At 32.2% G+C, this 69,394-nt stretch overlaps 6 protein-coding genes across 7 annotated transcripts in view; 1 reads left to right on the forward strand and 5 right to left on the reverse strand.

Moving 5' to 3' along the window:
• LOC146908384 (vacuolar-sorting receptor 1-like) overlaps window positions 1–471 on the reverse strand; it is a 5,896-nt gene extending 5,425 nt beyond the window's left edge. Inside the window, exon 1 of the mRNA XM_085723195.1 lies at window positions 1–471. This exon is cut by the window's left edge and continues 35 nt beyond it. Within this exon, the coding sequence (XP_085579321.1) occupies window positions 1–263 (263 nt within the window). The 5' untranslated portion in view covers window positions 264–471.
• An 18,129-nt stretch (window positions 472–18,600) lies between these two features.
• LOC146908385 (5'-3' exoribonuclease 3-like) lies at window positions 18,601–25,341 on the reverse strand. Of its 2 annotated transcripts, XR_015019565.1 has the most exons (8): window positions 25,133–25,341; window positions 24,563–24,625; window positions 24,274–24,342; window positions 23,608–23,740; window positions 23,030–23,433; window positions 20,670–22,455; window positions 20,484–20,551; window positions 18,601–20,308 (listed from the first exon to the last, which is right to left on the reverse strand). XR_015019565.1 is itself a non-coding variant. In XM_085727307.1 (7 exons), the coding sequence occupies exons 3-5, from the start codon at window positions 23,659–23,661 to the stop codon at window positions 21,968–21,970; spliced, it is 279 nt and encodes a 92-aa protein (XP_085583433.1). In that variant the 5' UTR covers window positions 23,662–23,740; window positions 24,274–24,342; window positions 24,427–24,456; the 3' UTR covers window positions 18,601–19,485; window positions 21,567–21,594; window positions 21,949–21,967. The 2 variants fall into 2 exon arrangements, 1 of the variants encoding a protein (XP_085583433.1); XM_085727307.1 differs by lacking the exons at window positions 20,484–20,551; window positions 23,030–23,433; window positions 24,563–24,625; window positions 25,133–25,341 and adding an exon at window positions 24,427–24,456 and having other exon boundaries at window positions 18,601–19,485; window positions 21,567–21,594; window positions 21,949–21,997; window positions 22,261–22,455.
• A 6,811-nt stretch (window positions 25,342–32,152) lies between these two features.
• Window positions 32,153–33,498, forward strand: LOC146908386 (transmembrane protein, putative (Protein of unknown function, DUF599)). Its single transcript, XM_085723197.1, has 2 exons — window positions 32,153–32,400; window positions 32,916–33,498. The coding sequence occupies exons 1-2, from the start codon at window positions 32,236–32,238 to the stop codon at window positions 33,426–33,428; spliced, it is 678 nt and encodes a 225-aa protein (XP_085579323.1). The 5' UTR covers window positions 32,153–32,235; the 3' UTR covers window positions 33,429–33,498.
• Window positions 33,499–44,152: 10,654 nt separating this feature from the next.
• On the reverse strand, window positions 44,153–46,667 carry LOC146908387 (WRKY DNA-binding transcription factor 70-like). Its single transcript, XM_085723198.1, has 3 exons — window positions 46,267–46,667; window positions 45,487–45,591; window positions 44,153–45,095 (listed from the first exon to the last, which is right to left on the reverse strand). Exons 1-3 carry the CDS (start codon window positions 46,587–46,589, stop codon window positions 44,669–44,671), a joined length of 855 nt encoding a protein of 284 aa, XP_085579324.1. The 5' UTR covers window positions 46,590–46,667; the 3' UTR covers window positions 44,153–44,668.
• Window positions 46,668–51,506: 4,839 nt separating this feature from the next.
• Window positions 51,507–54,453, reverse strand: LOC146908388 (putative WRKY transcription factor 70). Its single transcript, XM_085723199.1, has 3 exons — window positions 54,015–54,453; window positions 53,145–53,249; window positions 51,507–52,370 (listed from the first exon to the last, which is right to left on the reverse strand). Exons 1-3 carry the CDS (start codon window positions 54,329–54,331, stop codon window positions 51,965–51,967), a joined length of 828 nt encoding a protein of 275 aa, XP_085579325.1. The 5' UTR covers window positions 54,332–54,453; the 3' UTR covers window positions 51,507–51,964.
• Window positions 54,454–60,500: 6,047 nt separating this feature from the next.
• Window positions 60,501–68,780, reverse strand: LOC146908389 (phospholipid-transporting ATPase 1-like). Its single transcript, XM_085723201.1, has 9 exons — window positions 68,600–68,780; window positions 66,599–68,405; window positions 65,642–65,990; window positions 64,680–65,469; window positions 64,379–64,502; window positions 64,018–64,237; window positions 63,187–63,645; window positions 62,791–63,104; window positions 60,501–60,922 (listed from the first exon to the last, which is right to left on the reverse strand). Exons 2-8 carry the CDS (start codon window positions 68,307–68,309, stop codon window positions 62,906–62,908), a joined length of 3,852 nt encoding a protein of 1,283 aa, XP_085579327.1. The 5' UTR covers window positions 68,310–68,405; window positions 68,600–68,780; the 3' UTR covers window positions 60,501–60,922; window positions 62,791–62,905.
• Between the last annotated feature and the right edge of the window lie 614 nt (window positions 68,781–69,394).

Genomic DNA, 69,394 nt, shown 5'->3' on the forward strand with positions numbered 1-69,394 from the left:
CCAGGCATGGAATGAAAAGAAGCACTAAAATCAGTAAAATTCTTGCATCCCTTCTGATTCACATTCGGATAAACCACAGAACCAACCAATGTTCCACCATATTGAGGAACTCCAAAATTTCCAATTGCACATTCATAACTACCCTTCAACGATTTTGGTGAAGTGATTCTCAAACTATTCTTCTCCACCAAAAACCTTCCCAAACAACACTCCAAAAACAAAACCAAAACACACAGCAACAAAAGATTCAACTTAATGATCATTGTGTTGTCGTGTTACAGAACAAAACTGAAATTTGAACTGTAATTAATGCAGCTTAGTTTGGATGAAGAAAAGGAAGGTGACCCAGATGAGGAAATTGAAGATTGAGGCTAAAAATAGAAGCTTTTTGGGTTGATGAAGGTTTAAGGTTATGGGTCAAAAGAGAAGAGTGATGCGTGAGAAAGGAAAAAGCATCGAAATCTTAAAGGTGTCGAAATAATGAAGCGAAACGTGTTTGTTAAGTTCAACTGTACTTGAAATTGTCGCCCAAGAATAAAACAAACTATAGAACAATATATATAAAAAAAAAATACAAAAATAAATCTTTTAACATCTCAATTTATTTTCCAATTTTAAATTAAAACTTTAATCTACATCATAATCATAGGAAATTTAAAAACTAACTATCTATTTTAGTTTTTCTTTTTTAGAAAAACTAGCTATTTTAGTTGAATTTATTTTGTTACACTTACAATTGTGTTTCAAATTTTAAAAAATATTTAAATTAAATATTTTTTAAATAAGATTTAAATTAAATATTAAAATAACATATTTAAAGGTAAAAGGTAAAAAAAATTACTAGTCAAAATAACATTATTTTATTTATGATAAGGGAGAAAATGATTTTGGAGATGCACTAGTAACTAGAAGATGAATAAAATATTTTAAAATTATCAAGTCGTGTCAAAAAAATAAATTTTTTTTAGTGAAAATAAATAAATAAAGTTATATATACTATTTTCTATCCCAACTTAACTTAAAGTTGTTGATTAGTAATCTTAATCGTAGTTTTTAAAATTAGATTGGTCCGTCAGATACGTTTAATTGGAAATCAGACCTATCATCGATCCAATAAATAAATTTAGATAGATTGTGTCAATAAATGGGTTGCTTTTTGGTTGGACCGACCATAATCCTCCCGATTCAATCTGATTTGATGTATGTATTTTTTGTTTTATTTTATTTTGATAAAGATTAATAAATAATTCTGTGGACAATCTCGAGTTCGTGACACATGAAGTTAAACGGATATACTATATTACTATTGAGTGTTGCCCCAAGTTTTTCTTTTTTTCTTTGATAGACAATAACCTCCCATGAAGTTTAGGTAAATTTCACTCCAATAAGGATATGATTATTTGAATTATGATAGAGAGAACCTGCTAAGAATAGAGAGATAAAAAAAATTGATTAGTTTCATTGATGATTGTAATAGAAAAGGTACAAGATCTTATATAATTTATATTATTCTAAATTATTCCTAACAAACCGGTGAGTCACCGACCTTTTAGAACTAATAAGCCGTTATCTAATAGGAACATAATCATTCCATTCTTAATGATGATCCTTTTGGGATGGATCATTGCTCCCTTGGACCCTGATAGTTGTTGCTTTATTATTGCTAGTGACTATGCTCATAACACACACACACCTCCCATTTAGTTTTCTCATAGACAATAACCTACACTCAGTTTAACGGTGTCAATCCTCTATTTTGTTTCATTTAGGGGGAAACTGAATTACACACATTATTGCTCTTTCATCTCCTCTTTCACATGTTCTGGTTCTTGCTGATACTTGCTTTCATTCAGTCTTTGTTACCCCGTCTCGTAAAGGTCATTCACTCACACTTTTCAATGTGTTAGCCATCCTTCCTCAAGTTCGAAATATCAAGTGAGCAATCAAGCCTCGCTCACAACAAAACATTGCTCATCATTGGATATTTTGATTGTACAATACATTTGGTCAACACATCTGAAACAAAAAAAAAAAAAAGATGAGTTGCTTCTTCCAACTTCTGAGGTTTGTTTCATTCAATCAACACTAACATCTACATAGACAAATTGACTAATTTGGGCCACTATGGCGACTTAAGTTTTGTGGAGCTTTATAAACTCATCATTCTTGGTTTATTTTTCTTATTTAGAGGATGATATTAGAGAAATGTCTTTCCCTCACTTTGTTCCTTAACATTTTTGGAATTTCATCATTTTATAAAAAATAAAATAAAAGTATTGAATAAGTTATTCGTCCCACCAAAGTTACCAATTTTTATTTTTTCGTCATCATAAAAAAGTGGTATGTTTGTGTCCTGTATATAGCTTTATGTGGGCTTGTGCCCCTACTATGTTTATGTTTATAGCTTCATGCATATTACATATATACATTAATACATATATTATTTATATATGAAAAATGTTAATCAGTGTCCTGTGTATTAGTTAAAGGTTAACGAATTATAAAAGAAAATATTGTTTTAGGAAATTGTGTATTTTACTTTTTGAAACTTGAAAATTTGTTCCTTTTAATGTTAACTTTGTCTTTCTTTCCTTTTTTAATTGTTTAACTAGTATCTCGGGGGCCCTGGTTATCATGACCCTTTATTTATCTATTTATTATATTTACTTAAAAAAAGTTTTATCAACCTTCCATACAAATATTATGGAACCTATTAAACAAAAACGTGTTATGCACTTTGTCAAAAAAAAAAAAATGTGTTATGCACATCTTCTTTTATGCTGGTTTCATTTTCCATAATAATTAATATATGATAATAATTTAATTATATATTATGGGAATACTTAAGAGGTTTTGAATCAAAATGGGTTATCAATCTTTCTATTTAATTACAAAAACAAACTTTGTTTTTCATTGGTCATTTTGATTTTTAAATGTGTCTTTAGTTAATTAATTTAATCTTTAAATATATTTTTCACTAATCAATTTGGTCTATACAATGAATAACAAAAGAAACTTTCGAAGATGTGTTCACAGTTTTGATAAATTTCAAATATTTTAGTATAAACACATCACACATTTAGAGACCGAAATGACTACTCCAAATCAGTATCGACCTCTAAATTAGTATTGTACATTGGCGTCTAAATTATTTAAGATGATCCTGCTACAAAATTAGAATAGGGTTTCCAAATTATTTAATACTAGCGTCCAGACGGGCACTGTCTGTCCGCTTTTTCTATTGCACAAACGTGTGTAATTCATAAACAATATGTTTTTGTTTCACGTTTATTTACTTTTTCTTGATGTATCTTGGACGCAATTATTAGAAAGATCACACATGTGCTTGATATAAAAAAATCGAAGTAGATAAAAAAAGGTAACATTAAACATACTTTTGGCATTTTGGCGGATTGTATCATAATATTTGATTAGTCACCTCTTCATCCCATCACTTCTAGGCCTTTATCCCTCACCATGTGTCTGTTTTCCTATCATCGGCACCGTCTTTTGAAAATTTCAACTATTTAATGCCCTCTTTTCTAAAGTTTTCTCTAATTAAAGAAAAATAAAATTCTTGAGTTAATGAAATAAAAAACCTTATATACATCTAAGCAAGAAGAAAACAATCAGAGAATAATCAATATCACAAAAGTTTTAAGACCTTCATGATGATTTCAATGGATTTGTCACTATCATTATTTCACAAAATAAAGGGAAAGAAGAAAAATTAGTTAAAGATATAACTAAGATTAACATTTTTTTTTCTTTTAAAGTAGCGGAATATAACCTTTATGTTTGCATAAGAAAGTAAATATTGTGATACCATTCAAGCTTCGTAAGTAGCATTGAAAACATTAAACCCCTATATTGGTCTCTGTCTCAACTTTATCCCTTCTATTATCTCATTTGAGTGCCACGGGAGTCTGCATTTAGACCGTTGATAGAGGATGGCCTCCATACGGTCTTATGTTTCCTTACCATTATCGTTACTCTTTTCTTCTTTTTCCTTCATTCAATTCGTTGATCACATACCATATTAGTGTGTGACTTTGTCTCCGTCGTTGCGACCATGCATGGACACTTTTGCAACCCTCCATTTGGTGCCAATTGAAAGTAAATGAGTTAGATATACAAAAAATATAAAATGGAAATAGAATAAATAGGAAATAGAATATTGAATTAGTGCTTCAATCATTAAGAATTAAAAAATGCTTGTAATTCGTTCTTCTTAAAGAAGTGGGCAGAGGGCTTGATGTAAAAAAAGCCAACAATGCATAACTTTGGGCAGAGGGCTTGATGTAATTGTGTGGGATTTTATTCCCCTTGATAATAGAATAATTTAAGTGTTTGGCGGTACCATGATGATGAATTCTCCAAGGATCAAATTTATGAAAAAGTCTATCTTCACATGTTTGTTGTTCTGCGCACCATACATATGATCAAACTTAATAGATGAGACGGTAGCAGTTTATTTTGTAATCGTCTAAGCACTTATTTTTTGTTGGAAAGAAACAGTCTAAGCACTTGCATGCCATGAAGGGTGTAAAGTGGAATTATATTTTCATTTTAGGGGTAAACTTGGAAGAAAAAAAAGGCTACACCAAAAGCAAAGTATTGCCTTTATTAATAGGTATAGATTATTATTATTATTATTATTATTATTATTATTATTATTATTATTATTATTATTATTATTATTATTATTATTATTATTATTATTATTATTATTATTATTTTTGAACAAAATCAAAATGGAATTATATTACTAAACCAACGATGATCACCCCGCACAAGGTGTGCAAAAGGGGGAGCAACGAAAAATTAATTACAAAGTCATGATGCCAACTACAAAGCACCACGGAAAACAAACTAATTACATAAGAACACTCATACAAGGAATAGTGTTTCCACCAATCGTGGTAGGAATAAACAAAAGCCACTTGTTTAGACCTCGACCTTAAGTAAGAATTACGCTTTACTATTTCTATGAGGTTTATAGGATCGGAAACGGTATTTTGGAAAACCCGGTTATTCCTTTCCTTCCAAATCACCCAAACAGTGGCAAACCAAATAATCCTAAAATATAACTGAGTAAAAAGAAGCAATCCCACCATCTTAGTGAACTGAATACAGTGTTGTCGAAGTTCACCAGCGTGCACAAAAGAAATACCTAACCAATTGCAGACAAGATCCCACAGGTTGCCGGCCAAAGTACAATGAAGAAAAAGATGCTCCACCGACTCACTGGAACCACACCCAAACACACAAGAAGTGTTAGCAGAAGATAAGACGCCCCGATGCTCCAAGTTGTCTTTAGTTGGAATGTGATTACGAAGTAGGCGCCATACCAACAAAGATACCTTCGAGGGAATATGCTTATGCCAAACATCATCAACATTAGACCTGTCCACCATAGCGCCAGTGCTTGTCAGAAAGGTATAAGCTCTGTAACATCCCGCTCGTCAAGTCCGAGAATTTAGCAGTCGATGTATCAGAGGGAGAATGTCCAGGAATGTTATAGTTAGACGGAAGATACAATTATGCAGTGTCAGATAAGTACGGGTTAAACTATCAGTGTCAGATTGAAAACGAATAAGAAGAAGGGCATTTTAGTATTTTCACGCAATAAGTATATAAAGGTGTTTGGAGTCAAAATCTTCATAAACTCTTGTTGTTTCTCTCTCTAGGTTTTGAGAGTTAGAATTCTCTCCTCCCTCTCTCTATGTGTCGCCCGTCCTTCCCCCTCTAATCCATAAATCCTTCCAAGCACATGCAAATTGATGATCAAGTATGGATTATGGAGACTTCATGAGCAAGAAACAATTAAAGGAGTTAAAGTGAAGCTTTGAGGATAGCTTGGAACTAAGATCAAGAGTTAGGGTTTGAAATTGAAGAAGATATGGATGGAAGCTTTGAGCCATACATGTTGATGAATATTCAAGGTGAGTTCTTAGATAGTTAAACCTTCCTTTGGTTTGAGCAATCCTAGTGAGGAAACCATGAATTTATGCTAAGTTAGGATGATAAGGTTTAATACCCAAATGCCAATCTTTTTGTTTATTTGTTAAAATTTCCATGCAAGATGAATTCCAATGTTTATGCAATTTGCTGGATGTGTATGATGCATTGCAGGATCAGATTGGATGATGTTTAGGTCAAAAATGCAAAATCTGCACCACAAACCCGAAGAAACTCGCTATTAGCGACATATTTCGCTAATAGCGAAATTTCCCAGAACTTACAAGATGAATTTCGCTAATGGTGAAACCCTTCTGCCCTTGCCAACTTCCTTTTGGCTTGTTGGCTCATCTTGGGGCCTGTAGTGCAGACCGAGGCTTTTCTTGCGATGTTTTCCAACTTTATAACCCCTAAACAACATCTAAGCAATGCACGTAACATCAAACGATTCTTGAATCGAAAATCATGGACAATATTAACATATACCTCAAGAATGGCATAGGAGAGTTGAGTATGTTTTTTGGGTAGCGATAAACTAAGAATGGGAAAAGTATGGAGCCTCGACATAGATCGTCGAGAAACTAGAAAGTTAGCAAGAACCCTAAGCAAGTTAGGTAGTGAATTGATAGTTATAGTCTATTCACTATGAGTAAGAATGACTAAGTAAGCAAGTACTAAGACAAAAATCATATATGGTCAAGACCATAAAGTAAGATGTAGGTGTCGTGTCTTTCCGTTATCCACGCCAAGGGGGATACGAGAGGTTCTCACCAGGGGAACGGGATACGCTCCGCAAGGTAGGCCTGCACGTCACTAAGGGAGTCCGATGTACCTTAGCTAGGTTTTCATCGGTCAAGTAAGGATTAACTTCCGGGGTTACTCCACTCGGGATTAATCAGTAAAATGAACTCAGATAATATTGTTTGTTCAACGCTAACTGCTAACTTAATGAATGAACATGAAAGGATATGCTTACGTTTATGATAAGATGCAAGTTATGTATAAGTTTATGAATCAAGATAAGACCAAGAAGTTATACTGAAGACGGTCTTAGGATTCCCTGATCGTCCGGTCTAGGATCATGTCATGAATGACTTATGTTTAGGTCTGGATGCGTTTGTCGTATCTCGACATAGCGGTTTTAGGTTCCCTTGACCGTCATGACATGTAGAGTAAGACAAGACCTATGAGCTAAGTTACGAAGAACCTATGACAGATTTAGTATGCACAACCGTCTAGGTAAGCATGATCCACACACGTATAATCAACCGACAAGTTGTAACCCTAGGTTTCCCCGAGGTTACCCTATAGCCTAGGATTAGGTAGAACTCACTGAGACATTATGTCTCATCACAATCCTTATTTGTTTCAGATCAGCAAGTTGGTTCAGCAAGAGTTAGCAAGTCGTAGCCGGATGGATAATCAACAAGTGTTTGTTCGTACCTGCTGCAGGATGTTTGGATTTCAAGGATGTATTTTCTATGTTTTGGATTAGTAGTAGTGTATTGTTGATTGTACGAACGCATATTGTTGTATAAAATATTCATTCAAAGAACTTATGTTGTAAATTTTAATGTATCCAGTATCGAGTTAATGCACATGCTAAACTTTCTAGATACGTTTAGTATGTGTGTTACAAACTCCCTTCACCGAGTAGCCATGAATGGGATCTAGCAGCCACCGCCATTTATCATGAACAGTATCATGCAAAATAATGTTATGTAATAACAAAGAACACTCCCTCACAGAATCCTCCTCCCACGCAAACAACCGACGTCTCCACACCCACGCCCTACCTTCAACCCCCCCAACCACGACTCTCCATATCCCTCACCGTACTCTCCTTTTCCAACGCCAAATCAAAAAGGCGAGGAAACTTCATCCGTAACGGAATATCCACAATCCACTTATCATACCAAAATAAAGTATTCCGCCCATCCCCTACCACCCTACTCACATTACTTTCGAACCAATTCCCCACCCCACACCTAACCCTTCACGGATATGACACACCATTTTCCACCATGCCGACGATATTCTACCCCCTCCCTAATACGACCACCCTCTTCACCATACCGAGCTTTCAACACGCGATACCACAACCCCTCCCTCTTCGTCAACATTCTCCAACACCATTTACCCAACAAAGAAACATTAAAAACTCCCAACCTCCTAACCCCCAAACCCATAAAAAGAAGGAGCTCAGGTATTATTTTTATTAGTAGTAGTAGTAGCAGCAACAACAACATTCAAATAGACACTTTGTGCTCATTTGTCTTTTTTTTTTTGCGCTAATACGCGTAAATTATGACCAATATTTTTTTACGAAATTTTGATTAAAATTATTTTGATTTTGATAAAATTATAGGTGTAGAAAATATATATTTTGCACTGTTATATTGGAATAAACTATGTTTATATTTTTCAATGATATGAACAGTATAACAAATATAATATAAATTCTTATCAATTTGAATGACACCAACAAAATAATATTCTTATAAGAGTATGATATGAAGTGAAAAAGTCAGCCCAAAACAATGTATTATCTTTATATATAGTAGGAAATATTATTTTATAATTTTTTTTATATTATGGTGCTAATATTTTTCAATTTTTAAAGTTGGATATAAATTTAAGGTTTTATTTTAATCCCTCCAATTTTCAAGGTAACGCGGCTTTGGTAATCATGTGAAAATAAAATATATCAAGTAGTTTTTAAATTAGTGATCAAACTTAGATATTCATGATCGGGAATTTAATTTTGAACATAATCAAAAATTGAGAATTTTAATTTAGAAGTTTAAGTGTTATAAATTTTAGTTAAAGAAAAGATAAAAAAACATAATTAATATATTATGAAGTTTAAATTAAAAGAACAATTTTTAATATATTTTTTGTCAGAAATGTTTGAATACCAGATAAATCATACATAGTTGATTCTCCATCATTATCATTTCTTAAATACGATTTTTAGAGTCATTCATGCTCATCAACAAAAACACCATTAACTATATGCATGAAACCATCAACCAATATATCTTGTAAAACAATTTGTTCACCCTTACTTCTCATGTATTTAATATGTCTCTTGAAGTTATATACATGTGAGAATTAATATTATATATGTTAGAAATACAAAAAGATTGTACATTTTAACCCTATTATATTTATGTCCCTAAAAAAATCTTGTTGTATTTATGAATTGCTAGCGAAAAGACGGGCACGTTTCCGCTCTTTTTATTTCAATAACGTTTGAAAATTATGAAAGGTATTTTTTTTATGAAATTTTGATTTTGATAAAACTAAAAATATAAATGTGTGTTGCTTTCAAATTATAACAAACCAAACTAACCATTGATCTATTTCAATGACACTAACAATATAACAAAAAAATATAATCTAAATTATTTCTTTTTAATGACACCAACAACAATCTTATTATAGAAAAAAATTGTTTAAGCGTATAATTGAGATAATGAAAAAAGTAAGTATGAATATACTCATCAAGTTTGTTACATTTTTTAAATGATAAAGAAAAAAACCAGACATAATATATTCATATCGTGTTTGGTATATTTTTTTAATGTTTAAATTTATTCTTATCTATTTGTTACATGTGTTATTTGTAATCAAAGTTGAGGGAATTTTTGGAAAAAGAAAAGTCAGCCCTAAAGACCTGAATCACGTGCCCGTTTTTCCGCTCTTTTTTTTATGAAATTTTGATTTTGATTAAAACTAAAAAATATAAATGTTTGTTGCTTTTTTTTTAATGACACCAACAACAATCTTTATTATAGAAAAACTTGTTTAACCGTATAATTGAGATAATGAAAAAGTAAATATAAATATACCTTTTTTTTGAGGTAAAATATAAATATACTTATCTAGTTTGTTATAATTTTTAAATGATAAACGAAAAAAAAACATACATGCATACACACACATATATATATATATATATATATATATATATATTCATATCGTATTTGTTAAAAAAAATTTAATATTTAAATTTATTCTTATCTATTTGTTACATGTGTTACTTGAATTGAAAATTAAAAACATTTTTTGAAAGAGAAAAGGTCAGCCCAAAAGAGCTGAAAGGAGTTGTTTCCTTTATATATAGTATAGATACAACATTTATTACTTTTTTTCATTAACATACCATTATTTACTGCATTTCAATCATCTATAATTATTCCAGTAACTATTATTAATAAGAGTGTTTTAGTAAATGATACATATTTTGTCATTAAAATCAACATTATTAATAATTTCTAAAGTGATAATAACAATCACTTCACCAGAGGATTGCATAAGTGTTGATTTCGAGATTGATAGTTATGATAAGATTTCTATAGTTACAAGAAGCATATGTTTTGAGTTCAGCCACCCCTATTGTTACTTTGTGCTCCGGTGTCTGCATCACAACTCAAAAGGCTTTTTGGATGCCATTGTCGTCTGGATAAATAAGAGAGAATCATTTCAGTTTATGTTGTGTAACATAGGTATAAGTAGAGATTACTTAAGGCATGATAAGGAGCACATGAGAGATGGGTAGAACAAAATACCTCTTTTTATCAAAATACCTCTTTTTTTCAAGGATGAGAGATGGGTTTGATATTTTAGATCTAAAACAGAGATGGGTTTGATAAACTAGGAATCAAAATACCTATTTTTTTTTCAAGGATGAGAGATGGGTTTGATATTTTAGATCTAAAACAGAGATGGGTTTTCTCTGTTGAAACTCTGTTTTGTTTGGTTTGATTGGAAGAAGATGAAGAACAAAATCAAAAGACTAATTTTTTTGTTTGGTTGTTTGTTGAACATGATGTTTATATGTTTATGGAGTAGGAAGACGATAAATTGTATTCATGCCTTCAAACTAGATCTAAAACTCCTTCCTTCAAACTGAAAGTAGATCGATTCGATTCGATGGTACAATAAAATCTAACCTAATAATCATTATGTTTCTCAACTCTCTCTCTCCGCCCTATTTCCCACCGTCCGATTCATCCTTAGTCAATTGCCTTCCTCTGCCCAATCTCTGTATGCCACCTGGCTGTTTTTAGTACTTTCTAATTTTTATTTTTTATTTTTTTAAGGGTTTTTATTGTAATTAACATATTAAGATTTTAGCTTAATCTACCTTGATCACATTTGAGTTCATTCTAGTGTCAATTTATCAAACACGAATACATTATGTTAATTAGTATAATTGATTAATTTCTCTTAAGTTTGGTTTGAGATTTGTCGTGTTTTATACTTTACGTGTGAGATATATCAATAAGATTCGACTTTAAATCTCTCAATTCATAGTGAATCTTTGTTCCTACGTAGTTTTATTATTTTTGTCATTGACATTGAATCTCTCACAAATCCAATTAGTCATATTTGTTTACGAAAATCGTTTTCGCTAAAAACTCGATAAACTTTTAAATCGATATGCATGTAAGGAGCCTAAGGGGCGTGTAATAAAGCATCAATTTTTTGGTCAAGTAGCATAGCGGCTAGAGAAATTCAGTGAATAAGTGGGGTGTCCGGGGTTCGAACCCCGACCTCTACATATAACATGCATTAAAATCACCTGTTTACTGTTTAAGTCAAATTTATACAGTATTGAATTCAAATCATAATGAATTAGTGTTAGAAACGGTGATTTCCTACTTGACATTGCATTTGGACTAGCAAATAATTGCTAGTTGGAAATTTAGAATGTTAAAAAAAAAAATCATTTGTCAGAAGTTTATAAAACAAAAATGAATTATGCAAAATACTCAACAGAAAACTCACCTAGCATTAGGTTTCTATTCAACCTGCAGAAATGCAGGTTGAACTATATGCATGAAACCATCAACCAATATATCTTGTAAAACAATTTGTTCACCCTTACTTCTCATGTATTTAATATTTCTCTTGAAGTTATATACATGTGAGAATTAATATTATATATGTTAGAAATACAAAAAGATTGTACATTTTAACCCTATTATATTGATGTCCCTAAAAAAATCTTGTTGTATTTATGAATTGCTAGCGAAAAGACGGGCACGTTTCCGCTCGTTTTATTTCAATAATGTTTGAAAATTATGAAAGGTATTTTTTTTTATGAAATTTTGATTTTGATAAAACTAAAAATATAAATGTGTGTTGCTTTCAAGTTATAACAAATCAAGCTAACCATTATTATCTATTTCAATGACACTAACAATATAACAAAAAAATATAATCTAAATTCTTTCTTTTTAATGACACCAACAACAATCTTATTATAGAAAAAATTGTTTAAGCGTACAATTGAGATAATGAAAAAAGTAAGTATGAATATACTCATCAAGTTTGTTACATTTTTTAAATGATAAAGAAAAAAAACCAGACATAATATATTCATGTTTGTTATATTTTTTTAATGTTTAAATTTATTCTTATCTATTTGTTACATGTGTTATTTGTAATCAAAGTTGAGGGAATTTTTGGAAAGAGAAAAGTCAGCCCTAAAGACCTGAATCACGTGCCCGTTTTTCCGCTCTTTTTATTACATTAACATTTGAAAACTATGAACGGTGTTTTTTTTATGAAATTTTGATTTTGATTAAAATTAAAAAATATAAATGTTTGTTGCTTTTTCTTAATGACACCAACAACAATCTTTATTATAGAAAAAATTGTTTAACCGTATAATTGAGATAATGAAAAAGTAAATAAAAATATACTTTTTTTTGAGGTAAAATATAAATATACTTATCTAGTTTGTTATAATTTTTAAATGATAAACGAAAAAAAAACATATATATATATATATATATATATATATTCATATCGTATTTGTTAAAAAAAATAATATTTAAATTTATTCTTATCTATTTGTTAGATGTGTTACTTGAATTGAAAATTAAGAACATTTTTTGAAAGAGAAAAGGTCAGCCCAAAAGAGCTGAAAGGAGTTGTTTCCTTTATATATAGTATAGATACAACATTTATTACTTTTTTTCATTAACATACCATTATTTATTGCATTTCAATCATCTATAATTATTCCAGTAACTATTATTAATAAGAGTGTTTTAGTAAATGATACATATCAATAGTATATATATAAAGAAAGGTTTTTTTATGCCACGTGTCACTTCCACGTTTATTCTCAATATTTTTATTATTTTTTTATAATTTATTTGACATAAATATGTCAACAAACTTTTGATCTTATCCACTAAATATTTTATTTAATTTTATATTTAATTTCTAATATTTTATGTAGCCAAAATATCTCAACAAACTATATATAATACTTTCAATATTATCCATTAAATCTTCCTTTTTTCTTCTTCTTTTTTTAGGAAAAGAAGTTTCAATTAGTTATTATATAATCTTTTAGCACCATATTATTCAATTAGTTTTTTCATTGAGGAGAAAAAGGCTTCGGTTTGTTTTTTTTTTAACTATAAATAATTGAGATTTTGTTAATCACCAAAATCACATATTTTGAGCAGAAACCGAAACTCAAACCTTCTTTGTTTCATATACTATTATCTCACACTGGGTCTATTTGATGCAATAGAAATATCTTCCTATGAGTTTTTGACAGTTGTTCATGTGCACGTTTACTTTCATATTAACTTTTATATTTTTGTTTACTAAACTCATTTCTCTATCTAGCATAGACACCTCAAGTTCTCAACAAATAATCCACATCTACTTTGATTTTATCGTCCTAATATTTTATTTGTTTTTTTATTTTCTAATTTTATTTTAACATCATTTATTTCGTTAAATTCTTATATTTCTATGGAACAACCACCTGTAATTTCTCTATAAATATCTAACCGCTTATATTTTTTCCATGGAAACTAATCAATTATATTATTCTCACACTTTTTTATGTGTTTTATTCATGATGTGATATATGTTATTATATGTTATTACTTTGATATATATATATATATATATATATATATATATATATATATATATATATATATATATATATATATATATATATATTTCAACCACTTTCTTCCCTTTCAATCGATTTTTCTCTCTCATACACATGGGCCACGAAACAAACTCATGACCACATGTTTAAAGGGACCCAAAACTCTTACCACTTGGACTAATTCATTATTGATTTTGTTACACGTTTAATTCTTGCATTGGACATTCATCTCATCATTTATATTTATTTTTATGATATTATTATAATTTTAAATTTAAATAAATTCAATCTAATATACTGACACGTGTATTCGTGTACATAAACTTATAAAACTTATTTAATATCTAACCCGGGCAACGCCAGGTCTCTAAACTAGTTTTGTCATTAAAATCAACATTATTAATAATTTCTAAAGTGATAATAACAATCACTTCACCATAGGATTGCATAAGTGTTGATTTCGAGATTCATAGTTATGATAAGGTTTCTATAGTTATAAGAAGCATATGTTTTGAGTTCAGCCACCCCTATTGTTACTTTGTGCTCCGGTGTCTGCATCACAACTCAAAAGGCTTTTTGGATGCCATTGTCGTCTGGATAAATAAGAGAGAATCATTTCAGTTTATGTTGTGTAACATAGGTATAAGTAGAGATTACTTAAGGCATGATAAGGAGCACATAAGATATGGGTAGAACAAAATACCTCTTTTTATCAAAATACCTCTTTTTTTCAAGGATGAGAGATGGGTTTGATATTTTAGATCTAAAACAGAGATGGGTTTGATAAACTAGGAATCAAAATACCTATTTTTTTTAAGGATGAGAGATGGGTTTGATATTTTAGATCTAAAACAGAGATGGGTTTTCTCTGTTGAAACTCTGTTTTGTTTGGTTTGATTGGAAGAATACGAAGAACAAAATCAAAAGACTAATTTTTTTGTTTGGTTGTTTGTTGAACATGATGTTTATATGTTTATGGAGTAGGAAGACGATAAATTGTATTCATGCCTTCAAACTAGATCTAAAACTCCTTCCTTCAAACTGAAAGTAGATCGATTCGATTCGATGGTACAATAAAATCTAACCTAATAATCATTATGTTTCTCAACTCTCTCTCTCCGCCCTATTTCCCACCGTCAGATTCATCCTTAGTCAATTGCCTTCCTCTGCCCAATCTCTGTATGCCACCTGGCTGTTTTTAGTACTTTCTAATTTTTATTTTTTATTTTTTTAAGGGTTTTTATTGTAATTAACATATTAAGATTTTAGCTTAATCTACCTTGGTCACATTTGAGTTCATTCTAGTGTCAATTTATCAAACACAGATACATTATGTTTATTAGTATAATTGATTAATTTCTCTTAAGTTTGGTTTGAGATTTGTCGTGTTTTATACTTTACGTGTGAGATATATCAATAAGATTCGACTTTAAATCTCTCAATTCATAGTGAATCTTTGTTCGTACGTAGTTTTATTATTTTTGTCATTGACATTGAATCTCTCACAAATCCAATTAGTCATTTTTGTTTACGAAAATCGTTTTCGCTAAAAACTCGATAAACTTTTAAATCGATATGCATGTAAGGAGCCTAAGGGGCGTGTAATAAAGCATCAATTTTTTGGTAAAGTAGCATAGCGGCGAGAAATTCAGTGAATAAGTGGGGTGTCCGGGGTTCGAACCCCGACCTGTACATATAACATGCATTATCCCTTGTCAAATGAGTTAAGCTCATGGGAACAATTCATTAGAAGAGATAATTCATTCAAATAACCGGTTAAACGTACACAATTTATATTATTTTCAACTCTCTTCTTTCCTTTTCAATCAATTTCCTTTTTTATTTTCGCCCAATTATTCTTCTCTTCTTTAATCATTTGCCTCATTTTTTTATAAACCAGGACTAAAGTTGGTATCTAGGCATAAAATTTGTACTTGCCAAAAAAGTACGGTAAGGAAAACTAGGGTTTTCTTCTGTTCTAGGGTTTTCAATGATTATTCTCCTTTTGAAGGCTCTCAAGGGCTGTATATATATATCCCTCTATGGGCCTGATTTTGAGTTGCTTAGTTAACAAGAAATAAGGGTATTTTAGGGATTTGGGGTGTTTCTTGTAGCGATTTCTATAAGTAATTGAAGGCGGCGTCTTGACTAAGATGGACCTTGGGTTTTCTGAGCTTTTAAGGGACATTCTGTCTTTAATGAGGTTGTGGGGTCCTTTTGATGAGCCATTAATCCTTCCAGGAATAATATGACGGTCCCCCCAAGCACAAGTCTTGGAACAAGGCGAAGTGATGAATTTGTAAGGTTGATCGTACGGGGATGCTTTAGAACGTTTTAGATGTTTCTTGAAACCTTTTGAGGTGGCACTCTTAAGAGGACACGCCTAAGGCCGTTTTTGGTCCTTCTGGAGAGCATCTGGGTCCTTAGGTCTTTTAGGAAGATATTGACGGTCCATTAGCGTTGTTGCATCATTTTGGTAAATGAACTTATCCATTTTGTGACGAGTATTGCCATGCGTCGTTTTTTGTACGTATCTGTATTTCTTTAGATAATTTCTTGTGTTTGTCTTGGAGATTTTTCTTGAATCAGAGCCTTTTAGGCGTTTCTATTTTTTCATGACGCCGAGTCAGAGCCTTGAAAAAGGTTGACCTAGTTTGGGCGTTCTATTTCTTCATGACGCCGAGTCAGAGCATTGAAAAAGGTTGACCCAGTTTGGGCGGCCTATTGTCTTCAAGCCGCCGAGTCAAAGCCTTTAAAAAGGTTGACCCAGTTTAGTATTACGTAATATTATATAATATGAATTGTATCAAACCCTTCAAAACACAAGTTTTAACACATGCTTATAACATTTCGGATTACGTAATCAAAAAAATAAATAAACCAATCAAATACAAGATATTTACGTGGTTCAAATTGTATTGACAACTTCTGTGGTCTACGACAAACATAAGCTTCTATAAAGTAGAGTGTTTGGTTCATTTGCAAATCACACCACAAAATCATGGACACTTATCCAATAGATGTAAACACCATGCTAGTTGCAGTTTACTACACAGAGAAAAACCTAATCGATTCAGAGTTCACATTGATGTCACACTGTCTGAAGGAACAACTAGACCAAATAAATGGCCGAATAAACCACTAAGACGTTGGGAGGATGACCAATTTTCAGGGATGGTACAAATGGGCAACAAAGATTAATAGATGGTACAAATGGTTAACAACAATTAAAAAAGTCATAAGCAATAATTTATAAGAGAAAAGATTGAGAGCAGATGTCGCCATATTAGAAGTCATTACCGAGGTGGGAGATTCTTCCCTTATCTGCTGTCGAGCCCCCTCTCCCTCCCAATGGCGCTGCATTAGCTGCTTTGTTGGCCCGCATATGCGTTGCATGATCGGTGCTCTCTCCCCTTTTCTTTTTCTAGTTGATGTCTCTCACTCCATTACTCCAACTTGTCATGCCACATACTCATCCACCATAACGTAATGTAGCCGTATTGAAGTTAACATCCCCTACTCTATTTTCCATTCTTTTACAATTCTCATGTTCCCATTTGTTGTATGGACTTGCCAGAAAAGATTATGAAAGACATAACGATTAAAATCTTAGTTAGAAATGTATTTAATTAAAAACAAAGTAAAAAAAATGGTGAAGATATGCACAATAGTACCACGCACATACTTAATATTGTCGCTTCTCACTTCCCATAATTGCACCTTTTTCTCACTTCAAGTAATTCACGTAATTCACGTTTCTTTGTTGTCCATAACCCCTCATTCCCTGACTTACCATTTTCCTTTTTCTCCGTCTCCTTCTATCCCCATTTTTCTCTTTCTCTCTGATTTTATATATTTTTAATGGCTATAATGTAACCTCATCGGCAAGGAAAATGTTGATGATAAGTAAAATGAAAATTGGGAACGGTAAATACATTCATGGAAGGAAAAAAAAGAGTGAAATCCATTTTAACAACTAAATATAAATAAGAAACAAAAAAAAGTGGTATCTACAAATTATTAGTTTTTTTAATAATGTTAGTATTTTACTTTTTTTAATAAAGTATTACTTATTTCAAAATTAAAATAAAAAATACATGTATATTACTATGGTTGTCGTTGACACACTTTTACCACGTGTTTATCTCAAATTTTGATACCCCTTCATCTATAGTTACTTCCTATGTTTTCCTCACAAATCAAGCAATTATTCCCATTCCTCAATTTATTTATTATTTGAATTTGTCAAAACCACAGTCTCTCTAATTATTTAACTTCAAATATGTTTTTAGGGAAATTCAATTTTTGTGTGTGATGATTTTCACTCACAAACTAGTTACAAACTCGTGCTTCGCACGGGTTGAATTACGTATTTTTTTAAAAATTGCTCTAAAGGAGAGATGTTCAAAGTATGAAACATTGTCATTCTTCGTAAATTTGAGAACGAAGGTCACATAATAAGAATTTTCGTTCTTCATTGTCTAATGCTAGTCTAGTGAGGAAGAAAAAAGAAAAAAAAACTTAACCAAGAAACACTTATTCTACATTCGCATGTTCGTCACTTGACCGAAATGCATACTCGATCAACACAAGGTGAGATGCGAATAAAATAAAATCAGTGTTTCAATTATTCACACCATCTAACAAAGAAAATGTTAGATCCTTATTTGCCTGAATAAAGGGCGCATTCTCTTTTAAGATGATTTCAGGACTCAAAATTCAATGCCTTATCTACCCTCACTTATTAAAAAAAATACAAATTTGCAAAATTTATTGTAAGAGAGTAAATACTTAAATAATTGAGCATATGTACATTTACTTTAAATAACAATTCAAAGTAAACAGGCTCTTCATTCTTGGTATGAATAACATAAAAGATTTGGTCGTGATCAAGTTCAGCGCTAAACCAAGGTGACCAAACCACCCTGATCAACCAACCTATGAAAAGCAGAACATCCATCAGAATATGTACATGGAATTGGTACAAAGCAAATTGGATTCAAAATGAGCAGAAATCAAACATACCCTGTGCAAATAAGTTTCTGAGTTCTTCGGAAAATCAAAGTTAATAACAACATTAACTGCTTGGATGTCTATTCCTCTAGTAAAAAGATATGTAAATGTTTCACATAAAGGAAGAGAAATGAAAACGATGAATTATTAGGACAATATATCTATATTGTAGGTTAAATATCGTTCCAAGCAACTTACGAAAAATAAATACACTGCCTGTTTATAAGAGGTTTTTTTAAGTGGTATCACTAAATAGGCTTATATGATCTGCAATCTCTTGATAATGTCTAAAAATGAAGGACCTTATGGAGTGCATCAGAGTGAACCATTTCTGGCTAAAATCAGACCAAATAGCATCAGCCTTGGGCCCTGCCTCCTTCAATGTTTTCACTTTCTCTATGAATACCAACAGAATTTCCTCACATGATAGACTTCAATTGTTAGTCATTCTAAATGACCTTAGATAAATATGAAATGGAAGGGTTCCCTATTACTTACATCTTTTCACGTGAAGATTTGTAACTATTCCTATTGGAAGGTCTGGAGAGTCATAACCCATCTACATCAATGCATACCTCAATTCAAAGTAAGGTAATAGTGAAAATTCAGGTAAGGATTATTCAAATTAGTGTTGAGTTATTGTGCTTACTTATAGATCTCATGGTTGCACATAACCTTCATAAAATTTGCAACCAGGCTCAAGTTTACAGTGTGTCATATTTATATTTAAAAATTACAATGCTCTTTAAATTATTATTTTTTTAAATTTGACCCTGAGAATAATAAAATTTGATATCTATAGGAAAATATAACATTGCATATCCTCAAAATGAGGGACTTGACATGCAGATACAATGTATAAATTATAAGAATTAAAGTTGCATACGTAATTCAATTATATTCCACTATAGTGTCACTGCACCTTTTAAATTATGTCAACAAAAATCTAAATGATAAGATATGGTTAAACTTTTATACCATGGCATGCTCCTATCAATAAAAATAAAACAAAAACATGTTATTCACCTTCAATTAACTAATATGAAACTAAACTTACATTGAAGGTGTACTGCTGAAGATTATATAGTGGCAGTGACGGAGGTGTGTTGTGAAGTATTGGAATTAAAGGCAGATGGATTGGGGATTGAACCAAGGAATGTGTTTAGCAAATTGGTAAGAGATGAGAGAAGTGATTCTTGCCTGACGGTAAATCATTATGCAGCATGTCGAGAACTTCAAGCATTGAGTGGAGGAAATTTGATTGGATTTGGGGAGCATACAGACCCACATATAATATCTGTCCTAAGGTAAATTTGCTTCAGAGATGGGACTTGGGTTTCAATCCCACCTGATCATACTTCTTTCTTCACAAGTGTTGGTGACTCCTTACAGGTAACACTGCACAGAAATGTCACTACTATATGGCACACATAAAAATCAAATATTTCATGCATATTGATCCTAATAATTAAACACCATTTAAAATAGTAATTTTAATTTCTAATACACTTTATTAGAAGAAAACAAACTTTGAACACTTTCATATATTGAGTCATTAAATGATCAGACTCACTTATGTCTATAACTTCCTTCGCACACTTGAATTTTTTTTCGAGCAATGATGTTTAAAATACGATTCACCTGCAAAACGCATGTTCAGCTGTTAGCTCTTCAGTTGAAGGCCATTTATGACTACCTTTTACACTCAAAAACATACCAGAGTTCATTTAAATGAAATGCAGGAAGGAGAGATACTTACACCAGGAGTCAGAAGACCTTCTTGCATCACTAACATCTGAGTTTCAGATGGCTCCTCCAAAGCCTATACAATAGACATTAAATTAACGATAATCTAGATCATGTTACAGAAACGAACGGATGAGCAAGAATAATGTCAATAGTACCTTCATGTTTCACAACCTATTTTTGTCACAAAAAGTAACTTAGCCTACGATTATCAATGCTAACTAATGAAATATTGAACTCTATAAGTTAGAATTTTTTATTTTACATTATAATCATACATATTAATATTATATGTAATAGTTAAGCCATTAGGTGCATAAATATGCTTCTATCATATCCTTGCAAGTGATCCAAAGGTATGTGAGTGTAGCAGGAGAGTGAAGAAAGCGAACACAAAAAATCCTTGAAACACAGATTATCAGCACCAATAAAGCTTGTTCTCCCTGTCAAGATGAAATAACTGAAGTCAGATGTATAAAATGCATCCATGTAGAAATTTAAATACATTTGTACTTCTATTTTTTGAAATCAGTCCCTGAGCTTTTAGTACCTATCTATATTCAATAATGTGATTAACACACATACTCATCAGAATTGGATACACATCTTTTTAAGAACAAAAAACATAAAAACACATATTTATAAGCAAAAACGTTGTCCCGAGTTTTACAGAGTGAAAAAATAAAACAACTGCAGTAAGTGAATAAGAGTTGTTTGACAAATATCAACTTTTTTAGGCAAGTAAATCCAATTCAAAAAGCATACTCCATACTCAGTCAAAAAACAATGCACACATATGATGGAACAGTTCAGGTTAGTTACATTTTGAGCTCAGCACCGACTTCAGATTTAACCTAAACAATTACCAAATTAAAGGAGTAACTTATAATAACTCGGTAAAGATCTCAACCTGGTAAAAATCCCAAAAGACTGCCCGTCTTCGAGTCCGAGTCCCATACGCACACAGAAATCATTATGAAATAAAATCACACATAATTAATCACAACAATCTACAAACTCAATAGTATGTAATCTTAAATAAGAAAAATGAAATAAAAACCTAGAGTCATTTTCTGAAATTGCCATATATGTTTGATCCAATTTCTATATAAACTATAAATTAGTGATGATGAAGTTGTTAAATTCAATATAAACTATCATTTATTAAAGCAACTTAATGGCACACAACCAAATATTAGATAAAGGATAAAAAAAATTAGCCAAACCAAGCAAATTATTAAAGCAACTTAATGGATGTGCATAATATAAAGAAAAACTGGGGTTATCTTTACCATTAAAGCATGACCACCATCACCAATGTCTGAAAACGAATCTTCCTCCCTTGGACCAATAAAATAGGGTTTTCATTTGTAAACAAAAAACATTGAATCAAACAGAATCAAAGGTAGAAAACATTAAACAAAATTAAAAAGTTCATAATCCCCTTCACCGGGAACATTTGCATCAGAAAGAATAATCTTCAGATATACACAAAAATCACAGTATTATACACTCCACTGAGACACATATACTGCAGCCATACAATTTTTTTGAAGAAACATACAGCAGCCATACAATTTAGATAACAAATACAATGAACTTACCTTTATGTTATTCCAACCAAGATCATTGTTCAACCTAAGATGCACATAGTACTGTAGTGCAACTGACAGAACAACAGCCATGAATTCAGTTCCAGGTGTGATGACATTTGAATCAAAAGTTGCTGATTCCTCTTTAGGAGGAAGTTTTCTGCCCTCCCTCTCAAATTCCTCTCGTAACCTTGATTCTTCAATAGCCTATCACACAAGAGAACACCAGTCAAAAAAGGTGAATCAAATTTACGCTTAAGCAAAATATTTCATTATTTTCCCGGTGAAATTAAAGTTGAACATGTATCACTTAGTAATACTACAATACTATAGCACTACTACAACTACTATTTGGCAACACTTGGTACTGAATCGCTTATTGCTGAGTAATAGCAGTTAGTTAAAATTTCCCTTCGCTAAAAATTCGCTAAACTATAGTGCCTATATTTTCTGAGCAATAGCAGTTCGTTAAAATTTCGCTACACTATAGGGCCTATATTTTCCTAGCAATAGCAGTTTGTTAAAATTTCGCTACAATATAGGGCCTATATTTAACAACAATTACGTCAAGACTATGAAACCGACATAAAAATGCAGCAGGATAATACCCAATAACAGAGTTTTCTATATTTCAATAAACTCATAAGTAATCAGACCAATGTGCAACATTGGTCTATGTACAGTTAATGGAAATCGCTGCACATTAATTAAAAACCACGAAAGATTAAATTCTCCAATTAATCACAAAATCAAAAGAATGAAAAAATTCATCACAACATACCGCATCAGATGCATCTTTAGCAGCCCTAAACCGAGAACATTTCTATCCATGTATTCTATCCATTTATTTTTGTATATGAACTGAAGGGAATGTGAGCGGTCAAAGAAAGTTCATATCTTGCCGTATAGTTTTTCATGTTCATAGCAATAAATGTTTGATTGCTTGCTCTGAAGTGATTCCTCCTATGTGTTTTTACTGTTTTTTTATATCTCCGGCGAACGGTGGAAAAAATAAAGCGTCAGAAGTGGATTAAAATCTATATGATTTAAGCAATTATCACAGCTAGCTTTGGCCTTGTCATTAGAAACAACGCCAATTTTTTCAACGGCCTCAACATCCGCATGATTATCATAGCAAGGTTTCTCCTCATCATCAGAAGAGATGTCTATGACATCTTGTTCAACCTTTTCATTATAAAGCAGGAAATGGATAACGTATAAATTTATAGTGAAAAGAAAACAAACATGTTTAGCTGCAGAGCAAACAGAAAGTAAGCTGGATAAAACAATCTGAGTGCTGGGTAGTATTCGTCTATCTAATCTAAGAACAAAATATTCTCAAAAGATCAAGAAACTCACCCAATCCATGTGTGGTTCATATGCGTATATGTATCCGATCAATTTTGACTTCATGGACTTCGATTGCCCGAATAAAGACCAACAAATTTAATATCATACAGAGGAGTTGCATTGCTTGGTATATTGCAGTCACCTATTGAATCAACAACAAAACTGTCAAAATCTAACATATTTAATGATAATTATTCTCTTCTTCTTCTGATAATAATAATGTTGCATTCAATATCTTCCTAGCCTAATAAAATTCATGGTCTTATACTCCTTTCAATTAAGAAAAACACAAATACAAACACACACAAAAACAAATTCAGCCGTGTAAGTAGAAAAAAGTGTTTTCAATTGTAGATCATGGAATATAGCAGTTTGTTCAAATTCCACTAAGCTACAGTGTTTCATAGCTACTATTCAACAAAACTTTGTTCTAAATAGCGTATCACGAACCAATAGCAATTTATTAAAATTTCATAGCACTGTAGCTGCTTTTTTTACATTGGTAGAAAATATATTGGGGGCATACGCGCAATGCATATGACCAAATACACAATTAATGATTCATTTCTTCATCCAAGTGTCTACTACATTTTTTAGTTTTAGGTTTGATTAAAGTAGTTATCCATGTTTAGTAGTAAATTACATAATAATGCATAAACTAATAATGAATGAAACCTGAGAAGCAGCCTGCAGGTTCAGGACCATACGCTAACAATGGAGGAATCATGAGTTTGCGTTTCCCACCTACGTAAAAGTAGTAGATAAATTTAGCAAGTGTCGTATGCCATGAATCAATTAAACTTAAACACTTTAAATTTAATTTAATACCTATCCGCATTGGAGGTACTCCTTCACCCCAAAAAAATGATCAAATTAAGCTAGAGTTTTAGAAAAAAATAGAAAATGAAAATAGAAAATCATACATCGTAGAAATTCAAGCCATGACTAAAAACCAGGATTATACCTTCAGTTTGATTGCCTCTCCAATATCATTTATTTGAACTCTTTCAAACTTGATGCATAAAACCTATCAACAAACAAAATCAGAGATTAAAAATTGAATAAAATATGTCAGCATATATTTAGTTAGTCAAAATTGCATGCCTTGCATATTGGGACCGATAGTAATTAGAACAAAACAATCCAAACAAAATGGTCACAAATTTTTACCCAAATTAGGACAAACCAAATTCAACTCAAACAAAACAGAAACAAAATCTTCAGGGCCAAGTAAAACTAACAATATGATTCATTTTTCTATTGAGACATTTTCTCAAACACTTTGTCAGTGTTCAATTTCACAACAAAAAAAAAATCAAACCAAAAACCCTTTCTGTTTGGAAAACAACGTCGGAGAAATCACAAAAACAACTTTCTGGAAACATGCAACCCAAATTACAATCAAAACCAAATAAATTTCTGGAAAAACAAAACCTTTGACATGCAATCACATATCCAAGAAATCAACAAAACAGAAAACACCAAAAATTCATTCAATCATGATTTTTAAATCACCAAAGGATAAAGATAGTACCTTGATTGAAGAAGAAAACGATGCTTTGATTAGGCATGGCAATGGGGCAGGGTGGGGACGGGTTTTACCTTCCCCATCCCCATACCCTATTCTTATATACTTACCCGTTACCCTACCCATACCCAACGGGGGATGAGAAATCGAACCTCATCCCCGTCCCCAACGGGTTCGGGGATCCCATCTCCATCCCCGTACCCTCAGTGAATTATTTTTTAATAAATTTTTTTTTCCAACCCCAGTGGCAATTTTGTAAAGCATTATGTTCCCTTTAACATTTTCTTAACATAATGATTTGGTTGCTCCTTTAAAAATCAAAGGCAATTTTTATAACATGGGAATTATTAAACCAAATACCATAACATGATCTTGGATTGTGTTTCTATTTATATAAAAATGGGTAAAAAAATAATTTTTTACATTTGGGACGGGTATGGGTATGGGTTCGGGGTGGGTACATATAACCTCGTTACCCGTCCCATACCCGTGTTTTAAAATCGAGGAAAACCCAAACCCATACCTAAACCCAGTCAAAGCGGGGAAAACCCGTCAAATCGGGGTGGGTTTGGGCGGGTACCCATGGGGACGGGTATTGTTGCCATGTCTAGCTTTGATGAAGAAGAAAAGTAAAGGGACGAAACCGTGTTGCTCTGAAGCCATGGAACACGGATTTTTTTTCCAGAGAGAAATGAAGAAGGAAAGAATCCTGTTACTAACCATATAGGAGGAAAGGCAATTGTATGTATGAATAGCTATATATAGGGTAAAGAGTGGTGAGGTGTCAATAACAAAATTTTATCAAATAGGAAATGACATCAATGACCTTCAATGCACTTATCAAGGGCAAAATTGGAATTATCAAGGCCTTGTTTTGTTTAGAATAAGTTAGTAGATCTAGAAAACAAAAATATGAGACTCCCTCCCTCGTAAGCATGAAATTAACAAATAAAAATCAAAGCCAAGAAAGAACCAAAAATAGGAAATAAAAAATGAAAATATGTAAACAAATTAAATGAAATAATATTAAAGTTTCATATTCTGACTATGTAGTGTGTGACTTTGTCTCCGTCGTTGCGACCATGCATTGACACTTTTGCAACCCTCCCTTTGGTGGCAATTGAAAGTAAATGAGTGAGATATACAACAAATATAAAATGAAAATAGAATAAATAGGAAATAGAATATTGAAATAGTGCTTCAATCATTAAGAATTAAAAAATGTTTGTAATTCGTTCTTCTTAAAGAAGTGGGCAAAGGGCTTGATGTAAAAAAAAAAAGCCAACAATGCATAACTTTGGGCAGAGGGCTTGATGTAATTGTGTGGGATTTTATGCCCCTTGATAATAGAATAATTTAAGTGTTTGGCGGTACCATGATGATGAATTCTCCGGGGATCAAATTTATGAAAAAGTCTATCTTCACATGTTTGTTGTTCTGCGCACCATACATATGATCAAACTTAATAGATGAGACGGTAGTAGTTTATTTTGTAACCGTCTAAGCATTTTTTTTTGTTGGAAAGAAATCGTCTAAGCACTTGCATGCCATGAAGGGTGTAAAGTGGAATTATATTTTCATTTTAGGGGTAAACTTGGAAGAAGAAAAAAAAGGCTACATTAAAAGCAAAGTATTGCCTTTATTAATAGGTATAGATGACCCTGCTACAAATTTATATATATTGCCTCCACTATTCAAAATTTCTAGCTCCGCCACTGGTTGTGTCCCAGTAAATTTTTTCAGCAAATGGTTTAGTCCCTACTAAATTCAATTTTGTTTAATTATCCTTAAATCTTTTTAATGACTTTTTGCCAACATATTTAAAATATTATAAAAAAGTTCTTTTACAAAAAAATAAAACTTTTTAACACAGAATGAATTAAATATAAATTTTTTAAACGCAAAAAGTTCAAGATAAAAGGACTGAAAATCTGGAACTAGAAATTATTGACCTCATTTTTGGCGGATAAAATTTTTATAATATTTTAAACATGTCAAAAAAATTATTAAAAAATTAAAAGTTAAAGAATAATTAATCATAGGGTTAAATAAATTTTTGGTCCATATAAGTCAATTTCGTTTTTAGTACTCATAATAAAAAATAAAATTGACATATTTTGGTCACTATAAAAATTTTCAACATGTAGTTTTAGACTTTAGTCCATGTTAAATTAAAATTTGTTAAATCATGCTTAAACTTTTAATTTTTTGAATTATTGTTTAAATCATTATAAAATGTTCCTCCACAAAATATTAGAACAAAATTTGATTTTTAGGTCAAAATTATCATTAGTTTTATCTTGAAAATTTTGACATTTAAAAAACTCATATTTAATTCATTACATGTTAAAAAATTCTAATTTTTTTATAAAAGAGCTTATTATAATGTTCTTAACATGTCTATAAATAATCATTCAAAAATTTAAAGGTTTAAGTATAATTAAAAAAGAAACTAACAGTGACTAAAACTACGTGCTGGAAAATTTTATAGGGATTAAAAAAACATGTTTTTTTTTATGAAGACTAAAAACGAAATTTGATATATATTTATAGGGACTAAAAACCTATTTAACCCTTGATCAAATTTGAATTGAACATAAATTAAAACTACATATTTGAAAATTTTATAAAGACACAAACTTGTCATTTGTTTTTGTACGAGGATGAAAAATGAAAGTTAATAACATTTTAGAGACGAATTTTTTTTTTGAACAACAAAATTTTATTAAAAATCAGGTCTCTGCACAAGACGAACAGAGACCGGTGTTACATAAAGTACAAACTAGGGCGCCGTACATAGGCGGAACATCCGAAAACAAACACCAACAAAGACACTCCTGCGATCATAGTTGTCAAAGCGGAAACGCGGCGCGACGCGGCCACCCCAAAAATTGATGCGGCGAGGTATGCGGGCGCGACGCGGGGGCTATTACATGACGCGGACCCTAAAACTAAAAATTATATTATTAATAAAGGACCAAGAAATTATGGAAAATATTATATTTGGTATTAGTATAAATGAAAAATTAAAGATTTTAGTATTAAATACTATTATACTTAAATACTTTTAATGTTAAAATACTATAATGTTAGAAAAAAAAATATTAAAATTCATGAAAATACTAAAATACCATATATTACTACTATTATTTTATTGCTCAAGTAGTGGTCTATTAGTTTTTATAACCATTATTGATCTATTATTAATAAATAATACAGCATTCATAATGTTAAATTAAAAAACTAATTAATTTACGAAATATGTCTGAAAATATTCATAATGTTAAATAATCTACTTAAATACCATACTATGTATTATTTATTATTCCTACAAAAATAATAGTAATAATTATTATTATTAATTTAGTCAATCCCATTATTATTACTACTGTATTATTATGAGTTTTGACTTTTTAAAATCAATTAGCAATTATTAATAATTATTAAAAATCAAAACGAATTTAAAGCTGTTTAATAGAGAAGAATCAGGAGATTCAATAAAAAAAAATGAGAAGAAAGCAAAACGACAAAAAATAGGAAGTGTAGTGGGTTTACAGCTGTGAAGCAGAAAATGCCTATCCAGTCTTTCACGTGACTAAAAGGTGTTTTTTCAAATTTTTTAAAACAAAAAAAGAAAAGAAAAACTGCATCATCGTTTTAACAATTGACAACTATGATCTATCCCGCTTCCTTCTTCCTTCTTCCTTCTCCTTCCTCTTCCTCTTCCTCTTCCTCTTCCTTCTCCTTCCTCTTCCTCCTCTACAGATCTCACCGGATCTAACCGAAAACAACCACCAAAAACTCAGATCCGGTCGTTTTGTGCTCAGATCTGGTTGTTTTGTCACCGGATCTAACCGGAAACAACCACCAAAAACTCAGATCCGGTCGTTTTGTGCTCAGATCCGGAAAAGCGGCCGCTTTGACCCGCTATCGACCCGCTCCGCTCCGCTATCGTTTTTTCACAAACGCGCTGCGCGGTGGCGTTTTGTAGCGGAAGGCTGATTTTGGCCGCTCCGCGCCGCGATAGCGTCAGGAGCGGCCGCGTTTAACAACAGAGCCTGCGATCAACACCCATAAGGACAACACCCACTAAAATTAACATCACCCCCTAAAACTAACTCCTATACTTACCAACCACTGAAAAAACGACATCTATAACACTCGTCGCCACTACTCACCTCAAAAGAACACCCTTGTAAAAGAGAACCTAGTCCTCATCACCAACAACGAGCCACATCCAAAGAACACCTTCTCTAAAGATCATTCAGCTTCCACCACCGCGCAACCTCCGGTCCACCGAAGGAATACCAAAAAAGCCCAAAACCAAACTTGAATTAGGGAACTGACTCCCGATCTCGAATCAAAAGCGATCGGCCCACAAGATTTCAGAACCAAATCAGAAAGGTACCCCTTTACCCCGGTCCACCAGAGAAACATCGTAGCCAACCAAACAATAACGCCGCTAGACGCCAACTCCCAATCTCGAAGCAAAAGGAGCGGCCCATCAGAATCCAACAAACAATAAGTAAGACAAACGACATGGCTTGCGGTGGAGCAAACATCAATCAAGAAGAAAAAAAGTTCAGCTCGAAGGACAGACACCCTCAAAACACCCTAAACTCAAACAAGAGTTAGCGACTACGAATATGGACCCGAATAACAGAGGCGGATCTAAAATAAATTTTTACTTGGGCCTAATCTATTTTTATCAAATAGTTTAGTTATTAGATTTACACAATTTAAGTGTGAAGAAATGATAATCCCGACCCCGACTAATAATATCCTTGATAACTAATAAATGAGTTACCTTTGACACTTCAATCTAATTTAGGTAGAGATAACGTGGAATTTGCATAAATTAAAAAAGATAACATACAATATTCCCTAAAAAAAAGAAGGATAACATAGAATAGTTGGCCTGATGATGGACTTAGATTTCTCAGAATCGTCGCCAGAATCATACTAAGAAAATCTTCCTTTTTTTGAGAGGAAGAAAATCTTCCTTCTCATGTTATATGTCGAAATGATCTGATAGACGTGCACTATGCAAATTTGACGTTTTATGCATGAAAAAGGATAAAATATGTAAGAATCTCCCTTATCCCTCAATGTGTACCTAGTATCCCACACACATGCCCTCTAAATCACATGTTTGCCTCAAATAAAAAATCATTAAGAAAAAATACTGAGGATCAAAAATTTCTTAAAACTAAAATATTGAGTTTGTTCTGCCAAACTCAAATTCCACTTTGATCAAATACATTTTTAGAAATTTTATATAATTACAAAAAGAAAATATATTTACTATAAATTTATAAAAAAATATAAAAATATGGCAACCATAGATGCCTACAAATATGTGTAGATACTTCAAAATTCACTAAATAATGCATAAGGGATATCTACAAATATTTACCGATACCCCTTTTCATTGATTAGAAATCAAAAGGTTAACACCACAAAAAAAAAAAAAACACCAAAAAAATTGAAGCTCATTTCTATTGATTAACAAAAAAAAGAATTACTCTTCTATATTTAGCTCTATAAAATATCACCCTAACTCTACAAAAAAATATGACATCCTAACGTTTGAAAAGTTAGGGACCAAAATAAAATTCATAAGACACGAAAATGATCCTAAAACAAACAAATTGGACCAAATATTAAACTAAATCTCATTCCCCTATAAAAAAGAAATCAAATTAAATCTTTGTGACAAAAATTGAAACTTTGAACGTATAAGGTATCAAAATAAAATATAAAATAAACATGACAGATCAAATACCTAATTAAGTCTAATTTAAATTAAACAATACTTTTCGTACAAAAAAAAAAAGAAATTAAACAATACCAACACCTTTATGCAACGTGCTCATTTTGATTACCCTTCTAATCTTCTATGATGTTGACAAGTACCAGAGCATATCACTACCCGTGAGAGACGACACCCTAGAGGCTATTCTTGGTATTTTTGGTTGATGAACTTTATCTCAACAACCATTTATTAGATTACTTATTGAACAACTTAAATATAGAAAGAAACGTAATGATTGACACAAAAATTAAAACAATAAAGAAAAAATAAAAATAAAAATTGAATACAAGTATAAAAAAAAATTGTTGCAAAAGTTGTCATAAAATGGTTGTTGAAATATCATTTTTCTTTTTGGTTAATCTCTATAGGTAGCCCTTTCAAAGATAATAAACTTCAATTAGTATATTAATTAATGAATATACAAGCTCTTGGATAAATCTCTATCCCCTAAAAGCTACTAGTAGCTATCAATGAATAAAAAAATAAACCACTTATACAAGTTAATAAATGAAGGGTTTGTCTAACATGTGCAATATTGCACATGTTAAGGTAACTAAAAGTAGTAACTTTTCATTGAAAACAAACAATTATTTATTAAAAGCTACATATTTAATATAAAAAACACAAGTTCCAAGTCAAAGTTACTACTTTAAACTTCTTATCATGTGCAAATTTGCACATGATAGAAAAACCCATAAATGAATACATAAAATACTCTATAAATGAGACTCATAAATGAACGGTAGGATCAAATTTGATTGTTTTTTTAAGACCTTGAAAGTTTGATTGCTTCAGTGTCAATATTGATGGATTGGTCCATAAATGATACTCACAAATAGACGGTAGGATCAAACCCTTCAGATTAATCGATCATCGAACTAGATACCGAGTTTTCAACCTAAGGCTATGTATCTAATCAATACCATTGGCTAGTGAATATTTTGTTAGGTCACTAATTTCCCTGCTTTAAATTCGAATTTTTTCCAGCATATAAGGTATTATCAATAAGCAGAGAGTTACGTATGACTAGTGACTCAATCCCCACGCTATGTTTAGTTTCCATTGTATCATTTCCACTATATATAAAAAGAAGTTGTACAGCACTAACTACTATTAAAAAACAATACCTTGTGAACTATTCATTTTGTTATTATAGGTTATGCTAGCTTTCCATTGCACTATATGAGAAGAGTCCATTATAAGAAGCCATCACATTTCATTCAAGGTTACCAACCAAACCAACCCCTAAGGCCAAAATTTAGGTTTTTTTTTTCTTGCTTCATCACTAAGGAAGATGGGAGAAGGTATTTATTTGGATACCATATTAGTCCCTTTGAGCCTTTTCATTACAATAGTTTACCATGCTTTTCTCTGCTACACCATCAAGAACAAACCTTCACGCACAACTTATGGAATTGATAAGTTAAGGAGGACTACTTGGGGTCTTAACGTAAATCAGGTAGTCATTGTATGTTTTGTTTCAATTTTAAAAAAGTTCGACAAAATTGATGAGTAAAATTGATTTGGACATGTTTGTATGTTCTTTTGTAGAATTGACTGACTCCCAAGTTGATTCTAACTTGGAGCTAAAATTCATAGTTTTTCATCTACAATCAATTTTTAGGCTCAAATTTATTGTTCAAATTATAAAAACAATTCACTCCGATTTCCTGTTTTCAAATATTTTCACATGAAACTTTGAAAACCGAAAATAGGTTGAAAATATGGTGTAGCACTTTAATTGAAACGGAAAAATTGAAATTGTTTTTTAGAAATCAGAGGCCCATGACGTGGATTTTCCCTTTATATAACTCGACTCGAATTAGTTGGGTCCGATGTGACTTCGAAATAACACAAGTCTAGACCACGAGTTAAAAAAAATACTAATGCATGGTAGTAGTATATTTCCTCATGATTTGGCTTTTGGACCATAATAGTTTTCACTGTTCCTTGAATTGGTTTGTTATGATGCAGGGTGATGATAAAAAGGCTATGCTATGTGTACAAACCATGAGGAACACTCTTATGACCACAATACTCACAGCCACTATAACAATTCTTGTAAACATGGCTTTAGCAGCTCTAAACAATAATGCATTCAATGCAAGCCATCTTTTTAGCAGTGGATTTTTTGGTTCAAAATCAGATACAATCTTCCTTTTGAAGTATGGTTCACCATCAATTTGTTTGTTGATTAGTTTCTTATGCAGCTCAATGGCCATAGGATTTCTAATTGATGCAAATTTTTTGATGAATGCTTATGGAGATTTTTTGTCTGGGGGTTACACACAAAGTGTATTGGAAAAACGGTTTACCTTAGCTTTTGTTGGTAATAGAGTGTTTTGTCTTGCTATTCCTTTGATGCTTTGGATGTTGGGTCCAGTGCTTGTATTTTTAGCCTCCATAGCTTTGGTTTGTTTGTTGCATGAGTTTGATTATGTCCCCAAATTACCACAGGGTCACAAACGATGTACCAATGTAAAATAACCAACCTAGCTATGGCTAGAAAATTAATACAAACAAAATAGTATAAACTGTTGACAAGTTTCATCTTGAAGTGTTCCATGTGTGAATTGGGATTACACAGTATATTGGTGGTTGAAAGTGGAAATCTCCATCATTCAATTCTCACATAATGACTTTGACCATCTAGCATGAATCTACCTGTAACAATTTTGAGGCAGTTGTATTAAAAAAAATTCCAAATATCTTTCATGTCTTGAATTGTGATATCATCTCCTCCCCTCATCCTAAACTTTCTTTATTCAAAAAAATAAAAAAATAAGATGTTGCGTCTGCTAAATTAGTGATCCTTTAAAAATAGTTAGTCAAAACAAAAAAAAAGATTATTGCATCTACAATAGTTTGCTTACATTCAATGTTAGCTTTGGTTTTCCATCAAGTTTTGTGAAAAATTAAATGTTTGGCAATGGAATTGTAATTCTGGAGGCTTATATTCAATCAAAGAAGCTTATGAGATGATCTTTAAATTTAATTTTTGTACAAGATTTCTTAAAATAATTTGGTTCTATTTAATGTCTTGCTTTTGTTTGGAGATTGTTAAATGGTTGTCTTACAACTATTAATAACTTGATTAATATGTGTATTTGGAATGGAATATCCTCTTTGTGTGTGAAAGGATGATGTATCATAAATGAAACTTCTAATCATTTTTTATTGTTATGTATCTTGTAAGTTATGGTCGGATATTTTACCTTTATTTTTTTTTGAGCAATGGATATTTTACCTTGGTTAGACAATAATTGTTTTTTTGTCAAACAACAACTCCAGTTATGTAACTCAATTCATAAGTTTGGTTTTCCATAGGAAAAAAAAGCAAAGGAGTGTCTTCATTCGATATAGATGACATGTTTGTGGATTATTTAGAAATGGTGTTATCAAGTTGTTTTTGATAATCAAGACAGACTTAAAGATAATAATAATATTGTTGATTTGTTGAACTTTTGATTTTTTTTTATTGAACGTGAACTTTTTATTTGGTCTTGGATTAAAAATGAAGCTAAGAGTTTATCCTATAATTTCTATCAATGGAGTCCTCCATCGCTTAGGTGTATCTCCTCTTGGATTTTGATTATTGCGTTCGTTGGGTTGATAGCGTCATTTTGTTTTGGCGCATTTTGTTTCTTGACTTTCGTATTTTTTGAATCTCAGCACTTGTGTTTTGGATGTTCTGTTTATTAGAAATTAGAAATCATTTTTGGCCTCTTAAAAAAAATATAGATATTATAAAACTACAAAAATAAAAATAATGAATTAAATTAAAGTAGATAGCTTCCTGCTAGTTAATAATGTTAATATTATGGTGTGTATTTTGAAATATTTTAAATGAATATTTATTGTATATAGTATTGTTCTTGTTGTGAATTCGAAAAATCAAATAACATCAATAAATTTAGATGTGTGGAGCAAATATTAATGATAACCAAAACTAAAGTAATCTCAAACAAGTAAAATCTCATTCAATTAAATCATGTATCTTCACACATTCTTGAAAAATTTATGACTCAAGAATGTGTGAAGATATGCATGATTAAATCAAAAGAGATTGTTGTTATTGCTTGAGAGTATTTTTGACTTTAGTTGCCACTTATATTTTTTTCACACATCTAAATTTATTGGTGTGATTTGATTTGACGAATCCACAACAATTTTTTTTGAGGGAATTCATACCGGTTCTCTTTAATTGTAATTTTTGGATCCTACACTATTGACAGAAAATTTTCACTACAGGGTTCCATTCCCAAGCCTCTTTTGTAAGGGATCATTTGAGGTTTGATTAAGTCAATTTAAATGTTGTGTATTAATACTGAGTTGAAGTGTTTAAGGTTTAGGGTTTAAGTCCTCACAAGGAGAAAAATACTAACATACTAATATTTGTCATTTAAAATAAAAACATGTATTAGTCTGACTTTTAATAGTTAACATTAGTCTAGATGGAGGTGTATGAGTAAAGGATCAAATAGAGAATTTGATTTTGTACTTTTTGAGTCATGATAAGTTTGGGCCTATGCAGATGCTTTGTAATAAGAATAAAAATAGACAATTACTTTTCCCACCATATGTTTTTATCGCGCACCCCATATTTTCCTAAAATACCATTTGCTTGGAATATAGAATTCGAGCATGGTTCGGATTATAGAATCCAAAATATGGTTATATATAAATAGCAATTAGAATCTCTCCCATTTTAGAAGTTGCGAATTTTGATTTTAAAAACAGTAAAAAAACAAATTAAACAATGATAAAATATGTCAAATAAACTAAAAATATATATAAAAATACCACCAACTAAAGCTAAGGCAAAAAAATAATTCGGATTTTTCTGAGAAAATGAAAAATGAAAAATGGATCCAAACGATAGAATTTTAGACTTTGAGGGGCCAAGTCCTATAAGAAGTCCCTTCTAGGGGAGTCTTGGTCATTGATTTTTTTTCTTTTTCTGGGCAAGTTTCGGAGCAATCCAATCAAGTACTTTCAAAACTGAAATTATGACTGGAACACGGTAGGAAAAACTAACAATGACTTATAACACAAGAGTAAGTGTTAAAATGGTTACTATGGTTCTTAAACTGACTATTCGTGTTAGAAACATGCTCAATCTTTGTGTTGTTACTGTTTAGAATATATAATCCAAATTGGGTTTCCCCTAAACTCTTGGCACAAGGGGAGATAAATGAGGTGTTAGGATTTTATAATTTGAAAAAACAAGAAACACGCCCTACTATTTTGGGTGTTCTTGTTCCGATACTATTTGGAGTGTTATAAAAAACATATAAATATTTAATATTTCAAAAATTTAAAGTATTATACGTCAAAAAAATATAAATATATAATCTTAACAAATTTAATAATATACTAGTGTTAAGACATACTCTGTACCCGTCTATCCGTTATTTTTATCGTGGTAATATGTATATATTACTAACAATAGTTTTTATAATATTTTGATTAAAATTATTTAGATTTTGATTAAAATTATAGCATAGATAATAGATATTTTGCACTTTCATATTATAACAAACTATACGTATCTTTTTCAAAGATACCAACAATATAACAAATATAATATAAATTCTTATCTTTTTTAATGACACCAATAAAATAACATTATCATAGTCAAATTTATTTAAGGGTCAAGCTGGAAGTGAAAAAATCAATCCAAAATCATGTATTCTTTGTAATTTATAGTAGGTCAAATGCATCTAAAGGTCCTTTAAGTTTTTCGTTTTTCTCAAAGTGGTCCTTTAAGTTTCAAAAGTCTCAAACAAGTCCTTTAAGTTTCAAAAGTCCCAAACAAGTCCTTTTAGTTTTTGAATCGTTTCAAACAAGTCATTTTAGAGGATGATGGTGATGATTCAGATGATAGCAACAAAGAGCATTATCCACCATTTGTCATACCTAAAAAGATGACTAATTTTAAGTGGGTGTTAGGAGCCATATTTGGTACCAAAGATGAGTTCAAGGAAGCAATTACCAACTATGCTATCTACAATAGGACTTGTTTGAAACGATTCAAAAACTAAAAGGACTTGTTTGGGAGTTTTGAAACTTAAAGGACCACTTTGGGAAAAACGAAAAACTTAAAGGACCTTTAGATGCATTTAACCTTTATAGTATAGATAATATTGTTTATAACTATGTGTAGATCCCTCTCACAATGGGAATGCTACATTGGTGCTCCATCTTTCATGTAAGACTTTCCTACTGACATCCCCCTCTAAAATCTCAATTTGATTGTCTTCTGTAATGATATTAACCCGCCGATATGCTCTCAATATGAACACAACGACATTTATCACTAATATCTCCACCATACGATATCATTTCCATACTATGACTTGAGTTCATTTACGATGAATTAACCATCAACAAATACTATTAGACCATACCAAGATCACATTGTGACTCATATGATATAGCGATATAACATAATCATCAACAACATGACACCCATAGACACGTTATCATAATGAACTCACATGCATTTAACATTAGCATTACTATAAATCTTGAGTATAACATAGTTTGTAGGGATACTATAGTTGAGTTCATTTACGATGAATTAACCATCAACAAATACTATTAGACCATACCAAGATCACATTGTGACTCACATGATATAGCGTTATAACATAATCATCAACAACATGACACCCATAGACACGTTATCATAATGAACTCACATGCATTTAACATTAGCATTACTATAAATTGTGAGTATAACATAGTTTGTAGAGATACTACAGTATACAGAGACCGATGTTCGAACTTCAAATTCTCTACTTATTTTTTTTGGTAGTGAATTCTCTACTTATTTGTTATAGAAGGTGAATTTCTAGCTGCTAATAAAAAAAAAGTCTAAGGAGAAGAATATTTAATCATCACAAAAAAGTAAACGAATATTATTATGAGTATTTACTTGTCTAAAATAATTAAAAATGGACTGAGAAATTTAATAAAAAATAATTAAAATTAAGAAATAAAAAACCTAAACAAATTAGTAATTTTTGTGTGAACTATGAATATGAGGTCAAACTTCAAGGATAAACTTAGACATACCTACTATGTTGTCACTCTCAAGAGACATCTATCATCTTTCACCCACTCATAATATTATTAAAATAAAATATGTATAAAAGGGGCAAACTAAAAGCCAAAAAGAAGCATAATATTATTAAAAAATTAGTAATGAACCTATTGAAGTTTCCCACGATCCAAACAAATTTTATTTATTCTTTCTAGCGGCAATTATGTGTTGTTGGACACTTTTGAGATCGATTAATTCAATTTAAAAAGTGATTGAACCTCTCTAAAAGGTGTCCAACAACACTTAACTGATATTGAAAAGCCGAACGACAATTAACTTCATATGGTGTATGTTTTTGAGCAATTCAAGAAGTGAGAAGAGAGTAATTTCTTTTTTTTAAGAGGATCAGTCCAATTTTTTTAAGAGCAGTCTAAATTATGATGGTGTTGCCTTGGTTTGAGGTTTTGTTATGACATTTATGGATGAATTTTCTTTTAGATTTTATGTAGCACTCCAATTGTTAAAATCATGTTTTGAAACAATTTTTTTAATCAATATCTCAGAGAAAAAAAATACAAAATGTACTCTATCCACCAAAAACACTCAACCTCTCCTCAATTATCTACACAAACAAAGAAGAGGAAGGGATTACCAATCAAAATAAATACAAGAGGTACCCAACTTTTTTCCCATGAACCAACCCATAAAGGAGGTTGATTTCTATAATAACTTCCTCCACAAGCGACTTCTTTGTACAAAAAATAATATAATTTCTCGCCGCCTTCTAAATAAACCAGAGTCGAATGCTAAGAGTAACCCATTCACCATTCACGGGTGGGGGTTCAGTAACTTTGTGTTGGGTGACTTTGATGACTTTAGTGTATTTTAGAGGAAAGAGAGGGATGATTGAATGATTAAAATAAATTATTTTGATGAGAGAAAATTATTGGTTAGAAGAGAGATAGAGACAAAGGCACCGAAAAACACCAAAGCCAAAGTCACTGAAGCCCCACCCCATCTCACCATTCACCAACCTTCCATTATGAACATGAAAACAAACGCTCTCCACAAGGTGAAAAGATAATGTTTTGTATTAGTAGTTTAATAATTTTTCCCTTGCTATAAAAAAATACTCCCTCAGTCCCCTCTATGTAAGCATTCTTTGCCTCTAATAAAAGGGTGCTTCCATATAGGGACGGATGTAGTAAATAGCATTGCTATTTATCTAGAGAGTTTTTATCAAGAATTTATCAAGAAAAGTTCTCAACCAATTAAATTTGTTATTTAACAGAAATCAAAGAAGGTAATGATGTGTAATTAAAGAAAGATTTTAGCAAATACTCTATCGTAAAATTTTCTTGATAAATTTTAGGCTTAATACATCATTTGGTCCCTTAACTTATTTTTGGTTTTCAGTTTGGTCCCTTAACTATAAAGTGTCTCAAACTGGTCCCTTATCTCTTCTGCCGTTTACCGTTTTGGTCCTCCCCGTTAGTTTTTTGATGTCTAATATTTTTAATATGATTACAACCGTTTGATTGCAGGTCCATAGTATACTACTGTGAACCACCACATCTGATTTTTTTCCTTCTCTTCTTCTCCTTCCTTCTTCCTTTTCCTTCCTTCTTCCGTAAAAAAAAAAAAACCATGACAGAACCACCACCACCAATTGAATCTGAATTCCTCCTTCCTTGTTCCTTCTTCTTCCTTCCTTCTTCTTTTCTCTCTCTCTCTCTCTCTCTCTCTCTCTATTCGTTCCTCTTCCTCTCTTTCTCTGCAAAATTCACGATCCCATTGAACCGGCGTCCGCCGCCGTCCGTCGCTCTCCACCCACCACCGTTGCTTCCACCACCGCCGTCGTGGATAGCTTTCTGGCAGAACTTTCGTTCACGCAACTCCCGTCTCAGCTCACACTCACTAGTTGCAAATCGTCTCAGTTCAAAGCGTATACAGTCAAAATCATAAATTTAATTCTCAATTTGTGTCTTGGGTTAATGGGTTTTCATTTCCACCTGCAAAATTGATATTCACATGTTCAAACACTTTTCACAATTCTTATGAATTTGTGCTATTCTTACATTCTTATATATGAATTCATATTTGTGTGTGATAGTTAATTTGCAGCTTGTACTATGTGAATTTATCAAGTATCAAACGCTATACAACATCACCAAGCTACATCCAACATACCATTTTCTTTCAATCACAAAAGCGGTACCTTTGAAGCAAAAGCTGAAATCAAAATCTCCAATTTTTAAGTTTTTTAATTTGGGAATTTTATAAATTTCTTCAAAATTGTGAATCTGAGCATTCTCAATGGGTATTTTGTTGTTGTAATTTGATTCTGAGATGTTCTCTGGTGAGGGTGTTGATTTTTTTTTATTGAATAATCTGGAACAAAGATGAGAACAAAGATCTTATGAATGATTATGTTGATGAAGATGAAGAAGAAAATGAAGAAAGGTGAGAAAAATATTAAGTGTTGGTTGTTTACAATATAATACAATGGACTCTACATGATCCAACAGTCCTCTTTTAAAGAAAAAATTAAAAGGTTAAAATTTAAAAACTTAATAAGGTCTATGGTGGACCACCTTTAAACATGGTTCACCTTAGACATTTGATGTTAAAAACTAATGGAGAGGACCAAAACGGTAAACGGAAGAAGAGATAAGGGACCAGTTTGAGACACTTTATAGTTAATGGACCAAACTGAAAACCAAAAATAAGTTACGGGACCAAATGATGTATTAAGCCTAAATTTTATCACTCTATGTATCATTTCCCAACAATAACTAAAAGTAAAAAAGTACAGGAATTTCACATATAAACAAAAGAAGTTCGGATAGGAATTTGAATCTCCCATATCACACGTGATCCACGTCCCCACATTCAATTGTATGACCACATTTTCTAAGCAATATAAAGTTTGTAGTAATTTGCATGATTTGATGACAATGACTGGACGTTCATTTTTTTCTCCCTCTTTATGATGATGTTTTTCCTCTTTCTTTCTCTTTAATATTGAATACGAGTAATGAGAGTAGATATACACGATACGCATACGCGCCATGACTATGAGAAATGGCATTTATGAGAAAGAGAAATGATATTTTGACAACTTTTGAACAACTTTCTCTCTCATACTCACATGATGTTGTTATCCTCTCTCTTTCTTTTTCTCTCTCCATTGTTTTTGACCAATAAGAAGTGAGAAAAACAAGGTTGTCAACAAAGTTGTCATCAAATGGATGTCAAAATATCATTACTCTATGAGAAATGATAAACAAACACATAAATTTAGACACAAATACAACACCAATGGCAATTTTGTAATTACAATTGAAGTTTAAGGATAAAATTGTCTTTTCAAATCTAAACCCTTCATTGACTTTGTCATCTTCCGTCTTCTCTCTCTCTCGTGGTCGTGGTTCTCTATCAAGCTGTTGTGTTTCTCAGTTAAAATCCAACGACGGAGAAGCCGGCCAAAACGGCGACAAGGACGGTTGAGGTGAGGCCAGGAGAGGTGGAACAACAAGGTGGCGGCAGGACAAATCTCCTATTTAGGTTCTGGTGGTGTGTGGTGATGTGTGAGATCCGAGTGGATCTGAGAAGGAGATGTATGGTGGTGGAGAGGTACGGTGGTGGTGGTGCTATGGTCGGAGAGGTATGGCGGTGGTGATATGGTCGAGAAGAAAGCTGAGGTGCTGGTTGTGTGGGAAATTCGAGTGAGATTCAACACTCAGATATGGTGGCGCTATGAATGGTGAAGGAGGCTGACGGCATAACGACAGCGGTTGCGGTGACCAGAGATAATTGCAGAGAGCAGCGGTTGCTGCTTGCTGGTGGTGAGAGCCGAGAGAGAAGGAAGTGGATTGAGGGAGAGAAGAGAGAGAAAGGGAAAGAAAAAAACAAATAAAATAAGGAAAAATACGTATCTAAATACGGTGGTGTCTGTATTGTATTTGGTTTTTTGTGTTCAGTTATCATAGCTCTTTATTTATTTAGTAGATTTGAAGAGAAACTACATTCTATCTTCATGATGATGTAGACACTATACACTGTCATATGTTCAAGAGGGAGAAAAATAAGTAAAACAAAAGATAAATAATATTTGTACAACCATTTTATTACAATTTTTTGACAATTTTCTCTCTAATACTTGTTGAGTTTTTAGTAGTTTGTTTCCTTAATAAATTCCTACTTGTAAGGAATACTGTTGCTTTTACTTATTCCTTAGGAGAATCCCATGTTATTAGGAATTGTTAAACGTGGGATTAGTGGTTCCTTTATTTTCTAGCTTTCAGTTACTTCCTCTTGTATTTAATTACATTTCAAGTAAATAAACCAGTATCCAATTCTGCAGTAAAAGCTTAATAACAATACTCACATTATATTCTTATCCTCTCCCTTCCTTTTTTTCTCTCTATTGTTTTGGACCAACGAGAAAAGAGAAAATAAAAGTTGTCATCAAAGTTGTCCCAAATGGTTGTACATATATCACTACTCAAAACAAAATAGTTGGTTAATTTACAACATAGAGTATCGATGATAATTTACACAAATCAATATTTCGGACTGCACTTAAGGCAAATTCTAGAGTATCGGTATACCTCAATTAATAGGCGTTTGATAATCAAATATTCTGCATCATTGACATAAGTTATTCTTGAATTAATATATTGTTGTTGTATGAGATTATGAGGAAATTTTGTAAGAGGAAGTTATCATCGAATCGAATAAGCAACAATCTGGTCTTCAACAATAAAATGTTGAGTGTAATTTAGAAGAGTTGGCATCATATCCTGGTAGCTCAACAATATGTATGTAAATTTTTTAACATGTAATTAACTTTTTGAATATATTATCTGTATAAATGTTTTTGTAGTTGTTAATTGAAGTTTAATAGTTTGCACTCTTTAGATCAGGGTCTTAGATATGTCGATTCTTTCTATTATTTTCAGTAATATAAAGTAAGTTGATATCCATAAAAATTCATCAAATTGCATCTTCTAATTAAATTGATTATCAATGTATACTAACATTCTATTAAATTTTGATATAACGTAAGATTTACTTGAAAAATATATTAAAAAAGGCAAAATTCCTCTCTTGTAGCTAAATGTTAGAGATCACAAATTTGATGATAAAATCTCTAATTTTTATCACTATCTAAAGATTTTTTAGTAGTAAAAGCCGAAGTTGACCCAAACACAATAGCACAATGCGTCTGGTTATAGAACAACTATTTTTTATACAAAATTCAGCGTATCATTTTTTTACAAGGAGTGTTATTTGAACAACGAATTTGATGACAACTTATTTGACAACCATATTTTACAAAGAAAAAAGTGGTATTGGCACAGAAACTATAGCAATAGAGAGATAAAGTAAAAAATAATGTGAGTATGAGAGAGAAAGATGTTGCAAAAGTTGTCACTAAATGGATGATCAAATATCATTTCTCTTTTTTATATAAGAAACATTTATGCTGCAAGAGAAAATCTTGTGTGGACCAAGACCAAGAATTTTGGTTTGGTCACACACAAAGAGAGAAGAGAAAGAAGAGAGAAGAGAGAGAACATGTAGAAGAGAGAAGAGATGAGAGAAGGATAAAAACTTGTGTGTGACCAAACCAAAATTCTTGGTCATGGTCCACACAAGTGTTTCTCAAAAGAGGATACCTCATTTCAATGTATCGACTCAAATAACACTTTCAAACATTTACATCCCAAAAAGTTAAATAAAGATGCTTTCTTTATAAAGGTGAGTAATCATTATTCATGAGGATCAGGAGTGTGTGGCCATTGTATTTTGAATGTTGTAAATAGGATATATCTCACACACATTCAAAAAAAAAAAACTATCTCCATCACCTTTTTTCTGATTGCACTAAATCCCACATTCCCACTCACCCCAAAACAACAAAACCTGAAAAAACTCACCACATTAATACAGACACCCTTGCTATTTCATGCAATGAATCATTGAACCTATACACTTATAACGTTATCTCCTACAGTGACTCATGTTGTTCTCATATTGTGCAAGTACAAACAATACTACATAATCACTCTGCACGTTGCTTTTATTTATTATTCACAACTACACGTTGCTTTTATCTTAAAGAAGACATGATTTTCCATCACTAACTCAAGCAAAATTGTTGTTGGTAAATTATGTCACATTTTCATTAATTCTCTCATTCACTTCAAATGGATAAATACAAAACATATTTTACATAATATGAAGCCAAATCTAGCTACAATCATATCTATGATGATATGATACATATATATATATATATATATATATATATATATATATATATATATATATATATATATATATATATATATATAAAACCTCTCGTTGTACTACATCTTGCTCAAGTTTTTTTTAACCATCATGATATTGACCGACTTTGTTGATGACTAATATCTGTCGAGATATTTGTCTAACCATCTTTAGTGTAGTCTTCTCTCGATCACGTGTTCTTCATCCACAATGTTCAAATCCAAGTCCAGTTCCATTTGAGCCAACATCATATTGTTACATAGTGTTGCACAAATTTACACTACTTTTTTTCTAGACTAAAATTCATATTAGAAAAACACGCGCAAAAACTTAAACAAAGGATAGTTCATTGACAAAAACATAGTTAATCATCTAATTAATTTCAAGAAAGTGGCCAATTAAGGACATCATCATACATGATATCAGGAATGTTGACACCTAAATGATCATGAGAATCAAGTGTTGATGATAGTGTGACATCCTTTTCTGGATCATCAAAAGTGAGTCCAGAGAGGTAATCATTTGAAGGAGGAGGAGGATGAACAACCTCTTCCTTGCACTCCTCCTTTTTCACTGAGAGAAAAGGACAGTCTTTTTTGGCTGGTGTTGGGAAAGAGTTGTCAAAGCTAAGGAACATGGAAGACTGGTCACAAGGAGAATCCTCTATGATCTCAGGGCTTTGCAAGATTCTACAAGTGTGATGGCCATAGTAGGTTGTTTTGTAAAGAGGTGGTTCCTCTTGAATTTGTTGCACTTGTTTTGTTGCTTTGCAACCTTGATCATGTTTGTGAGTGCACCTGTAATAGTTCCTGCAAAGCATATAAATATTCATTTAGCTTCTTAGCATATAGAAGAGATATTAAGAAAGAAGAATTAGAGGAATTTTTTTTTGTGTTAAACTAAATATAAGTTTTAAAATTTGAACTAAGATACTCCTTCAACTCATTTAACATTTTATTCAAATCAGTTGATCGACTCAGTCCTTTAAGATGTAAAGAAATTAAATTATATATACATTGATATTATAAATCATTTTACTAATTAATTATTAAATCAAATCTCGACATCGTAGTAATTAAATTAATTAATTTAAAAATCAGTTAACATGATAATGTGTTCAAATAGTGAAATTTGATTGGATTGGATGACAATCTTAAAAGTAAAATGGGTTTGTGCTTAATTAAACTCGTTTAAATATACCTTGGAAAATCGGTGTGCAGGATCTTTTTTTGGCCATACTTTCTCCATTGATGACCATCTTCCACAGGACGATCAGACTCCTTCTCCCATGTTTGTGAAACTTTTCTGAAAAAGAATTGCATAATTGGGTAAGTTTTATAAGTTTACCAAAATAAACTCAAAACCAATCAATGTAAGACAATGAAACAATCAAATAATTTTACTGTGTCAGCCAAAACCATAATAACTAGAGGAAACAACAAAATAAATAAAGCACCACAAAAAATAAAAATAAAAAATGAGAGAGCATAATTACAACCTAGTTCCTTTCATCACATGTAGTGGATATGAACAATAATTGATAGGGTCCAATATTACTCATATGTAAAGGACAGCCAATAATAAGTATTAGTTAGCAATTATAATCGCTAATCATACTAAAGAACAAACTATACATTACCTCATCTAAAAGTTCAAATAAAATTGAAATTATATAAGTCAAGAAATAAGAGAAGAAAAATAAAATTAAAAAATCAGCTAAAATAAAATACTTTCCGAAGAAAAAAAAAAGGAAAAACACTATATATATTAAAACTATGTATATATAAATAAATAAATAAAAACATGTATAAATTGTAGATATATATAAGTGGATATAGATATGTTGAGAGAGATCCATGACTAGCGTGTATGAAAAACCATAGGTTAAAATAGGTCAACTACTTATATAGATCTCATATAATAAAAAAAAGTTGAATATGTGGAAGCAAAATTAGTAATTAGTAATCAATGATTAAATACCTTCTTTTGTAACAGCCTCTACGTTCCTTAACAATGGAAGTACTCTTGCAATTACTCTCTAAAGAATCCTCAGATTTAGTGAGTTGCAAATCAGAGCCCTCTGAAGTTGGATTATTTTTCAAGAACAAGAGAGAATTAGTAAAGGTTGTAAGCACTTCCTTTAAAAGATCTTCAGCAACTGGTGTAGTTGATCCATTAATGTTATCATTATCACCACTTTCATTGAGAATATTTCTAAGTTTGTTTGCAAGTTCACGCCCTCTTAGTAATTCATCAATCACTTTTCCACGACCACTACCATGAGCTATATTTTCATTTTTCATTTTTGGTATTGAAATCTTAGGAAGCTAGATATTGGTGAATTTTGTCACACACTCTTTTTTTCTCTTATCTCAAAAAATACACATAAACACTGAGCTCTTGTATAATATATAGGGGTGAGTGTAGTGTGGATGTGTAATATTGCTTTGCACATGCTTAGAAATTTGGAGGAACCTTGGCATGAAATTTCCAACTTCTTGTAACATGTTACTTAAACTCACACGCGCAACCTGAAAGCGTGAATCACACAGCGGTGGAGAATTTGTTACGCGTAACGTGTATGGCTTTGGATCTTCGCGTGAAACGTTGAATGGAGAATAGCGCGTGGGTAACAAATGCTTACGGAGTAGTGATGACGTCATCCAAAAGTAGTGTTATACGTCATGAACAGGTGGCGTTTTTTGATTGGTTATAAGGCGAGTAATAGTCGCCAATGTTTTTTGGCTGGTGTGGAAATGAAAACGTCTATTTTGCCCCTGGAATATAGAAGAAACATTGAGGTACGGACAAGAAGAGGGTCGTTTGCAAAGTTGGATGCCCTACATAAGCTTGGATAAGGTTCAAAATGAGGGCAAAGGCTACGGTAGGTGACCACTTTAGGTCTCCTACCGTAGGAGACTTCACATTTTTTTTTGTTGTTTGTAAAATAGATGGTAACCATTAGATGTACTAAATATTTTTGGAAGACCATAGTATTATCATACTCTTTTAATATTAGATTTTTTTTACACTATGTTCCCTCATCATTCTCTCCCCCTTCCTGTCTGCTTACTGGCCCACCAGCCACCATCAACAACAACAACAACCTCTCAAATGTAGTTTGTTAGAAAGAATTATGGAGTCTTCAATCACTGTTCTAATTAAGATTGAAATTTTTTGCAGATAATTAAGATTGTACTTCTATATATATTACTTTGGATTTTGGATCTTCAATCGTTGTTCTTATTAATTTTCTTGATGCACTGTAAAGCTTAAGGTTAATTGTTATCCATTAAATTAAAGTGAGAAGAAGTGAGAAGAACAACAGGTGGTACGATAATCTGTGTGCTACTATTATCCCACGTTAATTGTTCTCCATTAAATTCATTAAATATTGAGTCATGGTCTCGATGCAACGCTTATCTTTGAGATTTCTCCATAATTTCATTTCCTATTCCCATTCTTATATTATTATTAAAAGAAAAATAAAAGACTACAAGAAGAGAAGGGATATGCGTAAGGTGTTGTCGTCGTCTTCCGCCGCGTCTTTGCCTCCCTCCACCTCTCTCTATTAGATCTACCCAAATCAAAGAAATATTACAACGGCGGATCTGAGATTTGGATGGGGCGGCAGATTTCTTCAGATTTCGACAAGGTTGAGGACGAAGATGACGAGGACGATGGTGGTTGTGGACGACGGAGCAAGCGGCGGAGCTGGGGGTGAGAATGGAAAGAGGAAGAAAGTGTATTTTTCTTATGGGTTGTTTTGGTTGAGAGGTTGAAGAAAGTGAAAAAATTCTAGTGTGGAGGGATTATAGTAAGATCAGTGTTCTTCATCAATCTAATGGTGACACATGTCATTTTTGTTATACAAAAAAAAATCAGTCTTTTTTAATGTCTCCTACGGTGGGAGACCTATTCAAGTCTCCTACCGGAAACGGCACCCAAAATGAGGGCATCTAATGTTATAAATTAAAAAAATAAAAATAAAATAGGTACACCAAAAGATATTAAAATTAAAAAAAGATTCGCACATGTTTTAAAATAGTGTAAACAAATTTTATAGAATACTTGGGTAAAATACTTACATAAAAATCCTCCTATCAACTCTCTCGGGATAAAAGTAATATTGTTTAGTCAATAATTTTACAAAATATAAATCAGTTTAGGATTCAACAACACTACAATAGAATTTCTCTGCATGGTACATCACCTATCAGCGCACGGATCACCAACTAACAATCTGAAACAACTATGTATTTACAATCGTGTACAAACAGCGAAGAGTCAAGTAATTGAATTATGTAAAGCTTAGCAAAAAAAAAAAGTGCAAGTAATCTCATAATGCTAAAGTGAGGTAATTCGTAGACGATGCTAAGAGTCCGGGGGGGGGGGGTGGCAATCGCTTCGGGTAACCCCAAGCCAATACTAAGGTAATCCTCAATCAAGAAATTGTTATCCCTGATAAAACAATTGCAACTGGTCAAGCAGCAGTGGATGTTCTGTAGATACTACTGATACACCAGGACTAGATGTTCATGAACCATAATCGATTTGCAAAGATGTCCTTTAGTTTCTAACTTCTCAAGAGATAGTCAAGTATGAAAATATGGTTGCATCAACTGACTTCCTGAAGTGGGTGGGGATGAAGAGTATTATGATTATCTAGAATACAAATAAGACTTGGTGTTAGGTATTTTATTACATTATGATACTAATAGATCACGACAGACATCGACACCAATGGGGTAATTCCCTTTGAATTTTATAGAGATAATTTGCAGTCAGAGGAGCTATAAGGTGGTGTGTTGGTACAAGACATTGAATAAACCACATTGGACAAGGAAAAGGACATTGAAGGTGTGCTGTTTGAAAAACCAACTCAAGAAATGGTAAAACAACTTAAACCTTTGTTCATCAAAGCTTATATCAATGGACAAATGTTTAGCCGCTTCTAACTCTAAAGAAGCTGGGCAAAAAAATGGAAGATTTAATCTCTACCAACATAAAAATTTCTAGCTTCGTGGGTGTAGCATCTAATGCCCTAGTGGCATTAACTGATGATGTGGTAGTGGGACCAAACGAAGTGAGATTCACTTTCTTTGTTATAGACGGTAAGCCTTCATATTCTATTATCCTTGGCAGATACTAGATACATACCAATGAATGTGTAACTTCTCACTTCACCACAAACTCATGTATTGGGTAGGCGATAAAGTTGAAATTCTGAAAGTTGACAAAAACCCTTTGTCAACAGAGGTAAAAATGTTTGAAGCTTTCTTTTAATCGCCCCACCTAAGTCATATCAGTATTCCTTAGGAACGTGAAGGAAAATTTGAATGCTTAGGCCGACTAATGGACTTTGATGAAGTCTTTTATGATAGTTCTTCTTCCAAAGGTTCCAAGCCTATTGGATCCACTAATGCTTGCACGCTAAATGTCAGGCAAGGAAGTTAGAAGTAGATAATAAAGACCATGATGATTGTGGCTAAAGGTACATGTTGTCAGGTAGCTGATTTGTTAGTTGTCTTTTATGTTTTAGTTTTTCTTAATGGTTGGTTTTTCTATTTTTCAAACACATGTATTCTTTATTTTTATTTTTTTAAATAGGAGACTATTTGTCCATTATACATATCCATAGGATAGGTCGGGGATATATAAAATCCTATACGACTATATAAAATTCACTTTTATTGTCGACTCGCCTTTGTTACAAGTTTTTTCTTGATAAAAGAACCTATCAGATAGAGAATGTAGAAAAAAGAGCATAAATGCAAAACAAGACAATGTGCATCAAGTAAAAATCTCATGCTTAATGAAATTATTTGTAACCACACATGGCTGACTACCTAGCCGTTTTTGGAAATGGAAAGTACATAAAATGATTTTTGGTTTATTCCATATTCACCGTAACCTTAGGGATATGTTTCTGAGGTAGCAACGCTTTAAGGTTAGTATCAACGAGAAGGGACTCGATATATAACTTCATTTCTTGATTGTTGGTTGTCTTCAGCTGCTCCTCTAACATGAAGGATTCTAGGATCCCCGAATCTAATTCGGGTCTTATAGCCTCTTGTTGATCCAACATGAGATTCATTGATGACAGGTCATCTTACGTTATTCTTAACATGTTTTCAGTCATTTTCATTAGGTTTTAGCAGCAAAAAGGAAGAGTATTAGAACGACTGCCTATGATTTCGGGACTTTTGTAATGTTTTCTATATTTGAGTATGTAATTCTTGTTTTCCCGAAACATAGCAATCTTAGGGGGTTTTTGAAGTAATTCACGAAGAAATCATGCAAATCGGAAAATCAAGAACAACCGAAGATTTGTGAAGACTTTAGGAAGACCAAGAATGAAGATTCAAGAGGCCTCAAGAGACTTTACAGTGGGAGGAATTATGTTCCCAAATTCTGAGGCAAGTTATTTGAAGATGAAGATCTAAAACAACGGAAAATCAGAGAAACTGGCACAGGAAGTTGCACCATGCGCCTAGAGCATGGCAAAAACTTTCCATGCATCTAGAGCGTGGTTTTTGCCACACTCACATGCGCTTAGAGCATGGTGCTTGCGCCTCGAACATCCAAAATGTGCGGGGCGCAATCATCTTTTCCTGCTTTTTTTGTGGATAAATCCTGGATTAAAATGAAACGAACAAATTTAGAAGCCTAAATAAATGAAACTTCAAAATAATTTAAAAGATAAAAAATAATTTAGTCTTTTGAACATAAGAAATGTAAAATATCATAACCCCCTTTTCTTTTTTCTACATTAGGCACGTATTGATCATTGATGGAGGATCAGGTGTGGCTATTGTATTATTTTGCACGCTCTAAAGATCTCACACACATCACAAACAAACTTTCTTAATCACCTTTTTTTTCTGATTTGTACTATACAGCCCACTCACCAAAAAACAACAAAACATGAAAACACCAACACATCAGTACAGAAAACCCTGATATTTCATGCAATGAAACATTGAACATATCCATATAACCTCATCTCCTATAGTTTATTCAATACTCATCAATATACTCATAGGTTACTAGTGTACTACATGTAATTAATCACTCTGCACACGTTGTTGTTTTTTTGGTACAACGCTGCACGTTGCTTTTATTATTCGCAACTATACACGTTGATTTTCTTCACCCAAAAAAAAAAAATACACGTTGCTATTATTTTAAAGAATAAAGCATTTTCTTCAATCACAATGTCAAGCAAAATAACGGCTCCTTTTCTTAATTTGTTGATAAGATTATGTCACATTTTTACAAAACATAAGTATCATTCATTGAAAATGGAGAAGTACAAAATATATTTTACATAATTGGAACTAAATCTAGCTACCATATTTATCTAACCTCCCGAGTTACATCTTCCACAATTTTTTTAACCATGTTATTGATGCAAATATCATTTACTTTATCGATAACTAATCTCAATCGAAAATCTGGTTGGTTGGCTACCTTTAATGGGTCTCACCTTTCTATCCATCGAGTTCAAACCTGAAACCTTATATGGTGAATACAAGCATAGTTTGGAATTCATGCCAACATAACCTTGTTACGCAATGATGCACAATTTGCACTACTTTTCTAAAATTCATATTAGAAAAACACTCTAAGAAAACAAAGGATAGTTACTGATCAAAACTTAGTGAATAATCAAATTTTAAGAAAGAGGCCAATTAAGGACATCATCATACATGATATCAGAAATATGGACACCTAGGTGATCATGAGAATCAAGTGTTGATGATAGTGTGACATCCTTTTCTGGATCATCAAAAGTGAGTCCAGAGAGTGGATGAACAATATCTTCCTTGCACTCCTCCTTTTTCACTGAGAGAAAAGGACAGTCTTGTTTGGCTGGTGTTGGGAAAGAGTTGTCAAAACTAAGAAACACGGAAGAGTGATCGGTAGGATAATCCACCATGATTTCAGGGTTTTGCAAGATTCTACAAGTATGATGGCCAGAATAGGTTGTCTTGTGAAGAGGTGGATCTTCTTGAATTCTTTGGACTTGTTTTGTTGCTTTGCAACCTTGATCATGTTTGTGAGTGCACCTGTAGTAGTTTCTGCAAAGCACATAAGTACATATTCATTTAGTGATATTGATTAGTAAGAAGTAGAGGATTTTTGTTTGTATTAACAAATATTAATTAGTTGTCATGTCTATTTATCCATCAGAAACTCTTTCAGTTCAATTAACCTTTGACCTAAATCACTGGACCTACTCAACCCTAAGATGCTAGCTAATAAATAAATTTCATATAAACAGATATAAGAGACATACATAAATTAAACCAAGTCAAATCTCAACAGTTAATGATAATTTAGATTAATTGTTTTGAAAATTAATTAACCGGACAATTTGTACAAATAGTGAAATTTAATTGAATGACCTTGTAAAAAGGTCATTTCTAGTTTACACTTGAAAATTCGAGTGCATTGAGTCCTTAAATTAATACCTGAATTTTTTTTTTAAATTATTTTCTATCATTTACAATTATAATAACTAAATCTTATTTATTAAAGGTTTCAATGAAATAAAATTTTATTGTTTTAAATATTTATTACTCATAATAGTGAATACTGATTTATTTATTTTTGCTATAAAATGTAAAATATTCAGTATGATTCTTAATAAACAATGAGATGATATTTTTTTTCTTATGAAATAGTGTTTTCTAAAATATAAAATCGACAAATAACTTTTTTAATTAATAAAAATGTTAGTTAATTTATTGAATTAGGAAACAAGTGCATCGATACACATCAATTTACAAGTGTGTAGTAGAAACTCCCTTGTAAAAAAAGGTTTGTGCGGTTAATGTGTCGTATAAATATACCTTGGAAAATCGGTGTGCAAAATCTTTTTTTGGCCATACTTTCTCCACTGATGACCATCTTCCTCAGGCAGCTCAGACTCCTTCTCCCATGTTTGTGAAATTTTCCTGTAAACAAGAATTGTATATATTTTCTGATAAGTTTTCCAATTGTAACAAAAAAAAAACTCAACCAAGAAATGATGTGTGTGTGTGTGTGTGTGTGTAGACACATATATATAATCAAATAATTTTACTGTGCCAGCTCAAACCATAACTAACAAACTTTAGAAACGAGCAAATTAATAAAGATCAGGACGTTCCTAATTATATAACATAGTCCTTCAATGATGATGAACAATAATTGATGGGGTCCAATATTACTCATATGTAAAAGACAAACAATAACAAAAGTATGGTCACCAAAATAATAATAATAATAATAATAATAATAATAATAATAATAATAATAATAATAATAATAATAATAACAACAAAAGTATTAATTGGCTAATAGTCTGTAATCAAATTAAATAACAAAGCATACATTACCTCATCCAAAAGTTCAAATATAAGTGAAATTACATTAGTCAATAAATAAGAGGAAAAAAATATATCAGCCAAAATAAAATATTTTCTTAAAAAAAAAAAAGAAGGAAAAAAGCACTATATTCCTAAACAAAACTATATAGTAAATCATGTACAAATTGTAGATGTAGAAATGTGGATATAGATATAATGGGAGAGTTAGGGATTCAATCCCTAAGCAGTGTGTTTGAAAAAATATATGTTAAAAGAAGTCAACTCTTAAATGGATCTCAGATGCGCACACATATACAAAGATTTATAAAACAATAAGAAATATAATAAAAATTACTAAGTAATAATAATTACCTTCTTTTGTAACAGCCTCTTCGTTCCTTAACAATGGAACTCTTGCAATTACTTTCCAAAGAGTCTTCAGATTTGGTGAGTTGCAAATCAGAGCCCTCAGAAGTAGGGTTATTGTTCAAGAACAATAGGGAATTAGTAAAGGTGGTAAGCACTTCCTTCAAAAGATCTTCAGCAAATGGTATTGTTGATCCATCATTATTATCAATATCACCACTTTCATTAAGAATATTTCTAAGTTGGTTTGCAAGTTGATGGCCTCTTAACAACTCATCAACTATCTTTCCACGACCACCATGAGCTAGATTTTCATTTTCCATTTTTTTTTCTTTTTGGTATAGAAATCTTAGAAAATTTTTGGTTTGTCACACTAGATTTTTTTTTTTCCTATGTCAAAAATATACACAAACACTGAGCTCTTATAATATATGTAGGGGTTAGTATAGTATGTAATAAATAGGCTTTTACTTCCTCCGGTCCTAAATATAAGCAAATTTAACTTTTTAAGTTCATTCAATTAATGATGTATGTGGTCCATATTATGAACCACATACATCATTAATTGAATGAACCTAAAAAGTCAAATTTGCTTATATTTAGGACCGGAGGGAGTATATTTTTATGATAAACTAACCCAAGTTGTTGCTATATTTGCACATGCTTCGAAGATTGGAGGAACCTTGGTATGAAAATTCAACTCCTTTCAAAATGCAACTTAATTCCACACGCGCTGCATGAAAGCGTATAGAATTTAACGGTGGAGGATGTGTCTCGTGTACAGTGTATGGCTTAGGATCCTCGAGTGGAACTTAGAAGCGAGCTTGGCGCGTGGGAAACGAATCTGACGTTGTAGTGATGACGTCATGTTATGGCGTAGTAGGAACGTCATTGGACAGGTGGCACTCTATGATTTGTTGTTCAAGGAGTAATAGTCCCCAATGTCTTAGCTGGTGTGACAATTAAATGTCGATTATGCCCTGGAATTGGATTTTATGCATAAAGAAGAAAGTAGTTTAAAATGTTGGGTGCGCGGAGTATGCTTGGATAAGGATCAAAATGGATGCCATCTACAATTATAAATAAAATTAGAAATATATAAGAAGAAATTAATATTAAATATAGTATGTATGATCTAATGACTATGTTTTAAGATTTGAGCTTTGTAGTGTTAAGATGAACGTAAATATTTTGTTAGCACTCTTTAAACTTTAAGGAGTTTCTTACCTTCTATGATCTATTGGGATATCATTCTTTCTCACAAAAATTTAATATTATAAAAAAATAAGGCTTAATTGCACTTTTACCCCCTATATTTTGTCAATTGTGCGATTTTACACCCCATTGTTTTCCCCCTTTCTGATTTTGCACCCCAAAAAATCATAAAAATATTCAGTTTTTTTCCAAAAAATTTAAAAAATTACAAAAAAAATCAGAAAATATAGTAATTGTTTTTAAAATCAGAAAAAAATCATATATCCATATTTTAAAAAAAGGTCAGATTTTTTTAAAAAATTCTGGAAAAAAATTTAATCTTTAAAAATCTGGATACAAATTTTAAAAAAAGGACAGATTTTTTTAAAAAAATTCTGGAAAAAAATTTAATTTTTAAAAATCTGGATACAAATTTTAAAAAAAGGTCAGATTTTTTTAAAATTTAATTTTCAAAATACAAAAAAATCTGGATTTTTAAAAATTAAATTTAAAATTTGTAAATTTTCAAAAAGTAAATTTTGTATATTTGTAAATTTGGAAAAAAATCTGACCTTTTAAAAATCTGGATACAAAAAAGTAAATTTCAAAAAAATCTGACCTTTTTTTAAAATTTGTATCCAGATTTTTAAAAATTAAATTTTTTTCCATAATTTTTTTAAAAAAATCTGACCTTTTTTTAAAATTTTTAAAACTTACTTTTTTTCTATTTTGAAAATTAAATTCCAGAATTTAAAAAAAAAAAAATCTGATTATATTTTCTGATTTTTTAAATTTTTTGGAAAAAAACTGAATATTTTTATGATTTTTTGGGGTGCAAAATCAGAAAGGGTGAAAACTATGGGGTGCAAAATCGCTCGTTTGAAACAATGGGGTGCAAAATCGCACAATTGGCAAAATATAGGGTGCAAAATCGCTCGTTTGAAACAATGGGGTGCAAAATCGCACAATTGGCAAAATATAGGAGGCAAAAGTGCAATTAAGCCAAAAAATAATGAATCAAATGTTTAAAATTGATGTGCCATGTTAAAAAAGAAGTTATCTCCAAAATTATAACTCAATTGATAGAAGCATCACATTTTATATGCAGATGTCGAGATTCGAACAATGAATTCCTCACTTATTCACCTTAATTGTAAATTTTTAACTACTAAACTACAAGAAGCAGTTATGACATTCTTAACATTTTAATTCTTACGTTTCTCCTTCAAACCAATTAACTCATCTAGTGAATGGGTCATAGTAATTTATACTTCGGTCTAAAGAAAAATAAAGTCTAACTAAATGATTGTTTCACTTTTGTTAAACAAAAAAAATGATTGTTTCACTTGAGATTTAAATTTGAACTCTTTCCGACGATTCGTTCTCAACTAAATTTTATTGACCACTTACGCACAACCACTAGATTAACTAATAATTGTTACATTTATAGTGTTCAAATTCCAATAAAAACCAAAACTTAGTCCAAAAAGACTAAAAACCTTCTAAAAAAATATCAAAAAGAAATGATATTTATACAACTATTTTAAAACAACTTATTTTACAACAACTGCAACTAAGTATTGTCTCACTAAGTGGGGTTAGTTACGTGGGTCAAGTAAGGTCATAGTATTCTATCTTAAATCATATATTGATCCAACACATTAAATTATATTTTTTAATAGTTTAACTAATAGTTTTTTAGGTTTCATATGCTTCTAGTGATCTAATTATGCTCCTTCTGATCTACTCTCTTTTATACAAAATTTACAGGTATTATCTCTACATGTTCAAACCTCTAAGTTTCCACCACCTTTTCCACTATAGGAGATGCTACCCCAAAGAGATGGAGAGACTAGGAATGAAAACCCTAGGGTAATTTTACGGTTGTCTGATCACATGTTTTCCATATGATCTAGCGGCGAAGCACAGCGGGATGGGAACATCAACTTGGCACAATGTTTCTGTTTAACCTTCATCGATGGTGCACACAACCACTTGTTTGTTTAGGATTACACAATGATTTGTTATTTCAGGAGCTCACATTGACATTGGGTAAAGTTTTATTTTTGTGGGGATAAATTTGTTGTATCTTGCGTGTTTTTCTCCTTCTTTTTTTTTTTTTTTTTACCAAACTTTTGTCCCATTCTTAGCATAGCAGATGATTTGAATGTATTTCTTTTTTCTTCTAAAAAGCATATCATAGAACTTGAGTCCGAAATTTTTTAAGACTTTTCCACACAAGTTTAAATTCAATAGAGTATATTGTTCGATCCGCCATTTATGGCCGTGCACATGTGTCAACAAGATAGTAAACCCCAACGTAATCACGTGCTCTCTCTGGATAGATTCTTGTACAAACACACACATACGCCCAAGTAAGTATACTGTATATCCAGATGTGTTCTACTTTCTTTTATTTATTATCCCTAATCAAATCTATTCGAGAAGTATGTGACATTAAATATAATTATCATTTTCAATTGAACTTTAAATGAGTAAATAGCCAATTTCATCAATTACCCTTTGATGTTAACAAAACTTCAATTACCCCCCAGAAATTGCACAACATTAATCAATTTACCCCTCCGTCAAATTCTTATGTTAGTCAACATCATGTTTTGCAAATATCCCCCTGAAGTTTTGCACTTATGTGCATAATGCCCTCCGAACTTGAAAATTTATATAAAAAAAATTCTTATACTTGACTCAAAAGATATTAAAGACAAACCATTAACATAGTGTTTGATATCCTTGTAAAAAATGTATAATTATAATATTTTGCAGCGTAGCTTCATATTTAAATTGATATGTTTTGTTTTATAAATAGATTAGAAGACATTTTTTTAACCAATGATTAATTAGATGACATTGTTTCTAATGGTTTTAGTCTGCAAGTAACATTTTTTAATATCTGATTATGAAAATTATATCAAGTGACAATATACATTATTATCATCAGCAATTCATTACCATGTGGCATCATCCATTATTTTGAAATCACATAGGATATGAAAGAATTAAATGAATAGTAAACAAATACACCTCTTAAATTAAGCAATACCCATTCTCACTCTTTCTTCTTTAAAATAATTTAAATGATGGGTAGTTAAGTAGTAATTTTTTATTTGTCTATACAATCATAAACACTAACCTTTATGTGCACCCACTTTGCTAATAGATCCTCGTAATATTTGTCATGTATATTTAATTGGTTTAAAATCAGAATCAACCTTCGGATTTATAAAAAATTTGAAAACAAGGGAAGGAAAAAAACATATCAAAGGTTGGTAATTGTTGGTATCATAGTATGAATCCAGCGAAAAAAGCAAGTGTGAACTAATGACAAATCGCGTTGTGAGACTCAATTTTGTCGTTTCATTCATCCCGGTCAAGCCATCATGGAAGGAAAAAAAGTATGGTCACATGTACATGGAATTTGATTACAATATTTTAGGAAAAGCCTACACGTCTAATTATGGTACCACTCTAAAAATTCAAATGTTTTGAAAGTCAAAAGGCTCATGCATTCGTGAAAACGAAAACCTCGGATGAAATATTTTATAGTTCTACTAGATTCTATGGTACTACGTACACTCTCGGTTACAAATATAAGCAAAAATTTATGTTTTAGATTGATTCAATAAACAATATATGTAGTTTTTATTTTAGATAACATACATCATTTAATGAATGAATGTAAAATATAAATTTTTGTTTATATTTATGATCGGAGGGTGTAATTGACACTGGCTTCTGGAAGTGATCATTTTGTTGTTCTTTGTGTTTTGTTTTAAGTACAGTAGGTATCTCATGAAATCTAAAATATTACTCCCTCTGGTCCCATTTACAAGAGAAAGTTGACTTTTTAGATACATTGAATAATATATGTATCTAGTCAAGAACTTAAACCAAATACATAAATTATTTAATGTATCTAAAAAGTATATTGTCTCTTGTAAATAGGACCGGAGGGAGTATAAAATGTGATTAATGCTATATTTAATAACATTTTTTACGGATTTTTTTTTAAAATATTTAATAACATTTCTTTTACGGATTCAATAACACTTCATCCGTTTCAAAATAAGTGTCGCTTTCCAAAAAAAATTGTTTCAAAATGAATGTCACTTTCGGTTTTCAATGCAATAATAACTTTTTCTTTTCAGTTGTACCTTTCAATTAATACTATGTTACACTACTTCCAAAGTATTATTTTTTCTTTAATGAAAAACAAACCAAAGTTGATTAGGATAATTTGGTAAAATTGCTATGACATTTGACTACTTTATTCCATTCCTTAATATGTGTGCAATTGGCTAAATCGACACTCATTTTGAAACGGATGGAGTAATATGTAATAAACTGAGATTTTTTTTCTAGATGTAATAAATAAACTGAGTTTTATAATATATTTAGGATATATGATGAATACTTACCACCGTAATTATTAGGAAGCAAAAAAAAAAGTACCACTGTAATTCAATCTACTGTATTTTATTGTAAACAAGAGTGGAAATTCAACAACTCTAAAGTGGATATTTTATGCATGTTAAATTGTGTGCATTTAACAATTTAATGGAATGATTAAAAAAGCATTTAATTCAATTCCATACCCAAATGTTACCATAAAAATGCCCCCTTTGGGGGAGCCAACGGAATACCAGAGTTTCTGTTTAAAAAAAAAATAAAAAATACCAAAGGATTCTAACTACAGTAGTTTCCTTACTCATCCCTTTCCTTTAAACAATTCAAATAGAGTAGTACTAATATATGTACATCTATTTAGACAACTTTCATGATAACCTTGCTTTTCTCTTCTCTTATTGATCAAAAACAATGGAGAAAGAAAAAAGAAGAGAGAGAAAAAGAACATCATGTAAGTATGAAAGAGAAAGTTGTCACAAATGGTTGTACAAATATCATTTCTCATTCAAATAATCTCAAATTATGTCAATTCATTCTGTTAAGTCATCCCCATCAACTCAAGTCAATCTTCCCTCAAAAAAAAAAAAATCCAGTCAATCTAAAAATAATAATTTTTATGACCATTCAAACACAATCTAACATGCATGAATCGACCTATCAGGACAGAGGCTAGTCTGCAGTCAAACTTTTTTTTGAAAAATACCACTGCATAGTCCAACTTCAAAGAACGTTATGAGACCATGAGTCGTTTGTTTCTTAGTTGCCAATGGAAAAGTCCCATTGGAGGACTAAACACGTTCTTTCTGGTATGGTATGACTCAGATAGTGGTTTTCCATCGTCACTGAGACACACTTTTTAGCATATTACATTCATTCCACGCTACCTAAAGGACCTTTAAATTAATAAATGCTTCTGTATGAAAATTACCTTTTCCCTTTCATTTTATGCTTTCTTGAGACATTCTCTTGTTAAAAGACCTTTTTAAACCTGATTTTTTACAGAACTATTGTACATTTAGTTACACTCTATAGACCCCTGGATGGATCATTATCGTGTCTGCATTGTCCCACTGAAAAAATCCCCAACATCAAATGGCTGGAGATTAGTGTGACCCTATCATAACCTCCATCTTCTATTTAATTTCCTGGCCAGAGGCAGTTGAAAAGCCAGCCAACAAGTTAATTATTAGCTACGGCATCTTAATTTGCCACGTGCTTCCCCAAGTGATCCGGTAACTATGTAGAATGCCAAGCATTTGTCTTACATCAACGCAATCTCTGCTTCTGCAACTCATCTGGAGAATTCAGATCAGGAAAGATCAGGACCAAGCAGAGAATACAACAACTTAAGACAGACATCGCTTTTTTTCAGGATCAAGGCTCATTTTCATCATGTAGAAGTATGTTCGCAACATTCTTCACTAAAGCCTCCATATATACACACAGAATGGTACATGCACTTCTATGACCATAAAAAGCACTCATGGCTCAAAACTTCTACTAAACATCAACTTATGAATATTTAATTCAATGCAAAACGTAATAATCACACCAAAATATCCAAAAACTGAGCAAAACCAAATTTTTTTTTTTAAATTGGTGCACACATATATCAATTCAAAATTAGATTTAAAATTACTTTTACGCCCCCATGTTAGAGTGCAAACCTAGACGCAACGTTGTGTTATAACGTAAATATTCTTTTAGTTTAAGATAAGAGATCAAGGGATATGCAGACATTATTGTAAATTATGTTTTATACTAACATCCAATCAAATTTCACCCTTTAGCTGCGTCATTAATTTAGATCATTTTTAATAAAAAATTTGCTTTTTAATCTTATTTTATATTGCGTCTCTTGTAGTCTCCCCTCCCCACTTTCTGTGGTTATCCCTTTCTTCACCTTGGGCAACTTGGATCAATGTCAGATGGGTCTTTATTGTATAACTTGGTGTTGTATATCAGCTCATCGTGGCGAACTGAAAAAGCTAAATGAAAATGTTATTATTTTTCTGAAAGGGTTCATATAAGTTTATGAAATTTTAATTGTGACAATATCCTCAAATCATGCATTTAATGACCTCGTGATATTCCTTTTTCGAAGGACCAGAAATCCCTACTCAATGATGCGGGAAAGTCAGGTCCATGCGTAGTTAAAGGACCAGCAGCGAGGAGGATAAGGTTGCTGAGACTGAGACAGACATAGACTGGACAGTGGTGCCTTTGCCATACTGTTTAAGCCCATTTTCTGCACCACTTCGATGATGGTGGTCGTGGAACATGATTAGAACGTAATTAAATATATTTAAAAGATAATCTGATTTGGCAAAATGGAGAGAATTATAATTGGACGTCAGTGTAAGACAACTCTACACTAACAACTCATCCATTAATTTCTTTAAATAAACTATATGAACTCTAGATTTGTAAAGACTGGTGATTGGACAAAATATTAGATAGTTCGTAAAGCACTGACTATTTTGAATGTTCATTCTCCACATTCTAAAGAAAGTATTGAATACACATTTAATTAAATTCTATTAGTTTCCAATAGAAAGTCAAAATTAAATAAACTCAATTTTCTCTCCACTTTCTTATTTTTCAACCACTGCCAATACCCACTTCTTACCTCCTTCCATTTCATTACCCACCCCCACCCGTGAATACAAACGGAATGGGGAAGAAAAGCACAGGTGATGTTCTTCATTCAACTAACCTTATGTTCTAATTGGATATTATATCTACCACAATTGACCTTTTTTTCAATAAATCAATAATCAACCTCAGAGCATATTTAAGCACAAATACTCCTCATTCAATTAACCTTATATTCTAATTGCAAACTACACCAACTATGATGGCTTTTTTTTCAATGGATCAACAATTTACCAGTACCTCAAATAGCAGATTTATGATCAGAACTTCAGGGCCACATGATCTCTATATTCTAAAACCTTTAGTAACAGATATTAACGAAGAAAGGGATGTCCTAAACTAATGAAAGATCAGAATCACTCGCTACAGGTTTTGGACAATTTTAAAACTAAAATCAAGTCATTAATAGATAGCAACAAAACTAATGCAAAGAATATCACAAAACAGGGGGGAGGGGGTCCGCAATAAAAGAAATAAGAGGGAGGGGGAAGAGAGACCATGCTCTTACCTGGTAACTTATAAAACCAATTGCCACAGGAATGCTTTGCGATGGACAAATACGAGGGGGGCCATTTATATTGAGATTTCTTTAGTTTCTATAAGTGGCATGAGAGTAACACAAGTTAACTGGAAGCTTGATGCCTTGACTCAAAACGATCATGTCGTTTTCTCATTAGCTCAGCTTCTCTTGCTATCTGGATATCTGAAGGCCAGAATATTTGATAAACAACTTTGCATGTAAAGCGGGGTAGCAATGCCACAATTATTATGAGCAAAATTGTTATCCAATATGTAGGGGAGCTTGCCAGATGATATATAGTCCTGCAGTAATTTTGAAACGTGTTATATTTATAACCTAGGGTACTTCTATCATAATACCTATTGTAGGACACATGTAACTAACCAGTAAAAAGGAAAGATGGGAATGGAATCCAATATCACCATGCAACCATATGTAATGACTACAGATCCCCAGACAGCAATATGAGTAACTAATACCCAACGGTTGATGTCCATAGCCAGGTGTGCATTTACAAGGATAACAACTGCAATTGTCCACAAGCTTCCCATGCTCCATATATCAATTGAACTATCCTTATAGGTAAACAATGGTATGTAAAAGAGAACAAGGCTCTGCCATACTGTGTCAATCATTGTGATCCAAAATAATTGCATATTGTAAGCTTCTTGCCTGTAACCAGTACTATACAGTTTTGGATACTGCAAGAGTGTCCTATGACTCAAGTCTTTGTCCAAAATACCAACAAAAATTGTGGGTACAGATGTGTATAACACAGAATAGAATACACTACTCCAATCTGTTAATGCAGAAGTTGTGGAAAAAGCCGTGCATAATATATACCTACAGACAAGGAAGGCAATACATTAAAATGTTACAAATCTCATAAAACCTGCAACTATTATTAAAATTGAATAACTTCTGAGCCCAAAATTTATGATGCACCCTATATATTACATATTTCAACAAGGATAGCAAGAACATCAAGAGGGAAGAAAATTATTATTTTCGGGCATCCTGGCACTAAAATATAACAAGTGTATAACTTAAAATAAGTATTTTCCCACTAGACGGATGCATCAGTTAAAATATTGAAAAGAAATGTCAATTATCTGTCCACAACTAGTCATAAGCAGAAATAATAAAAAGAATGAAAGAGAAACTCGTATAAACATGAGGAACTCAACCATAGTATCCAAAGAAATTCATACATACCAAAATAACATCAACACAAAGACAGCATTGCGGTAGAAGTTGTACAGAACTAAATAACCAACACGCTGGTAATTCCAGTGCCCATGAACAAGAAGTAATCTTTTCAAAAACTGAAATTGTCCCATAGCAAAATCTGATGCCATCACAGCTTGACGCCCTTCCAACCCACATATTCCAACACCAACATCTGCCATTTGGATCATTGACACGTCATTGGCCCCTGTCAAAAGTATTCCCAAAGAAAATGATTAAGCTTCATGGACACAGCCTATTGGAATATTATTAGTCACCATCAACCAGAACCTCCAAGAAAAATCAAATATGAATTAAGGGAAATTTTATACTAGTATAAAGAACTTACCGTCACCTATGGCCAGTGTCATATCATCTGTGCGGCTCTTTATCAGATCAACAATTCCAGCCTTCTGCAAGGGTGCAACACGACAACACAGCACAACCTTACAGGAAATTGCAAGGTCAAAAAGCTGTTGAACAGAAAAAGGAAATCAGTATCTATTTTCCGTTAAGTCTTATTTAACAGCTCAGATCTAACACAGTAGTATATTCACCTCCAACAACTCAAACAGAAAAGGAAAGTTTTAGACGTCGAATAAGGATATATATTCCAAAAAAATAAATCTAACAGGGAAGGATGATTTTACCTCTGACTCCAGTTCCTTCTCCAAAATATAAACCAAACTATTCCCATCAATTATGAGCGCCAATGGAGTATCAGTTCCTTCTTCTTTTCCTGGATTCCATTTGGGCAAACTCATTGACTTTGAACCATTGGAAATATCAAGATCACCATGTTCAGCATTGGTTTTATTCCTCAGATTCTGATTCCCTCTACATGAAGATCTCACACCATATTTGGCTATGGCGTCACCCAAAAGATTTCTACATTCCTCCTCTGAAGTGCCGTTTATAACAATTTGCTGCATATCTGAACTGAGAAGTTTGCAGGAAAGACCAATTGAGATTGCTGTCTCTTGTTTATCACCGGTAAGAACCCAGACCTTGATTCCAGCTTGCCGTAGGGACTCAATGGCTTCTGGTACACCCTCTTGCAGCTTGTCCTCAATTCCAGTTGCTCCAAGTAGATTTAAATTGCATTCTATAAGAGCTGCTGTTTGACGTAGTTTACTGGCTCTGTCAGTTAACGCAGTGCTTGCCTCTCCATACCTGCTTTGCCACTCCTCAAGTTCTGCATCAGAAAGACTTCTAGAGGCAACTACAAGGGTACGCAAACCTTGTGAAGAATATTCGCACAAATGACTCTGAGTTGCATGCAATAAGCTATTGTTGCTCTCACTGCCATTTGCCAAAATGCTAAACATTGATGTATCAGCGCCTTTGACTAGCACCTTTACAACATTGTCAGGAAACCGAATAACAACGGACATTCTCTTTCGCACGCTATCAAACTCATGCAAGCCCAATACGTCCAATCTATATACCACAAACATAATAAAGTTACTGAGTAATCTAAATAGGTAACATAAAAAGTACAAAACTGAACTAGAATGTGCGTACATAATACTGTTTCATCAATCATGCATTCCAGCATCATTTAAACAAAATATAAAAGTGGTAACCCATCTCAAAGGAAGTCACAATCTACCTGAGTTTCTCACCATTGATGTCAATAACAATATGCCCAGATGTCCGCTCAAACAGAGTGTATCCATATGCAGAGGCTGCAGAAACTAGAGCTTGTTCATCAGGGGATTCTCCCTGGTAATCAATGCATTCTGCATATTCATTTAATTCACTTGTTCCACAACCAGAAAATCCACCATCGTTAAGTATAGGAATCACAGTATTACAGGCAGCCAATGTAAGAAAAAACTCATGAGCAACTATTCTTTCATCTCTGTTTGAGTTTTTATGCAACATGTTCATTAGTTTGGGATCAACTGCAATTTCAGATTTGAGTTTCCATCTCTGTTTAGGAATAACATCTGTCAATGCTGCAAAACGTCACAAAAAAACTTGTGATAAGAACTATAATTCATTATTCGCTTACAGATGGTTTTTGTTAAGAACACATGCAGCTGACACATTCAGGCTGAAAGCAAAATATAAAAACTTACTGAAAAGCATAACAATTTCATCAAATAAGTACACAAGAAAAGCTAAATTGTACAAAGGAAAGAAAACCAGCTGCTAACTCATGAAGCTTCTGCTCTCATACAATAACTATAGATCGGGCTTTATATATTCACACGGTATTATCACTAGTAGGTCCACCCCAGGATCAATTAGAAGTAGTTCTGAAGTTGAATAGAAAATGACAGTTAAAGAGCACATTCTATATTGGCATCAATTTTCATCAACCTGTCAAGCAAACTAACCATTTCCATATACCGAAGAATTCTAAAAGCATAACTTGTGCATTTCACAAATTTTACATGAGAAATCAAAACTTTCGCATAATCTCAATCCCTAAATATTAAGAATTTCAGTGACGAGAATTTCAAACTGCAACAACAGCGAGACAAGACACAACAACGGCACTGCAAAGCAACATTAAGCAGTCTAAAGTTACATATAATTATCTCAAGGGGAGACCAAATACCTGAACTATTATCAGCAGTAAGCAAGGTGCTCCCGTAATTCTTCCCATCTACACTAGCCCTTCGGAATTCCATCTTGTTTTCTGTAAGTGTTCCTGTCTTGTCTGAAAATATATAGCGTATTTGACCCAAATCTTCATTTATATTTAATGATCTACACTGAAACCTTGATCCAGAGCTAGCGTCATACATATCCAAGTCTTCAATCATGAAGTATGACTGCCCCAATCTAACCAACTCCATGGTGATGTAAAGAGATATGGGAATCATTATCTGAAACACTATCACAGAACTCAAAAAGGAGAAAAACGCTTCCATTGGTATCCCATAGTACTTATATTTCTTTCCTTTATCCGGGCCATTGTTAAGGTATGTTTTTCTGTAGTAAGGCAAGGTATCAAGCTGGTTCTTGTGGCGTACCAGCCAAAGACACATCCCAATGGCCACAACCAAACACATGATACAAAGAAAAATCGACAACCAAAGTGTTTCTCTATTCATATAACCTTCCAGTCTGCTTCTCTTGGAAGGAGAAGCCGCACTGTTCAGCATGGCTTTTGTTTCCTGTCCAGCATAAACCACAACACCAATTATCCAATCTGTGTTCTTCAGTTGGCAACCTCGTAGGACAATGTTTGACTGGCTAAGAGAAAACTTAATTCCATTGAACTCCATATTAGCTGTGAACTCATAAATATTCCGGTTCGGCTGCTCACATCTAATAATCCCAGAAACATCACAAACCTCCGACGATACCACAGATGCCGTTTCCTGCTTGGCATACCTCGTCTTCAAATTCGACTCTCCATCCAAATTCATTGTCTGAATATAGGCAAGCCCACTTGGATCACTCGTCCCCAACAAGACCATATCAGCAGGAATGGTCTCATCAGCAAAAATCTTAACAACCTCACCAGCCTCGATCTTTTTCCAAACCTTCGACCGGAAATCACCGGACTGAAGAACCAAAGACTCGCGATTATTCTCATTGTTATCCGACCTATGTCTCCTCCAATCCTCATATCCATCCTTAATAGCAGTAACCAAAAGAACAAACAAAAGTGGAAAAAGGGACACTGTCCTCCCAAATACAGCTAACGGAGGAAGCTGATTAAGTGCAGCAATAGCAAGGAAATACAAATAAGCAACCCTATGAAACTGAATAAATAAATTCTTTGGCAAGAAAGTGATAAAAGTGTATCTACTAGTCCGAATCTCATTCCCAGTAAACTCATACTTATCATTAGTTTTCTTAGGATCATTTATATAAATCAACCTAGCACTGTCTTCATGTAAAATCTGGTCATCAAACTGCACACTTTTATGACGAATCCTACGCGATGAAGGTGTTGGTGCTGCTGATGATGCTGATGGAGTTGTTGAAATTTCAAAGGGCACAGTATTAACATCATGCAGTTCCATTGCACCCCACGATCGCAGGCGTCCCTGTTCCCGCGTGGGGCATTCCAAAGGAAACTGCGAATCAGGAGTTTGAAGCTCTGTAACAGAAGCTGATGCAGTGGAAATGCTGCTACTGTTATTGTTGTTGTTAACTGCTGAGTGGAAGCTGCAATCTTTGGCCAACACAACTTCCCTGTGGTTGGAGGTTGGAGGAGATTCGACGGCCTCACGGGATCCGGATCTCCGGTGGCGGTGATGTATGACAGGAGGAACAAGATCTGGTTCGGAAAGTAGTGGTTGATCGGAACTCATATATAATTCTCCATTCACATTATGGAGAATCGCGTTTGCGAATATATTCACGGCGAGAATAATCGATTAATTGATTAATTAATTAATGATTCTTCCCTGAAAATGATGAAATCGAAGGAAATGAATAATTAATTGAAATGAAAAGCGCATCAAGGATCAATTTAATTTAATTTAATTTTTTAACCCTGATGTATGGTTGTAATAATGTTAAAAATAGATAAACATGAATAGATATAAAATTTGAGGATTAATCTGAAAAATGAAATGAGAGAAGAAGAAAAAAGATGAACCTGAAAGATTGAGAATGTGGAGAGAGAAAGAGGAGAGAGAAGGAATCAGGTGCTGTGTTGTGTTGAGAGAGAGGGGAACGGTGAACCACCAATCAATCCAATCCTTTTCGTTACGTTGCTTTTTTTTCCTTCTTCACACTTCTCTCTCTTCTTTCTTCTTCCTTTCTAAAGGCCATCACCTAACAAACTAATGCCATTACTCACTCTTCCATTTCTTTTTACCTTTTTTTCTTTTTTATTTTCAATTATTTAATTTGTATGTATTTTAAATTATTTTATCATTTAATTTCGATGTAAAATATCGTTACGTAAACATCCAATCAAACTATTTCATGTACCACATTTTTATATAAGTTTCTAAAGTTATCTTCCTTCAGGAAAAAAAAAAAAAAAAAAAGGTTATCTAGTTAACATTATTCAATTATATTCCCTAAAAAAAAAAATATTATTCAATGATATGTTGGGCTTTGCCCCTCTCCATGATTATATGTATGCCTAAAAAGTTTTACATTTCTAATTTATTTATTGACTATGGATCTTCATCTGTTAAAAAATATATATATTGACTACAGAACCTTATCCATGAATTCACATGTGTTAACACTCCACAACAAAATGGTGTCGCAAAAATAAAAAACCATGATAATTTGAAGTTGTTTGAGTTATTCTCTATGAAATGTTTGTCCCAAAATCACATAGTGGTGAAGAAGTTTTGACTGCGGTTTATCTAAATAATTGTGTGTCATCTCGTGTTATAGACAATGTTAGTCATGTTTAGTTTTTGATCTCACGATT

Source organism: Medicago sativa, chromosome 7 (assembly GCF_051527215.1).
Source record: "Medicago sativa cultivar Bolivia chromosome 7, Bolivia_mono, whole genome shotgun sequence".
Classification (NCBI taxonomy): domain Eukaryota; kingdom Viridiplantae; phylum Streptophyta; class Magnoliopsida; order Fabales; family Fabaceae; genus Medicago; species Medicago sativa.

What these genes read in the sequence shown, in the direction of transcription:
- LOC146908388 (XM_085723199.1), bottom strand. Translation starts at nt 54,331, where the DNA reads ATGGAAAATGAAAATCTAGCTCATGGTGGTCGTGGAAAGATAGTTGAT. An exon ending in AGAGGCTGTTACAAAAGAAG is followed by an intron (nt 53,250 to 54,014) that starts GTAATTATTATT and finishes TCTTGTTTACAG; the next exon opens with GAAAATTTCACAAACATGGG. An exon ending in TTGCACACCGATTTTCCAAG is followed by an intron (nt 52,371 to 53,144) that starts GTATATTTATAC and finishes TGTGCTTTGCAG; the next exon opens with AAACTACTACAGGTGCACTC.
- LOC146908387 (XM_085723198.1), bottom strand. Translation starts at nt 46,589, where the DNA reads ATGAAAAATGAAAATATAGCTCATGGTAGTGGTCGTGGAAAAGTGATT. An exon ending in AGAGGCTGTTACAAAAGAAG is followed by an intron (nt 45,592 to 46,266) that starts GTATTTAATCAT and finishes ATTCTTTTTCAG; the next exon opens with AAAAGTTTCACAAACATGGG. An exon ending in CTGCACACCGATTTTCCAAG is followed by an intron (nt 45,096 to 45,486) that starts GTATATTTAAAC and finishes TATGCTTTGCAG; the next exon opens with GAACTATTACAGGTGCACTC.
- LOC146908389 (XM_085723201.1), bottom strand. Translation starts at nt 68,309, where the DNA reads ATGAGTTCCGATCAACCACTACTTTCCGAACCAGATCTTGTTCCTCCT. An exon ending in AGAAGGAACTGGAGTCAGAG is followed by an intron (nt 64,503 to 64,679) that starts GTAAAATCATCC and finishes TCTGTTCAACAG; the next exon opens with CTTTTTGACCTTGCAATTTC. An exon ending in GACACTGGCCATAGGTGACG is followed by an intron (nt 64,238 to 64,378) that starts GTAAGTTCTTTA and finishes TACTTTTGACAG; the next exon opens with GGGCCAATGACGTGTCAATG.
- LOC146908386 (XM_085723197.1), top strand. Translation starts at nt 32,236, where the DNA reads ATGGGAGAAGGTATTTATTTGGATACCATATTAGTCCCTTTGAGCCTT. An exon ending in GGGGTCTTAACGTAAATCAG is followed by an intron (nt 32,401 to 32,915) that starts GTAGTCATTGTA and finishes GTTATGATGCAG; the next exon opens with GGTGATGATAAAAAGGCTAT.
- LOC146908385 (XM_085727307.1), bottom strand. Translation starts at nt 23,661, where the DNA reads ATGAAGTCAAAATTGATCGGATACATATACGCATATGAACCACACATG. An exon ending in ATGAACCACACATGGATTGG is followed by an intron (nt 22,456 to 23,607) that starts GTGAGTTTCTTG and finishes CTTGTGTGATAG; the next exon opens with GCTATTGAAGAATCAAGGTT. An exon ending in TTGGTTGGAATAACATAAAG is followed by an intron (nt 21,998 to 22,260) that starts GTAAGTTCATTG and finishes TATTGGTCCAAG; the next exon opens with GGAGGAAGATTCGTTTTCAG.